Consider the following 72,089-nt stretch of genomic DNA (forward strand, 5'->3'; position numbering starts at 1 on the left):
TGGCTGCTATGGAATCACCTCATTGGCAGCTCAGAGACCTCTAAAAGCCAAGGTTACGGCATTGAACGAAACCAGTCTGAGGAATTCAGAGGAGTGGGAGATGGGACAGAAAGACTGTAATGTCTTTTATTCCCTTCTGAATAGAAAATGGCAAGTGTGCTCCTTGCAAAGCGAGAAGTGCAAACTAAGGCTTCCTGCAATAAATGGCATCTTGGGAACAAGAGGGCTTTGGTTCAGTGGCCAATTTCAAGCAGCCGGTTTAAGCTTCCCTAGAAATCAGGCCTGTGGCATAACTCCCAATACAGTAGTCTCACTTATCCAACATAAACGGGCCGGCAGAACGTTGGATAAGCGAATATGTTGGATAATAAGGAGAGATTAAGGAGAAGCCTATTAAACATCAAATTAAGTTATGATTTTACAAATTAAGCACCAAAACATCATGTTATACAACAAATCTGGCAGAAAAAGTAGTTCAATATGCAGTAATGCTACGTAGTAATTACTGTATTTATGAATTTTGCACCAAAATATCATGATATATTGAAAACATTGACTACAAAAATGCATTGGATAATCCAGAACGTTGGATAAGCGAGTGTTGGATAAGTGAGACTCTACTGTATATAGCTATTTAAATTGGATTCAGAACACTGTGGAATAGCTAATGTTGTATTGTAACACCCAAAATCCATCACTTTGAAATGCAGCAAGCTGATCCAAAGTACATCACTCAATTGCACACCCATTGAAGTCAACAGATTTTGATCATGATTCATACTATTTTCCATTCGAAATATAAAACCTGGACTCCACTTATTCTACAGTGAGTGACTGCTCTAGAAGAACTGGACTCTTCACACGTTCCATATAAGACAGCAAAATCAATGTTCACTTTGAGGTCTCTGTGTGAATGTTTTCGAGCCGTGAATCCATGGCTATGGAAGGTCGACTGCATTTTGTATTTTATATCTGAAATCTTGAAATTTTATTTCACAACTTCCATAAATGGTACCATACAAATCTCAAAATAAAATAAATACAAAAATACACATTACACAACTGCAAGGCAACTCATAACTTAAATATAGTCAGTTAATATGAGCTACATTCAGCTTGTTTTTTAACCGATTCATTTCTTGGTAGCGCAGTGATTTTCTTAGTGAATAAAAAATATGTTTGAAGGGGAAAGCAATTGTTTTACCCATGTTATTTTAAAAATGACCTCCCTTCACTCAAACGGAAAGACTCAATATACAGTTTTATGGCACAGGTAACAGAATGGAGTTAGGGCACTTCCCTGATTCATACTATTGCTCTCTCAGCTTTTAAATAACCAAAGCCACATTTTCTCAAGGAGATAATCTGAAGATGGGGAATGCCGCCACCGTCTGTTCAAAGGCTGGCACTGTTATTAATGTTACCCATTGGGTTTCATGCCACATGCTAAGTGAAGACTGGCAAAAAAATTACTTGTTTTTTTTCCATGAATCGTCCTGCATTTGCCACACTTATTCAAATTAGAATGGAAATCATTTGAGATTTCTGGGGGAAAGACTCTGAGAATCAAAACTGAGGTTTCCCTCTTCAGATTAGATTTTAATTCTTGCCATGGAGATGCTCTAAACTAAATTCTTAAGCATTTTAATATTAGACCATGAAAGGAGAAAAAAATTGACGGTGTAAATTTACATTTTTTTCTGAATTGTTGGAAATGGTTAATTCATTGTATTGTCGAAAGCTTTCAGGGCCAGAATCACTGGGTTGCTGTGAGTTTTCCGGGCTGTAAGGCCATGTTCCAGAAGCATTCTCTCCTGATGTTTCGCCCACATCTATGGCAGGCATCCTCAGAGGTTGTGGGGTCTGTTGGAAACTAGGCAAGTGGTGTTTATATATGTTGTAGAATGTCTAGGATGGGAGAGAGAACTCTTGTGTGTTTGAGGTAAGTGTGAATGTTTCGATTGGCCAGGTTGATTAGCATTGAATGGCTTTGCAAGCTTCAAACTCTGGCTGCTTTGTGCCTGCTGGAATCCTTTGTTGGGAGGTGTTAACTAGCCCTGATTGTTTCATGTCTGGAATTCCCGTTTTCTAAGTGTTGTTCTTTATTTACTGTCTTGATTTCAGAGTTTTTTTTTTAATACAGGTAGCCAGATTTTGTTCATTTTTATGGTTTCCTCCTTTCTGTTGAAGTTATCCACATGCTTGTGGATTTCAATGGCTTCTCTGTGTAGTCTGGCATAGTGGTTGTGTTCTCAAATAATATGCTGTGTCCAGGTTAGTTCATCAGGTGCTCAACTATGGCTGAACATGAAAATGAACAAAATCTGGCTACCAGTATTAAAAAACGCTAAGATCAGGACAGTAAATAGAGCAACACTCAGAAAACAGGGGAATTCCAGACAGGAAACAATCAGGGCCAGCTAACACCTCTCAACAAAGGATGCCTCTGGGCACGAAGCAGCCAGGCTTTGAAGCTGAAGGGCCATTCAGTGCTAATCAAGGTGGCCAATTACAACATTCACACTTGCCTCAAACATTCCACAGATATATAAACTTCACTTGCCTAGTTTTCAACAGACTTCACAACCTCTGAGGATACCTGCCACAGATATGGGTTAACCATCAAAAGAGAATGTGTCTGGAATATGGCCACACAGCCTGGAAAACCCACAGCAACCTGGTCAATCCATTGCTTTTACTTTCGAAACAACTGTTAGCCATTAGTGTAGAATGAAATAGAAAATTGGTTTATCTGCATTGAAAATTGAGAATGTTACATCAGAAACATATCCTATATTTGCAAGCAAATTATTGTGAAAGTAATTATTGACACGAGCATTTTCTGCACTTTTCCAAAAAGTGGGATAATACAGAACTAGTGGGTGTAGGGATTTTTGCTTCTTAAACTGTGGGTCCTCCCAAGTTCAAATAGCTGAATTCAATGTTGGGAGTCGTGAAAAAAATGGCAACATTAAAAGGTTTCTGACCTAGCAACCGTTTTAGACATTTACATGAACCTGCTGTTCAGTGCTTACAGTCGTGTCTGCAGAAGATGCTTCAGCTGTACTTCATAAAAAGGAAAATCACTCTGTTTAGCAAGCCTTGAAAATGTTTACTTGCTATCTGTAAATGTTTGACTTGCAAATCACACTCTCTTAGCCTCAAGTGACAAAGGCAACTCCCCTGTAAAAACCTTGCCAAGAAACCCCTGTAATAGATTCTCCTTAGGGTTGCCGTTAGCTGGAAATGACTTGAAGGCACTCAACAATGACAAGAACACATTTGAATAAACTAAGTACCTTGACATAATTCCCTGAAGGAAGTTACAACGACAAGAACAGTTTTGTAAATCAAACATTTCTTGGAATAACAATATAATGTCATGGGAATATCATAACACTAAGACATAGATCTGTCATAGATTTAGGTATCTTTACAATTTGAGATGTTTCTTGGTTACTATTTCTGGAGTAGTGTCTGAATGACTGACAATTCAATCTAAAGGGCTTCCATTGCTGAGGAAAATACAAACAGATTCACTTAATCTGAAGTGAGCAGAGGAGATGGACTGTGGAACAACATCAATAGACTGAGATTTGATAAGAACCTACATATACTTTCTTGGGATAATAGTGGACACATTATATCCAGTATTAAAATAACATGCCACTTCAATTAATTACAAGTATTACTGTATTACTTCAATCCTGGGATGCATTTCCCCCATATAAAATCTCTAAAAATGGGGTGTGTCTTAGAATCGGTTATATCTTATGTATTTTTGTTATTGGTGCTGGTACTGAAATTAGGGTGAGCCCTGCAATTGATAGCATCTTACAATTGAAGAAATATGGCAAGTACCCGCTAATAAAATTTTCAAGACATAATTTTAAAAACCCTCCTGTCTATTATCTCTTTTGATTTCAAAAATCATAGAACTAGAAAGGAGCTCAAGTGTCATTTAGCTCAATTCCCTGCTGATACAGGACACCCACAGTTCAAATATCCCTAACAGATGGCCATCTAGACTCTGCTTTGAAAATTTTCAACTCCATCAACTTTCAAGGAAAAATATCCAGACAAACCTTACCACCTGGATAATTATAGTGCTGGCAGAATTGAATCTTAAAAGCTATAAAAACGTAGGTGAGTGCCTCAAACCCAGTAAGAGATTCCAAACGTGAGTATGTTACATCACAATATTGTTTATTATGTGACTTTTTACAATACAAACAAAATACAGAAATGCAGTATATGAATACAGCTAAATGCAAAATGGTGACTTTTTTTCAAGAGGCCATGAGTTTCATTTCTAGAAGACAGACCGCACACAGGTAGAAACAGAATGGTAGTTAACTCCACATTTTCCTCTAGAAATGACCTATAAATGCATTTTCCTGCTACTTACCATAAAATGTAAAAAGGGAGTTAAGGAAAGATTTTATTCACTGGTTGCTACCATATGAAAGAAACTACATTCTATTTACCAGGGCCAATATATGGAAAAATATCTAAATTATATGTTATTATAAAAATGAAGCAGTAAACTTCTCTGACTAAAGTAGTTACTAAATGAGAATAGCATATATTTAAAGAATCCAAAACAAAAAAAGGGTTGTTATAAAAAGCATTTAGGTGCCCCATAAGCCTATATGTTTGTCTTTCCATGTGTATTTTTAAACAATGGAAGTGTCAAAAATAGGGTCAACTGTGTTAAACTAAATTACATTATTATATATGCTGCACTGAATGGAATTTTTTTTAATAATAGAAGCATAGTTCATATTATATTATGGCAATGTATCCTTATGGAAAACCTTCCCAAGTCCTTGTATACTGGAATATCCTGTAAACAAATCAAACCACCAGAACATGAACGTACAACAGTAAAATGTTATTTTGCATTTAAGTGACTTCTTCATTTTTAAAGGGTACTTAGAGCGGTTTTATTCCTCCAAGTATACAGTACCCTAAACAATTCAAGGCAACTCAAGTGCCATCGACAATAACAAAAAAAAATTTTTCATCATGCTGTTAAATCCATAGATATGGATACAACTGGTGCAAGATTGGTCAAAGAGATCCAACACACACTGATGTCCAGGCTGGAATATTGGCAACTTAAACATAACTGGTGGTCAGTAAATATATTTAAAATATCTTCCCTTTCTTTTTGTTCTTTTCCAAAGTTCTGCAAAACAACAACAACACAGGATTCAAATGTATTTTTTTAGATATGTGAGATTTTAAAATCTTGATTGGATATAGCAAAGTATTACTACACTCTTCATATAAGCAAACTGCAGATTTGTGGCCAAGTGCAGACGGCCATTTTTGCACATTTCCCACCATTCCTGCCACCCGCCACTCCCTTGAACCATCTTTATCTCCATAAAAAAGGAAGACAAATTCCCTTTTATGGAGGATTCATTAGTGGCATCTTTTCCCCATCTCACCACCACCTTTAACCATCAAAAGATACCCATTATTAAATGAGGCATTTTGGGCAGTCTGGTGCCAGGAGCAGAAAACTGGCTATGGGCCTGGCATACAGGCTCACCTCCAATATAAACTGCCTTGGGTTGTAATCTTAAACTGACTTATATAATGGTCAGGGAACCAGAAAATGCATTCTAATGTAAAACATATGCTGTTAGTTTGAAATATCAGGGAAAGTCCTTATTCCGAAAACCCAAATTCTTAAATCTGTATGTGAGGAATATAGCTACAAACTACATTTAATAATATTCTCCTCTAACCTCAGAATAATTGCACATATTTAACAATTAATTTGTTAAGACAAGGTAAAGCAAATGCCACCCAATATATCCACTGGGAGAGGCAGTTAGTGGTCATCCTTTGAAACTCTATTCAAGTAATAAGAGTTTAATTTATGGGTGGTTTGTGGTTGCAGAGATATAGCCATTTCAAATTGGACCAATCTTTGTGTATATTTATATTATATTATGTTGTTTGTATTTTTTTATGGATAATTTGTTTTACAACTGTACTGAATATTGTTATATCTATTACTCTTATCTATGTGTCTATGTATGCATTAGATGCTTTTGACAGAGCTGGCTGTTTCTTGGTGTCATATACACTGATACACTATACAGTATAAGTAAATTGTAGTGATAATAATGGCGATAATAATATCCCACTGATTCAACTTGTCTATTCTGTTGGGACCAGAATTTGAACTTAAGACAAGACAGACATGAGGTAATAGGAAGGTGAATAATTTTAATGAGATGAAATAGGAAAGGGATGAGCACAGCTGCCCTAAGAAGTGTGTTAGGGATTCAAGTATTGAGTAGGAACTTCTGAGAAGGAAACACCTTGAAAAGAGGGACAACAATTCCAGGTATACATAGCTACTCTGTTGAAACGCAAAAGAGAATATGAACTTTTTTCTTTTGATACAAAAGCCATAATAGTTGAATAGTATCTACTTCAACCTACACGTTTAGACATTTTAAGTGTTGGTGCAGGAGATACTGGTACAGCTACTAAATGGAATCAGAATATACATTTTGCTGCATTATCTTCACAGCTTTAGCAAGTTATAGTTATGACCTAAACTTGCAAGTACTAGCTAACAATTGCCCAACCAGACAAAATCCAGGTACTGCCCATACTATTTTGACATATGCAAACAGGACTGAAGCCATGGAGGCTGCTGTTCCTGTGTGGAGACAGCATATTTCTCCAAGTGCCATCAAAATGAAACATCAGTAACCATTTAAAAAGCTTATTACCTCGAAGAATTCTGTTGCTCCAAAATACGCTGCTGAGCTTCCCAGTTTGCCTTTTCATCCTCAAATTGGCGGCGTTTTTCCTCCAATTCTTTGTGCTGTGCCTCTAAGTTCTTCTTCATTTGCTCATGACGTCGCTGGAGCTAATGAATAAGAAGGCACAACAGGGAAAACTAGGTATGTATCCACTCAAGAATCACCCATATTTCCAATAACTTAATTTTTTTTCATAATTTCAGTTCTAAAATCCCTCGAGCACTGTGAAACATCATGTACCAGAAGGGCAATACTGTGTTTTCCCTTTTATCTCACAAAGTCTGGACATCTCCATCCTTCTGCCGGGTCAAAAATAAGATCTAATTTGATCTATTTTAAGCAATCTGCAAGATGGATTGAATTCAGACTTAATTGTATTTACTATATATACCAGACATTGGCAAACTTTGGCCCTCCACAATTCCTTACAGCTGGTAAACTGGCTAGGATTGAAGTTCAAAACACTTGGAGGGCTGAAGTTCGCCCATGACTGGTATATACTCAAATCGAGGACAGATTTGGGGCCAAAATTACCGATTTTTATGTGACCTATAGATACATCAAGGATCATTCTGCAGAAGGAGGAAAGCTCCAGTGCTGACTTGGTAGGAAGCTGCCTCTGGCCACTACTATTTCCATTCATTCAAAAAGGCCAAAAGCAGTGCCACAGTGGAGAGTACAAGGGCTCAGTTCTAGGTTCTCCCAGGCTGGATTAAGTTCTTGCCTTTTGTCACTCTACTCAGGTAAGGGGTGGTTCATTTTTTGGTAAGTGTTAAGATATAGTATTCATACCGACCCATAGATAATTGGGTTGGTTTTTTAACTAAAACATCTTAACTTATAAATGAGTATATAGTGTAAGCCCCACTGACAAGCTGTAACTAACTTCTCACACTCATTCCATCAGAGCAAACTGCATCTAATTTAATCCAAATCCAGCCAATCACAAATGGTTTCTTTGGCACTGGGAAAATAGAGGTCATGACATCAAAATGATAGCAAATCCATGTGTAGATAAAGCCAGGATTCACAATAATGGAACCAGTGATAGGCAGAGTAATTGTAAATTGATACAATCCAGAGGTCCTCTGGGGAGCGTCTACTTTAGCCTGCCAGAACCCAGCCGGAAACCTTCAACCAGATGATCTTTTCACTGTCTGCCCTAAAACTGTTGAATGACCTGCCGGAAGAGCTCCGACAGCTAAATCAGCTCTTGGATTCAAGATGCAACTGAATACCTATCTCTTCTAGCAGGCCTACCCAGTCAATTTTAATTATGGATTTTAAAATCACATTCTATTTTCATGTTTTAACTTTTGTGTCATGTATTTTAATATATACAGTAGAGCAGGGGTCCCCAAACTAAGGCCCGGGGGCCGGATGCGGCCCTCCAAGCTCATTTACCTGGCCCCCGCCCTCAGTTTTATAATATAATATTTTATATCATTTTAAATAATATAATATATTGTATATACATATAATATTGATAATAATATTATAATGTTATACAATATAATACTAATAATAATACCATATAATAATATTAATTATATGTTATATATTACATATAATATTACAGTATAGTGGTATAGTTCAATATAGTAATATATAATGCTAATATTGTGCTATGCTAATAATATATTGTATGTACATACAGCTTCTGAGTCCCCTTCGGGGTGAGAAGGGCGGGATATAAATGTAGTAAATAAATGTAGTAAATGAACAAATAAATAATTTTAGACTTAGGCTCGCCCAAAGTCAGAAATGACTTGAAGGCACACAACAACAACAATCCTAATTAACTTGACTATCTCATTGGCCAGAAGCAGCCCCACACTTCCCATTGAAATCCTGATAGGTTTATGTTGGTTACAATTGTTTTCATTTTTAAATATTGTATTGTTCTTTCATTGTTGTTGCTGTTTTGCACTACAAATAAGATATGTGCAGTGTGCATAGGAATTTGTTCATTTTTTTTTCCAAATGATAATTCGGCCCCTCCACAGTCTGAAGGATTGTGGACCGGCCCTTTGAGGACCCCTGCAGTAGAGTCTCACTTATCCAACATAAACGGGCCAGCAGAATGTTGGATAAATGAAAATGTTGAATAATAAGGAGGGATTAAGGAAAAGCCTATTAAACATTAAATCACATTATGATTTTACAAATTAAGCACCAAAACATCATGTTTTACAACAAATCGACAGAAAAAAGCAGTTCAATATACGGTAACGTAATGTAGTAATTACTGTATTTATGAATTTAGCACCATAATATCGCAATGTATTGACAACATTGAGTACAAAAACATTGACTACTAAAAGGCCAACTGTATTGGATAATACAGTACATTGGATAAGTGGAGGTTGGCTAAGCGAGACTCTACTGTATTATTATTATTATTATTATTATTATTATTATTATTCATAAAGCAGAGTAATAGAAAACAAATACACTCCTCTAAACCATAGGCAGAGGAACGTTAAGATAATACACATAAAGCAGAGTCATAGACAACAAACACACTCATCTGAACCATATTTTCTTTGGCAATCTGAAGCTAGATAACCATGATTTAACTATTTAATATTTAACTATAGCTTAATGAAGCACAAAGGACATTATTTCCACCACTTCAGGTATTTCAGTATCAGTAAGACATTATGGTTTAAAAGTACCTGGTGTGGGTAATGATAAAATTGGCACAAAACACAGGAGCATGTTGGAGTTCTCAAGACACATTGTGTTTCCTTTTTCCAGTGGTAGTTACAGCATTGTTACCTGCTTCTAATGCACCACAATTCTGTGGTTGAGCCAAACTATACATAATCAGGATTGCTATACACCAACACCAATTTCATCTTTTAGAAAGCCAAGCAAGGGCGAAAAACAGATCAAATGAGGCAGTAGTTCTTCAGGATATTCTGTAAGTTCAAGCATATCTAGGAATGAAACCCCCAGGAATGGTATATAGCAGCATTCCTCAAACTGAGCCACAGCTGTAGCCAACCTAAAAAAAATCATTGCTTATCGCTACTCATCACAGCATTTTAGTTAAATGTGTGCCAGAAGAAGAACCCCACATGTGCAAGATAAAAGCATATATTGGATCAGACACTCAGTAGAGAACAAAGCTGCTATATGCAAAGCTGGACAGAAGAAAAGAGAAGGGCACACTGAACAGCTAAATAAAAGTAGAAAGATAAAGTATGGGAAGGGGGAAGTGAAAAGTTAGTTGTTATTTTTACTGTTGATTCTATCATTTTTATATTGCATATTCCATCTTGAGGAGACTCGAAAGGGTGTTATAACCCCCCAAAGTGGATCCAGCATCTTCAACTTTAAAGGTACAGATACTAAACGGGAAGAGGCCAAGAGACAGAAACGCCTCAGGGGATAACAGAGGAGGATGGTCAGCCCTTAATGAGAATAGAGCTGCAGTGTCTATCCCAAAGAGTCAGGCTTGCAGTCTATCTATAGACTATCATTCATGGCCAGGTATGAGGGTCTTCCAAGGGTAGAGTCTTGGTGGTGGGTCCATAAGTGACTGTGGAAACTTATTCGGGATCCACATGGTCTTTCACAAGGACATAGACTTCCAGATGGAAGGCAATCATGACAAGAGTTTGTTTGACATGCCTTCGCCTTAGTCCTGTATTTCTGCCTCCTCAAAATCCATAGCACTGTTGCTAACAGCTGATCTCCAGTTGCAATGCTCGAGTGCCAGGGCTTCCCAGTTCTCAGTGTTTATACTACATTTTAAGGTTAGCTTTAGGCCCATCTTTAAATGTCTTTTGAGGTCTAGTAACGTTTCATTTTCTGTTCTTGAGCTGAGAGTAAAGCAACTGCTTTGGGAGATAGTGATCAGACATTTGGACAACGTGGCCAACCCAGCAAGGTTCAGTTTCAATGCTGGTGGTATTTGCTTCTTTTAGAACTCTGATGTTTGGCCGCCTGTCTTCTCAAGAAATTTGCAAGAATTTTTCCGGAATTTGAGACTGATGTTTGTAGATTGTCCATGTTTTGTAGGCATACAATAGGCTTGCAATCTATATCTAAATCCATAATAAAAGTGAAAACCCGTATGTGTGTATGTGGCACAGGTGTCCACTCACACAGATAGCCTCCAGCCTCCACAAACAGGCTACTGTTCCCAGTGCTGAGAACCCAGCAAGTCACTCTTTTCCACTGACATTGCGGTTACAGCGAGCTCCATGAACATGTAGCCCAACCCCTGCCAATGTCCTTCCCAAACACTACGGCCCACCACCCAAGGAATGCTTTCATTTGGGGACAATTTCATCCTAAATTTTGCTTTTTCTTCCACCATAGGCAGGCATCCCAGGGTTCTCCATTGCTGTGGAATTTGCATGACCCCGCCTACTGCCCTTCCCTTTCAAATCTGTCTTCATAACAAACAGAGCAGAATTGAGCTGCAACTAAACTTACTGGAGGACTTTAGGGATTGACTGCACATGGTGGAAGTTGTAGTTCACCCTACATCAAGTCAAAGCACTGTGACTCCTACTGGGGAATTTAGAGGAGTTGTAGTTCACCTACACCCAGAACACTATGAATCCGAACAATGATGGGTCTGGACCAAACTTGCCAAACTTCATACCTGATATGCCCAGATTTGAATACTGGTGGGTTTGGAGGGGAATTGGCCTGGACATTTGGGAGTAGTAGGTACTGGGATTTATAGTTCACCTGCAATGAATGAGCACTTCAAACCTTACCAATGATGGACCAGGACCAAACTTGGCACACAAAGCCCCCATAACTAATACAACTTATTGGACAAGTTTGGGGGAAAGGGAGTTATAGTTCACCTGCATCCAGAGAAACAGTGATCCCCACTAACAATGGACCAGGACCAAACTTTGCACAGAGAAGCCTCATGACCAACTGAACATACTGCAGGTGTTTGTGGGAAGGGGCCTTTATTTTGGGAGTTGTAGTTTCACCTGCATCCAAAGACCACTGAACCCAGCTAATGACGGATCTGGACCAAATTTGGCATACAGACTGAACATTGCCTGCTGTGGATACTGACAGATGTTTTGGAGTAATTGCCCCGGGACTCTGGGAGTTGTAGTAGTTCACCCCCATCCAGAGAGTACTGCAGCCAGCCGATAACCAACCAATGACATATCTAGACCACACTTGGTCCACAGGCCCAAAATGGCCAACTTATAATACTGGCAGGGTTTGAGGAAGATTGAGCCACGATTCTAGGAATTGTAGTTCACCCACTCCAAACAGAATACATAACATTGAAAGACAAATAATACCATTCTCAAATGACCCGGGCACCGCCGGGTCCTCAAGCTAGTATATAATAAAAGTGAATGTTTATATGTATGTTTGTGGCAGCATTTTGATTGGCCTGGCGGAATATGTGCTCGCATTTTGATTGGCCTGGCGGAATATGGGTCAGCTTTCTGATTGGCTGGGCGGAATGTGCCAGCTTTCTGATTGGCCGCCACTTTCATAGGCCACTGGGATTGCTGAGGGAAAAACTACTACCAACTGGCTTCGTTTGGCCTACTTCTCTCCTCAGAACGACACTAGCTTTGGGACAGTTAACAGCTTTCGGCCTACACTTTGGTAATCCAAAACACCACTGCCACCACCAGAAAGGCCGGACCTGGACCAAACTTGACACACATAACCTCATGAACCCACTGACAACGGATGGCCCCCTTTGGCCCCTCTGCTGACATGTTTAAGGCCTTCCAGGCTGGCCCCTCGCTGCTAGGCCGAAAAGACGCCATCTTGCCTCAGCTTTCAACTTCTTTGTAAGGCCCTACTTTCCTCAAAAGACAGCAGAGAACATTGTTATTATCTTTTTAACGATATGCTTATGAACACTTCTAGCCCCCAAAGCCCCAATCCAAGCCTACTTTGATCATTTTGCTAACACGTTTCAGGCCTTGCAGCCTGGTTCCATTGTGCTAGGCCGCAAAAGAGGCAGCCATCTTCCCTGTTCCACATGGTTCCAAACAGAGCAGCTTTTGCCTGTGTCTTTTGGATACAGCACTCTCCTTCAACAAGGTAAGGCGGCAGTACGTAAATACTATTCACAGCAGACTAAAGAGAAAATAATGACTATCTTTTTATTCTTTCCTTTTAAGGATCGTTTACTCCCCCCCCAGTTTTTACTGAGGCAAAAAACTACCACAGAGCAGGCTTCGGCCTACTCACTCTAACAGGCTTGACACATACAGTCTCCATGGCCTACTATACATCCGGGTCCTGTTTGGAGTGGGATGGACCATGGATGATGGACTTGCATATGGGAGTTGTAGTTCACCTGCCCCCACTGAACCCTGCTATTTCTTATTTATACTACTATTGCTTGACATTACTTTTATGTTTTATTTATATGGTGGATGTTAGCATGTGGCTTAATGACCTTGCAAGCCACTTTGGGTCCATTGCAGAAAGGCGGGGGAGAAATATCAGAATTAAATAAATACATAAATAAATAAATAAATGTCTCAATGGTATGTATGGTTGGAATGACCTTCTGTCGGGAGGGTTTGAATGGTCTCTTCCTTTGTGGCAGATGGGGCTGGACTGGATGACCTTCAGAGACCCCTTTCAAATCTAGGACTCTATCTATCTCCCAATCGTATTTGTGACTGGATGGCCATCTGTCAGGAGGGCTTGGATGGTGTCTTCCTCTATGGCAGAAGGGGGTTCAACTAGATGGGCACCCCTTCTAACTCTAGGATTGTATGGAAGCCTTTAAACCAGGCACGGGCCAACTTGGGCCCTCCAGGTGTTTTGGACTCCAACTCCCACAATTCCAGAGAGCCTACCCCATGATGCGCTTTATGTCCTGGAGCCGTTTGCAGGATGATGGACCATGGGTGATGGGATATGTAGTACTTTCAATCGCTACGATTCCCACAGGCCACTGCGATGCCCACCAGTGACGGAACTGGACCAAACTTGGCACATAGATGGGACATGCAGTACCTTCACTCGCTTCTTGAGACCACAGCAACTGCTACATATGACAGAACTGAACCAAATCTGGTATATATATCCCAAATGACACACTTTATATGTTGCAGCAGTTTGGGGGAGGATGGACCAAGGACGATGGGATTTGCAGTACCTTCATCCAATTCACCTCCCACAGGCCGCTGTGATTCCCATGAATGACAAAACTGTACCAAACTTGATACAAAGGTGCAATGTGGCCCCCTTTACGTCCTGATCTGGTTTGATGCAGGATGGACCTTGGATGATGGGATTTGCAGTACCCTTATCCTATTCACCTCCCACGGACCACTGTGATACCCATGAAAGACGAAACTGTACCTTACTTGGCATACAGGTGCAATGTCACACAATTTATGTCCTGGTGTGGTTTGCAGGAGAATGCACCAAGGATGATGGGATTTCCAGTACCTTCATCCAATTCAACTCCCACAGACCACTGTGATGCCCATGAATGATGAAACTGTACCAAACTTGACCTATAGGTGCAATGTGGCCCACTTTACATCCTCCTATTATTTGAGGGAGCAACAGACCATGGGTGATGGGATTGACAGTACCTTCACTCACTTCCCCAGACCACTGCAACCCTCACCAATGTCTGATCAAGACCAAACTTGACACATCGAGTCCCCATGACCTGCTTTACATCCTGAAGCTGTTTGGAGGGGGATCGACCATGGACTTGCATATGGGAGTTGTAGTTCACCCGTACCAACTAAAGCCAACTGACACTGGATCGAGACTAAACTTGGAACAAAGGCAAACAATTCAGTTCTCAAATAACCCGGGCACCGCCGGGTCCCCAAGCTAGTACCTCAATAAAACCAGAAGTTGGGAGGATTTCCTAAGCCAGGTGCTAAAACCATGGAACTTAGCTCTAACTCTGAGAAAGATGGAGAAGTTTGGAAGTCTGATCACAGAGACACTATCATGGATTAAAAGCTTCTAAGTAATCGTATCAGGCCCAGGGAGCCAACAAAGACATGGCTTACCCCTCCCATTATCCTGGCCTACTGCCTGCCATCTTCATCACTAGATCATTTCCCTGCATCCTAAGACATGCAAAAAGGCAAGGAGGCTTGAAGGGATTTGTAGACTACCTGGATTCCTGAAGCTCAATAAAAACTGTAAACAGCCATTTGAGTGCCTGATTTCATTATGTCAGCAGACATCAGTATGGTGTATCTTCCCCAAGCAGGGTTAGGAAACCCAGAAGTATCCAAATAAATGAAATAACACCAGATAAACTATAGGACAAGCAAATGAGAAGCATGCAGAATTTGCTCCAAGACTAATCTACAGTCTATATGGATATGGATATGCTTGTATGGGGGGAGCTGGAACTAAATAAAGGTGACCAGGAGACAGAGAAATGAAATGATCTCTTTCTTCTTAGGGAAAGGGGTTACATGGGATTTGGAAGGAAATTAGAAGAAATTAAAGATCTTTATTGTAGAATAGGTTTGAAAAGAAGAGGGAAGTTAATGTCAAAGCAAGAATAACTTGAAAGAAATTGGCTACTCGAGCTGGAATGCAACTTAATTGTGAGAAGAGACTAGGAGAAAATGGTGTAATAGAAATAATATTTTGAGAGACATGTAAAGGTGAGAAAAAAGTTATGAAATACAAAATCTTCTCTGCTTAGTGCCTATGGAGTTGTACATTCTGATTGTAATGAGAGATGGGACTCCAGAGTCAACATACATACTTATCAAATTTACTGCTACAACCATTTTATAAAAAACCAATCAAATAAAAGGTTGAAAATGACTGAAAGCATTAGATTGAGAAAAATATCACCTTACAAGAAATTCTAGATGATCTTTTATAGCAAGCTTCAAAATCTCAGTAAAAATGTTCTTTAAAACAGAATAATTTCAAACACTCTTTGTAACATGACAATGGAAAAAAAAGAGTTAATTTAAAATCCGGGGAGCGGAGTGAGCGCCCGCTATTAGCCCCAGCTTCTGACAACCTAGCAGTTCGAAAACATGCAAATGTAAGTAGATCAATAGGTACCGTTCCAACGGGAAGGTAATGGTGCTCCATGCAGTCATGCCGGCCACATGACCTAGGAGATGTCTATGGACAACGCCGGCTCTTTGGCTTAGGAATGGAGATGAGCACCAACCCCCAGAGTTGGACATGACTGGACTTAATGTCAGGAGAAAACCTTCACCTTACCTTTAAAATTGTCAAAAGATTAGTGAATTGTTGAGCTCGCCTTTGTATGATTTTGGACTTCAGAAGAACAATTCTTTTATACAAAAGTACTTAATGGACACTGCTCATCTTCACAATGTAAAACTGAAGCACAAGTGCAAAGTTTTTTCAAGGGCCAATCTTGACTTAGCCAAGGTCATAAACAGACCTAGCATACTATCAATCTACTTACTCTTGTTATTGCCAAAATCCACAGTATCTATATTATGCATCATTATATTTACTGGGTTCATAGGAATATAGATGAATTGTTTCTTCACATATACTTAGAAATTAACTAATATGATTTCATTTGTTACACACACACACACACACACACACCTCAGGTTCTCAAGTAAGTCACTTTTCCAGAGAACTAAATGAATTGTACAGTAAAATATAAATATTTACAATATTTGCTTTAGTTGTATCATATGGCCCTCCAGATGCTGCAAGGATCAAACCTAGCATAGCCAATAGTGACAAATACTGGTTGCCGAAGTCCAACATCTGGAAGATGACATGGTCCCACCCATCTGATCTAGATATAAATGTTTTGCTGTGTACCTCAGCTTCAGAATCCTTCAGTTTCTGAACCTTTTCTTTGACTTTCATTTCAAAGACTTGCTCCATTTCCATCTCCATTTTTTTCATCTTTGCCACATGCTCTCTTCTTTCTTCTTCCATCTGTGCCAGAGGGCTCCTGCCATAAATCAAAGATGGTTGATTATTCTGTTTCCTTTTATAAATATATGATTGATATCAAATCATTAGACACACACCAAAAGGAAGCAAGCAACATTCTGACAGTGATGTAACCCACAATTAACAGGTGTCTAACAAACTAATAGTAGTGTTCAAATGGTTTCCCATCACATTTTTTCTCTACTACAGCCACAAAGATGATGAAACCACGGGTGGGGTGGGCAGGCTCTATTCTACCCACAATGGCACAATTTCCAGGAAAAGTAACACTGTGAAGGAGGGAAAACACCAGACTGAGGCAGTGAAGCTTTAATACCACAGGTCTATCTAATGCAGATGTGATGGTCATTCTCAACAAGAATATACCATCACCGAAACCATCAACACAGTTACACTGAACTGTATTGTCTTTCAGTGTGAGTGGCTATTGGTCGAATAGTGTACATTTCTCCTACTACTATAATCTTATTACTGTATTAAGCCACATATTTTTATTTATAACTATATTGCATCATTTGTGGCACTGACACTTAATGAATGAATTGGTGTGATAGCATGGAATGGTTCTTGACTGATGGCACCAAGCCATTTGCTGATCTATGTCTGTGTGAGGTCTGAGTGCTTCAATTTGACAAGGAGGCCATTTAATTGGAAAACAGACAGAAAGGAGGATGCAAAGAAAGCTTCCTGGGCGAAATTAAGAATAAAGTGTTTAAAAGAAGGTTAAATGCGCTGTTCAAAATTGGAAATAAAGAATAGAAAAGATATTGGAGGGGGATGACAAAAGAGAGAAATTAATATTTCACATATGTGAGCCAACTAGCCAATTATTTGATGTGGATTTGTAGTAAGATGATTTATTATATTAAATACTTCCAAAGTTTTCAATACTGTTATTGCAATCCTATAACCATTCCAATAGATCCAATTGTATGGCTAAAAGGACAGAACTGTGGTATTTAACTGATTTATTATATTCAGTCACAAATGCTTCACTATTTTTCTAGCTAATGCATTCATATCATACATAGGTTGAAACACCAAAATATACTATAGAGTACAACCTGAACATGCTATGATCCAATCACTGCTACATTATTATTCAACAAGGGAAAACTAGGGATGTGTCCAATAATGCAAGTGCATTGACTACGAATATTAATCACCAGTCGCCTGGACATTCATGCAACACAAAATGTGAAAAATATATAAACAAGTAGCAACCAACCAAATCAAAGTCAACTTTCACTTTACCACCTATAATCGTAGTAAACAGATACTGACATTTCTTGAATATTTTTTCTTTTAATCTGTAATAGTTTAGAATCACAAGCAGTGTGATCCCAATAAGCTGTTTTCAAAATGACCCAGGCACCTGGAGAAGAATTTATATTCTATCACTAATATCACCTATAAGCACTGGCCAAAAGATGCCTGTGAAGTCTGTTCAACCACATGGAAACAACACACCTAGTTGTATGACATCTGTATTGTAAATACTAATCCTTCAGCAATTGAAGATATGTGCAGGAACAAATTTCTTAATGATGAAGAACAATGGCTAACAGAAAAGCTATTCCACTGAGATAGCTCTTAAGAAATGTTCTTCATCTGTCAGGATGGATCAATGTACAAAGAACACTTTCAAAGGAGATATAAAGAAGCAACACATGAGCTTTTAAAGTAATTTGGAGAAGATGGAGAAAGGAAATTGAATTTAAGGGTTACAAAAGAACAGTAATGAAAGCCAATTGAAAAGGACAGAAAAGGAAGGTAGGAAGAATACCAAAACAAATGATCATCTTACAGAAAAAGACAGTGAGAGTTTGTAAGTCCAATGCTCTGCTGTAACAATAAAGTACAATCCAAGATGGCTTGTAAGATTGTGTGTGTGTTTAGGTAATGATAACAGGTAACAATACTGGAGCTGTCTATTAAAATTGGCCCTCCTGCAAAAATTGTGTGCACATAGGAAAAGGCAATCTGTACTATGTTCTTTTTTAAGTGGAAAAGATGCCCCTTTTAGAGATCATAGTCAGTACACTTTTTACTGTAACTAAAACCCCTCAATTCAACATTTCAATAATTTTAAGTAGGCTTTCATGTTCAGAAGTTTAACCAATAAAGGGTTGCTATTTTGGGGAAAAAATGTATACCATGTCTAAAGTGTTTGAAGTGTAATTTCTGTCACTTCAAAAACAAGGGTAATTTGTTTTTATATATTTTTTCACAACAGGTCCTTCTTTTCACAGAGAAGTAAAATCTTGACAGAACATAAAACTTTAAAAAGTCCCTGGAATAACTATTAATCCAACATAAAAGGCCTATTTTATAGAGAAGTATCTTTCTATGGCTGTAAAATGTTGCAGCAGACCATTGCAAATGAAGCCCACATTCATGCTTAAACCACCATATCTGAATCAACTAATTTATGCCTAGACAAGAACAGGTTGTTTACCTATCATCAGTGTTCTCACAAATGTGTATCAATTTATATCTAAACATAGAAGAACATTGGAAGCTTCTAGAGCTGCATTTTGGAAGTAACCCTCCCCCCTCACTTGCACAGATATAAGTTGTGTGTTCCCACCAAAACCAAATTCCATGTATGCCAGTGGACGCTTGGAGTAAAGTAAGGCATAAAGAGAGAAGAAGTGCAAGTTGTGAGTGCAGAAATGACCATATGAAGAACCAAACTTACAGGTAGGTAACCTGTTCTTTTTCTTCATGATCTCTGTGACTCAGAGTATTATCATGGGAAAATACCAAGGAGAAAAGTGGGTCATGCAGGATTGATTGTACTCAAAGTCTCCATCAGGTTGAATTGAGCATCCAGTCTACAATGAGGCAGAAATAGAAATGCAACCACGTAGCTGCTTGGCATATTTCCTGGAGAGGACTCTACTTGAGATATATATGCCAACAAGGTGGCCATTGCTCAAGTCGAACGAGATTTAATTCTTTGAGGAAAGGGGTTCCAAGCAAAGGAGTAGGTGTCATGGCCCAGAACGCAGACTCTGGGTCAATCTGTGGAATGGCAGTTTTAGAATATGCTGAACCAGGACTCACCTGAGACTGATCAAACGCAAGCGGCACCCAAACAATTGAACAATCAAATGAGAAGGCATGGTCCTCAAACCCTTAGACCCAATGGGCGGTGGAAAAGATAAGAAAGGTATTTCATAAGGCATCTTATCCAGCAAAAGGAGAGATTCCCTGCTGGAAACAACTGTCTGATCTCCAGCTCTCATGTGGTTCAGGTTCTACGGACAACGCCGGCTCTTCAGCTTAGAAATTGAGATGAGCACCAACCCCCAGAGTCAGACATGACTGGACTTAACGTCAGGGGGAAACCTTAATTCAAAGGTATAGAGTTTTAGCTGTTCTGGGTATCTGCTCTGAAAAAGTGCCCAGATCATCCAACAGAAAGATAGGGTTTTGTGTCCCTAAAAGGGGGTCAAGAGAGGAAGTGGAAGAGTCCTCTACACCTGAATGACTGAACTCCTTCTACAATGACAACTTTGCAGAAATGTCACGGCCAATCCCTGTAAGAAACGGAATAATTGTAGTGAGGTGCTGAGAAGAGGCAGCATATCAGTATTAAATTGAGTTGGAACAAACAGAATCAGCTGGCTTGGAGGTTGCATAGCAGAATGAATGGATGGGCAAGGAGATGGTACTTGTACTTGTGAAGTGCCCAGAAATCACAGCTGGAGGTATAAGACTTATCTTCTGACTGAAGAGTGAAGGCTATCCCTATGGGAACCCCCTTTAGAGAGAGAACCGATATTGTAACTACTATATGGTCATATCTATAAAGGGGGTTCATATGGGGAAATACAATTTTTCAGACAGTTTGAACCTGAGCCACATAGGGCTTTATAACATATGACAAGCACTTTGAATTATGTCTAGAAATGAACAAGAAGCCAGTGAAGCTGTTTTTAACAGGGGGGTTATATGCTCCTCATAACTGCCCGTATTAGCATTCTGGCCACCTAATTTTTAACCTATTGAAGTCTCTGAGGAGTGTCCAAAAGCAGCCTCAGCTAGAGTAGTAATAATAGGGTGCTTGGCTATTGCTGAAACCTGGGTATGGCTTCAGATTTCAGTTCAGGAGAGTACCCAAGCTGTGAGCCTGAGATTTCAGAGGCAATGGAAACCTTTTCAACAAGGGTGGTGTCTATATCCCCTTATCTGCTTTCCGACTCACCAGAAACACCTCTGTCTTGTTTGGATTAAGTTTAAATTCATTTACCTTCATCCAGTCAATTACTGACAACAGACACTGGTGCTATACCAAGACAACTTCCTTAAAATCGGATGGAAAGGAGAAATAGTGTTTGGTGTTATCAGCATACTGATGACACCAAATCCGAAAATCCTAGATGATCTCTTCTAATAAATTCAGGTAGATATTAAATAGAACAGGAGACAAAACAGAATTCTGTGGGACTGTGGCCAAGGCATCAAAGAGGAGTACCCCAGCACCACCTTCTGAGTTTGCCCTCCAAGAAAGATGAGAGGCAATGCATAATCGTAACCTCATCATCCCAGATAGGTGGTCCAGAATGGTACCAGGGTTAGTGGCATCTAAAGCTATTGAGAGGTCCACCAGACCCAAAAGGGATATATTCCTCCTGTCCGGTTTCCTGTTTACATCATTCACCAGAATGAGTAAAGATTTCCCATAACTAGGCCTGAAACTAGATTGAAATGGATCGAGATCCAGAAACCACTGGAGTGAAATTGCAGGGTTATCAAGAGGGAATAGATGACAATTGTTCCCAGTTGACTTTGACACGTTCTACAACCTCAGTGCCAGTTGTCCTCAGGATCAAGTCTAGTGCCTTCTGATAATGGCTGAAGACAAGTCTCCATGAGAGAAGGGATCTGTTCTGAAATGCCCTATATGAGTAGCAGCCATCAATTAAGACCTCATCCGAATAACAAATATCAATCGACCTAGCAATTATCTCCAGAATAGGACTAGGTAAGTGAGACATAGACAATGGAGAGATTAGGACCTGAGGTAAGGACAGAAGTGGCTTCTGGGTGGGGGCAGGAGGTTCCAATGTAACTGAGGGTATCTGGGATGGGCTGAGTCAATAGCTTTCTGCTTCTCCTTCTTAAGCTCCAGTGTAGCCACCGAACATTTTCTTTCTGCAGTTGCTTCTCTAGAGACTTTTAAGGAGAGGAACATCTTCAGGTTTCTGAATCCTGGAAACAGGCATCTCAGGCAGTTGAGGCCAAGGGTGCTGACACTTTATTTCAAGGAAGTCTGAGCAGCAGCTAAAGTGTTTTGGCTTGACAGGTGACCTGTTTGGTGCTCCACAGCCAAACACATGAAGAGGCACATAGCCAATGAAGTTTTATGAAGTGGCTTAATGCAAGCTGAATGTGGGGTCCTTTCCGAGGCAGAGGAGACAATATGTGTAACTATCTAACAGTGGTACTTTCACAGGACAGGCAAAAAAATATTGAAATAATGTTTTGGAGTCATATGCCCCTGGTGATGTGGAGAATGCCAAAATGCTTGAGAACTTCTTAATGATCTTATTGTGATGGTGGGCAGAAGGGAAGTAAATTTTAGTGGGAAACAACAGCTTATATCTTTGTGAATGAGGGGGCAGGGTTACCATTAAAATGCAGTAATAGGATCTCTGTGAAGGTACAGAATGACCCAACTGTGTGACCCACAGAGACCATGAAGAAGGGGATTTAAAGGCAGATGGTTAATTAGATATATTCTGATAAAAGGCAATAGTAGATGAAAGGCAGCAAGAAGCAACCACTTTGTCCTGATGGTGTTGAGGATGGAAGCACGCTTATACATATACCAGGTTGGCTGCTATTGCTGGAAGACAATACTACCTAACTATAATGAAACATGACCTCTGCAAGCCATTTATATGATATCTACATCCTTCCCTTAACTGCCAACTCTTTGGTTGGAGAATGTTTTCAAATACTCTGGTAACTACAATAGAATCTCGCTTATCCAACGTAAACGGGCCGGCAGAACGTTGGATAAGCGAATATGTTGGATAATAAAGAGGGATTAAGGAAAAGCCTATTAGACATCAAGTTAGATTATGATTTTACAAATTAAGCACCAAAACATCATGTTAGACAACAAATTTGACAAAGTAGTTCAATACGCAGTAATGCTATGTAGTAATTACTGTATTTACGAATTTAGCCCAAAAATATCACAATGTATTGAAAACACTGACTACAAAAATGCGTTGGATAATCCAGAACGTTGGATAAGTGAGTGTTGGATAAGTGAGACTCTACTGTACCTACAACTTTAGAAGCAAGAATGGAAGCTGATGAAATGCTTCAGGAACAATTTACCTGTTAAATACTGAAAACCTATGAACAGATTTCTTCTTTCTAAAAATGCTCCCAGTTTCAGTCACTAAAAATATTTAACTTTTTGTTAGGGAAGCTTTAGAATAAAACCATTAAAGCAAAATAAATGCAAAAGCTGAAAATAAAAGTTTTTTTTAAAAAAAATTACACTTAACATTAAAAATCTTATTTCTTTTAAGCCTTTTTTCTACAGTCTTGAAAAATTTAAATGACCACTTACATGCCTTCAACAGTGTCAAATCTAAAAAACAAAAAATACAGATGCTTAGCATGCTTAAATAAAGCAATAAAAATAAAAGTCAGTAATTAAAAAAGCAAATTCGTTATGGATTTGAAGCTACTTTGGTTTATTTGCTCCTTGTAAGCAGGATTTCCACTGTAAAGTGAAATTCTGTTAGTTAAAGTTAGCTAAGTTTTGGTTTTCAATATTGTTAGTGACGTGTTGTACACAATTAGTGGAGAACTGATGTGCAAAGCTTTTGAGAACAATTTACTTATACCGGTATACCATAAGTCATACATGCTCTCTAAGAAAGAATTTAAATATTTTAGTGACATTTGTTTGACTTCTCAAAATAAACACAACCCACAGCTGTCTCTAGGCCTATGCTACTATTCAGATTTAAATAACTGATGCTAGAGAAATTCCATTTAACTGGCCAGCAGAGGTCTCAGGATGGGTTTTGGAAAAAATACCCACTACAATTAAGATTATAACATGGCAGCTATTAGCCTCTTCGTAAATGATTTACTAAAGTATCCAACTTTTTAAAAATGATTTTTCCAACCAGGACACACATAAACACTGAATACTGGCCAGCAACACCATCATATTCTATGACAAAAGCTGTTAGACAAGAATCTGAAACTATATGTAAGACAATGCAGCTGATACAATAAATAGATTTCCATAATTCCACTATTTTGTCCTAGCCAATATTCTAGCTGTGATATTCAGCACTACTGAAGTCATCTAGATGTAACATACAAAGCTTAAAAAGCCGACTAGGCAAAAATTAAACATTGTCAACCCCCAGAAATCAAAGCCAAGTTATCATGTTTTGAAATTTTCTAGCATCATGTTCTAAAATCTACCCATACAAATGATTGACAACACTGTTAGTCATGCTTCTATGATGTCCCACTAGAAATGTATTTTTCCCTAAAACTTGAAGTTATGGGGGAATGATGGCTGTTTGATTTTAAATGGAAATGTTCAGTATTAGCATGCTTACAGATTGAAAATCTGTTAGATTAAGAACATAAAGTTATTCTGCAAAAGTTGATTTGGTACAAAATTATGACATTTGGCATAAATTATTATGTTTGACATAAAATAGTTTAAGAAGATAATAATTACAATCTAAATGTTTCACATGTTTAAAAATGTTACAAATGTAGCCACAGGTTCCTGAACTTTAAGAACCATCTGAACTGTAGGGATCTGATCTGCCAGTTTATAAGAAGTACACATAATACAAAACAAAAGAGATTATTGATATTGTTAAACCAAAGAAGCCAGTGTGGTTCAATGGTTTGAACCAGAATATTGGGAGACCAGATTTCAAATCTGTGTTCTGGGATGGAAGCCCACTGGGTGATCTTGGAAAAATAATATTTTCAACTTCAGAGGAAGACGAAGGTAAACCCCCTTTGAACAAATTCTACTAAGAAAATCCCATGATAGGTTTGCCGTAAGTCAGAAATGACTAGCAGGCACACAACAACCACATCGCCAACAACAAATAAATAATTGTTTTATAGAGTCATCCATAGCATCATGCAAAAATAAAGCATTCACTCCCAAAGACACAATTGAGAAAATAAAACAAGACAAGGAATTGCAGTGACTCAAATGTCTCACATGAACATTTTCCTTTAAAAAACTTCTTCCAGATCAGGGCGCCTCTCTCTGGCCGCATCCCCAAAGGAGCCAAGACGTGGGCAACAGAAGGAGGGAGGGAGGGAGACTAACGTCCCCTTCCCGTTCTTAAAAAAAATTACATAATCCATTTCCCTCATTTTTCCAGGAAAATGGGCTTTAAAAATACAATATGGAGATTTTTTCCTCTTAATTCTATGGTCCCCCACTTCTTCACATACCACTATGACCCATTTTCAGCAAGTTAATTCAGGAAGACATCATGACTATAATCAGCAATCCATATTTGCTAGTTTAACCCAATTATTCGCTGCCTTTCCATGGTTGCTTTGTATACTTACTTTTTCAATGGTAATACTATCCATGTTATAACTTCACTTAGAAAAGGTAAAGGTTTTCCCTTGACTAAGTCTAGTCGTGTCTGACTCTGGGGGGGGGGGGGGTGCTCATCTCCATTTCTAAGCCGAAGAGTCGGCGTTATCCATAGACACCTCCTAAGTCATGTGGCCAGTATGACTGCATGGAGTGCCGTTACCTTCCCGTATAAGTATTACCTATTGATCTACTCACATTTGCATGTTTTCAAACTGCTAGGTTGGGGCTAACAAGTTCATTCCTTGTTTTCAATGCGATAAGTGGAGGGGTATTAACATTGACCAGATTCTGAGAATTACAAGATTTTTGTGATCATATATCCTGTCCTCCTCCTAAAGCTTGAGCTGCTGTGTGAATGTGCCCACAGAGGTTTCGGCTTCTTTGGAAGGAAGAATCGCTGCTTTAGCAATTGCTTACACTCCTCTCTTTCCAAAGAGCAACACTGACGTATGAATATGCATGCAGCGGCCTTAGACGGGCGGGCAGTGGCTGTGGTTCCCAACTACCAATTTTTCATGCTCCTTTTTTCAGGGGGCCCCGTTCCCAACTTAGTTGCTGGTTTCCCAGGCCTGATGAGCCTACTGTGCCTTGCTTGCCTCTGGATTTACATTTTTCCACTTTTCTGGGAGTCATACACTCATAACCTCTGTGAATGTGAGGGTTAACTCAAGTTGTATTTTAAGCTGCTGAAAGGTCCAACAAAAAAAAAGATTAATATAGTAGCAGGCCTGCAGTATACAATGCAGTGTGAAAGGATGGGATTATCCTTAGGTGATGCTATTGTAGCTGTGTGTGCTTACATTCAACAGGCAAGAAAAACAGCTGTCAGAATCATAAGTATAAAGAGCAAACAGAAAGAAAAGGGGAAAGCACATGACTATGCACCTCTTCCCAGTCTTACTCTCAGGCAAAGTATGCTACTAAGTGACCAAGACAATTTCTATTCTAAAACATAAAGCTAAACTGATATCCTCCCCAGTAATCAGTTTTATCCATGATTTCTTGCGTATGTAAGAATATGTGGATTGATCCTTGCTCAAATTATTTTTGACAGCTCCTCCATCTTTGAAGAGATTAGCAGGCCTCATTATCCCAAGGCACAAATTTGTCCATAACAAAACAATATACCATGATCATGCTATATAAAAATTATAGGCAGTCCCCAAATCTCAAACATACGACTTACAAATGACTCATAGTTAAGAACATGGGTGAGACAACAAGAAGTGAAAGAAATCTATCCCCAGGAAGAGAAATTCATTCCTAAAGGAATTATCATGGGGAAATGGTGTCTCCACTGAAGCTTTATCACCAATCCTTGACTGTTTGCAGAACTAATGTAATGCTACTACACTGATCACAAAACTATTGTACTGAACATCATTTTCTTTTGGATTGTATAAATTATAATCTATTTGATTTTTTATGGATTTTGCAAAAGCAATTTCCATTTTGGAGAATTCGTTCAAACTGGGTACACACAACAATTAACATACATCTTATTACAATAGAGTCTCGCTTATCCAACGTAAATGGGCCGGCAGAATGTTGGATAAGCGAATATGTTGGATAATAAGGAGAGATTAAGGAAAAGCCTATTAAACATCAAATTAGGCTATGATTTTACAAATTAAGCACCAAAACATCATGTTACACAACAAATTTTACAGAAAAAGTAGTTCAATACACAGTAATGCTATGTAGTAATTACTGTATTTACGAATTTAGCACCAAAATATCATGATATATTGAAAACATTGACTACAAAAATGTGTTGGATAATCCAGAATGTTGGATAAGTGAGACTCTACTGTACTACTTTCTTTTCTCATTTGTGAATTAAAAGTGCTGGATGCAGTATGAGCTTTCTTCCTGTTTCACATCACACCACCCCTCCTCAGTAACACAATCCATGAAACTGTATTTGTAACTTGCATTGCAGTCTAGGCTGCTCATTAAAAGATAATTATCTGTTTGTCAAACTGAGAGGAATGTTCCCTTAAGCCCATGACTGTACATGGATACTAAACAGCTGAAAATGCAACAAATTAAAGATATGTGGTAAAACGGATTTGAATGTTCATATGTTTTAACAGGCGGACATTTGGTATTTTCTGGTGCTCTCCCTCACAAAGAGGTTATTTCAGTTGAAACCAATGGGATATTTATATACACACAAAAATGCACTAAGGCAACCCAGCTTGCGAATAAGACAACTGGTAGACCATAGTAGTGCAAATGATTATTCTGCCACAGATACAACTTGCACTAAATTTGTATCTCATAAATTGAATTGAATAATGCCACATTTCATATTCACAATCACTACAACAAATATAACCTTGATATCAACTAAACATATTTATTTAAAGTCTGAATGGAAATTCAATCATGATATCTGAATCCTCCACAGGAAGAGACAAAGAGAACAAATACCAGAATATTGAATCACCTCTGATAAATGTTTCCTCAGTAGGTTTCAAAAGGACATGTACACACAAATAGTAAAAGCAATTACATTTTTAGCATTCAATGGATCCTTACATCTGGTATGAATTTACAGGTTGAGAATCCCTTATCTGAAATGCTTGGAACCAGAAGTGTTCTGGATTTTCTCAATTTTTGCACTATTTACATATACCCAATGAAATAACATGGAAACTAGACCAAGTCTCAATATGAAATTCATTTATATTTCAAACACACTTTATATATATAGCCTATGAGTAATTTAATTTTATGTTGTCATTTAATACTTTTGTGCTTAAAATAAACCTTTGAACACCAGACAATCAGAAAATAAAGGTGTCACTATCTCAGCCACTCATGTGGTCAGTTCTGAATTACCAGATAAGGGATATTCAACCTATATCTAGAGAGAGGGAGCAGATGCACACAAGATTTCCCTATGAAGAATTTTAAATAATGTGTTGGATCAAAGTGAAAGCCTATCTCATTCAACATCTGTTTCTCATTAAACAGTCACTCATTGAAAGTCCACAAACAGGACAAAACAGTCAAATTGCCTGCTCCTGCTTTTCCCAGATGAATATTTTCTCAAGCCATACTGCTGATTAAGTTACCACTTACTTTGTTAACTGCCCTTTGTTTTTGTTGTTGTCCACTCCATTGTATGTAACAGCTGCCAATTTCCTGCTTCTGTAGTTCTCATAATGGACATTATTAGTGACATCCTTCAGATCTTGCATATGAGTTCTATTTGAGAAGGGAAATTTGTCAGTAACTGTCCATCCTTGAATAAGATCAAATAAATTCAAAATTAATTTAATAAGCAAATGCTTTAAACTGAATTATTCTGCTTATAAAAACTTCAAAAGTATATAGAAATATTGGGAAATAAAGTGTTTGCTGCAAAAAGAAAATCCAACCCACTATATATACTTATATATAAATTGAAAAATTGACAAAAATCAACTGGTTTACTTATTCATGGGTTAATGCTGGAAATTCTCTATCATCCCTGTCATTTTGAGCATTTGAAGTGGAGTAGAATGGCTGCAGCATTTTAAAGAAGTGCTTACAGTACAAGCCTTATCGAGCTTGGTAATCTCTCTACATTCTACAAGCCTCACAAGCCTTAGAGAAAGACTATAGTTAAGGTTCTATTAAAAATGACTGTTGCCATTCCATTCCAGTCCAAGTGCCCAAAATGACAGGGCACACAGAACTTATATAAGTCCCTATTAAAATGAACAATGCTATTCTGATTCACCTCAAACACCCAAAATGATAGCTGCACAACATTCTTCAGCCCCCCCCCCCCTCATGTTGCTGCTCTTCTCTCCCCACTTTTTTCAGGTTGCATTCTCTTTCTTTTTTTACTCATTTACATTTCTTTCCCTATCTGTATGTGTACAGATGTGGACATGTTAAGTTTGGCAATGCAATTTACACCTCAACTGTAAATCCTTACACAAAACAGATCTAGTCTGTCTCCTTTAGTTATTCCTAAAGATATTTCTTCTATACATTTTTCAAAAGTGAGTAAAAATATGATCATTACATGCTCCTAAGTTTTATCCTTGGCTTATCCACAGGAAGCAGTTAAAATCCATATATTGAACTCCACAACCTATCTTCAAATTATGAGGCCAATTTATATGCAAGTACATACAGTATTTCATAAGTCAAAGACATGGAGAAAATGTTACTATTTTTCACATTTAACTTCCATCTCTTCTGGACAGAACAAGGTCCTAAAATGTATGCATTGTAAAATTGAAAAAACAAAAAGGCTGTTCTTCCATTTTATTAAATCGAAAAATATTGGTTTCTAATGTTCAAGAAGTGAATGAGTTTGATTTGCTTTTTTCAATAGCCATCTTCAAATAGATTCTGTGCTAGTCACATAATGCAGTCCAGCAGTGTTAAAGATATCCATCATATTAAATGATGAAGAGTGATCTTAACAAAAACTACATCAGCCGCTTGACCTCTGCCATAGCAAAAAATGAAAGCAAATTCTTTGAATACATTAATTTAATAACACATGAAAGCTAATGATAAGTAAAAAGAAGATTTCCAATACAGAGAACCAATACAATAGGTCTTCTTCCTATTATATACATATAGTTTCTTCTCTTCCATCAGCGCACCACAAAGCAATATATATTTACACACACATCTCAAATCTGTTTCCAAAATCAGTATTGCGTTGCTTACCTTATTAACATGTTCCTTAGAATTGTGAAGTCGCAATGTTCACCATTTTCAACTGTAGGACAAAAATTCTGCATTTTTACAGAGAACAGACATCTATTACCAGCAAGTGTGTGTATCCATCCCAATGCTTACTGGTGGATAAGGAACATAAGGAAATCAGCCCTCTCTTGACTGTCACTGATAATAATGCTGAAGAATTCAAATAGATGTGGGAGCTGATCTAGTGATAAGTTTTACAATTAATTATTAGAATGTCCTTTATGTATCTTCTGTTAAAATGAGAGATGGTTATGTTACTTTTCTGGACTATAACTCCCAGAATCCCCCATCACATTCAATGCATACAAGTTGGGAATGTAATTGGATTTCCTGTAATCCAAAAGAGATTTATTATTTATGATAATTGACAGGAGCGGGGCCATATTATTTCAAATTCTTTCCCCAAACATCGTTAAATCAAATCATAAGCTGAATTTCTGGTTGGACTTCCCTTACTTCTTCACCTGATACAACAGCAAAGACTTCAGTGAGGAAAAGGCTCTTCACACTGGACATGGGATTAAGGAGTCACCTCTTGTCTATTTTTGAGTAAGAACATGTATAATTTCTCAAATCTAGACTTGCTGTTACTTTGAAAAGCCAGCAGTTTATAGAGCTAAGATACCTCTATGTAGTGATAAACTTAAACAGATTATCAGGAGGTTAAATAGGGACCTGTCTCTTCATCCTTGAAACTATTAAGAGTAATACAGTTCTAGAGTAAGAGAGTTCAGTGACATATACATCAATTAAATTGTTAGCTTGAACTAGAGTAAATCTATTGAATCAATAGAAGCCACATAATTATCATACAGACTCATGTAGAAGTTGACTTTATGTATAAGTCAAGGACAGGTTTTGGGGCCAAATTATGGATTTTGATATGATCCATGGGTAAGTTTAATGTTATTCCATAGAGAGGGGAAAGTGCCAATGCCACCTCTAGGGAGCCAGCCCTCTCTGGTCAATGCCACCATTTCCCCACATAGGCATTAAAAAAGGGCAGAAGAAGCATCACATGGGAGAGAGTAAGGGGTCCTTCATTTCTTTTTGGTACTCCTAAGACAGACCAAAGCTGTGGCTTTCATAACACATTTGCCTTACCACAAAAGAACTTTCTTCAAGGAAATGTATGGTTCCTTTTTTGATAAGAGTTAAGGTACAGTACTCACAATGACCCACGGATAAGTTGTCTCAGTTTGGGTTGCTTTTTTTTTTTTATACGAAACCTTTTTGACTTATACATGAGTGTACAGGGAATTATCTTACCAATTTCCCACTGATACAAGAGTTTTACTATTGAGACTAACTGTTGGATTAGGCTACTGGCCATGCTACCTGGGGCTGATGGGAGGCTGTCCACTACCACTGAGAGTGTCACAGCTTCTCAACCCTTGACTTATAAGAAGGTTACTTGCTGAATTATTCAAATAAATACTACTTGCACTGACCTTCTGCAACTCCCCAAGGATATTGCCTTCCTCTAACTCTCTTGCCATTGACTTCAATGATAGTATTGCTACCTACCACAGCAAGAGGTAAGCGGTCCTACAAGACAAAATAATACACATTTCTTCTTAAGGAATGTATTGACTGAACTTGCCAACATATTTCTGGATTCCTAAAACAATCAAGTTGGATATAAACAAGAGAAAGGATTCCTGAAAATTATATGAGATACTATGAGATACGACAGAATGCTTGTTTTGCATGACCAAAGTCCCAGGTTCAATCCATCTCCATGGATTCAATTAAGATCTTCAGTTTAATGCATTTCAAATAGCAGAACTAGGAATTACCTTTAATGTAATTATTATCTCTCATTTCAAATTAGAACAAATTTCACAACACATTTGCCTATATGACACAAAAGAATTGCAATAATTTATCACCATACACATATTTCAAACTGACAAAAGAAAGCAAGAGAAGGATATGCAAGTGTTAAATAGAAAGAGTAAGTGTTTAACCATTTTCTAGTAAAAGCAGCTTGATATACGATGATCACTTGTTATTCATTGGAGTTTGGATGCTATAAAATGGTAAAATCAAATATTGTGGGGAGGGGGTTAATTACAACTTGCTTGAATCTGTAGATAATAGGGGACTGACTGTGGTACCACTCATCTACATGTAAGGTTCTATCAATTAGCCACAAGGTGGTGCAATAGACTCTTCAGGCCTTTTATGTACTCACTGTATTCAAATACAGGATACTATAGTAGTGGAATTGCAATGGAGTTGGAACTTCATTTAAATTATGTGGAAGTATGTAAAGACTTAATTCATATGGAAGTATCTGAGCCACACAAATACTAGACTTTGGATTTTTTAATCTCAATTTTTTGAACTGAGAAAGTGCCACTCTACCACATGAAAATCCAGAACAATTCAATTCCCATTTTTAAAAACATTAATCTTGTTTAGTTTGTCCAAGCCATGCAATGAGTTATATTCTTGCTCAATGGAAACAATCCAGACACAGAAACTATGACTGGATGTGGGGGTTGTTTTTCAACTATGTAGAATTAAGGGTAACTTCAGTTTCTCTGCATTTGGATAAAATAAAAACTTCCAAATTTCTTCTTCATGCTCTTCATGGAAGGAGGGGAAAGTACAAGAGGCCAGCTTTTGGTGCCATTGGAGCTCATAGTGCAAAACAAGTTGTCCACAAAAACAGTTAGAACTCCATAAAGATGTAAAGCTACCTGACTTAAAATGTTTATTCTCTGAAGCACATTATTCATGCTTTGAAGTATATCAAATATAATTTTGAAATATTCATATATGAAAAATGAGAATTTATCTTCAGTCATCACAACCAAATACACACATGCACAACATTGTGCTTGAAATGTTTCTTTTAATATTAAAGAAAATATTGTTAAAGGACTGGAAAGATATTTCATCCTCAGATTCCACAATTATAATACAGCAGATTCTGGTACACATAAGCACTTCACGAGCGAGGGCTATGTATCCAAAGGTTTATCCTGTGACTTCAACATAATGGAAAGCTTTGCATGAAGATCACCTTCTGCAGCTATCACAGAAGTGAAAATGAACTTCATTTGAACATACCGGTAGTTCTCTACACACCCACCACACACATCCTCAATGACCACAGAGAACTGGACGAGAGTTAAGTTGGACACTAATTTGTGAATATTTTGTCTTAATGTATTTTATGTACCTTTATCTTTTTAACAAGTTTATTTTCTTCTTCATCATCTGTTTCTGGGAATTCATATATTTTAATTTTATGCTCCTGGATTTCTTTCATTATCTGAAAATGAAAAAAAAAAGGTTAATGGAAGACAGAAACAATGTTTCAACATGCTTTTCAACTATGTTGTGTGCTTTCTTCTTCCACACATAAATTCCACTAATCTCCACTGATGACCGAACCCTAAGAGCCACCAGGTTATGCTGCTATATGAGTGTAATTTCTTAATTTCGGAGGTCTTTTTTGCAACCAAGCTGTGTATATATATAATAGTAACCTTTCCAGACAAATTTCAAATTCCTTATGATCTCTAACACCTAGTATACTTAAGAAACATCTTCTTTTGTTGCATGGGGCAGTAAAGGTAGACTACCTATGGCATGTGGACTAAAAGCAGCCACACCCTGGACTCTCCACAGATATATATTTTTTCCTTTCCTTGCCTAGTTTATCCATGCCTCACCGCCTCTGAGGATGCCTGCCATAGATGTGGGCGAAATGTCAGGAGAGAATACTTCTGGAACATGGCCACACAGCCCGAAAGACATACAACAACCCTGTGATCCCGGCCATGAAAGCCTTCGACAACACATCCTTATGCACTTTGAACAATTATCCGGTTGGGCATTGTGGGAACGTAATGACGGATTTTTACTTTGGTCAAATAAAGATCTTTTTTTTTTTTGGCTCTAAGCATGGTTCACTTCCTATGAGCTCAGAAGTGAATCAGAACCACTCAAGAATAATGAAGTGATTTCTACATTCCTGGGTATCTGCCAAGGTAACCATAAGCATGCAGTTTTAAAATGGAAAAGGTTTTTAAGATTTCCAAATTTTCAGTCATGAGGTGACCAAACATGTGGAATGTTGCTGACAGTTGAATCTATAGGTATAAGATATACTAAAAAAAGATATAGGAATACGAATTACTAAAATAACTCATCATGTTGGAATTTGAGTTTCATAGAGTGCCAAAGACAAAGACACCTGTCTTTGCTACTACAGTAGAGTCTCACTTATCCAACATAAATGGGCTGGCAGAATGTTGGATAAGTGAATATGTTGGATAATAAGGAGGGATTAAGGAAAACCTATTACACATCAAATTAGGTTATGATTTTACAAATTAAGCACCAAAACATAATGTTTAACAACCAATTTGACAGAAAAATAGTTCAATACGCAGTAATGCTATGTAGTAATTACTGTATTTACGAATTTAGCACCAAAATATCACGATGTATTGAAAACATTGACTACAAAAATGCATTGGATAATCCAGAACGTTGGATAAGAGTGTTGGATAAGTGAGACTCTACCGTATTTTTAGATGTGTGCTCAATCCTAGCTGTCTTTAAAGTGTTGAATGATGTGTATTTCAATGTTCTAGATCACACTCAAGGTCTGTGGGCCAAATTCGCCCACCATGTCATTTCATGTGGTCCAGATGCTGGACTCCCAACTCCTAAACTCCTCATCATTACACATTATGACTATAGCTGATGGGAGTTGTGACACAGTAGCATCTGAAAAAATGCTTAGTCAGGGGTTTGAATTTAGATACAAGGCTTGTGGATATGATGTCGGGCTTTAAAATATTGTTTAATCTTTCCCCAACATCAGTACCACAAGTGCTGCTGGGTTGCAATTCTCATTAATCCCAATCTGCATGGCAGATAATTAAAAGTGATGGGAGTTGTTGTTCAATAACATTTGGTGACTTAAATTGGGTAAAAACTAAAGAGCACTGAACACTATGTAAACAATATATAGTTGGCCCTCTGTATGCATGGATTCTTTGTCCACGGATTCAATGACCCTTTGAAGGCAACCATAAGGCTAATGTGGCCCTTGATGAAAATGAGTTTGACACCCCTCTTCTAGATCCTCTCTGATTTTGGAAGCCAAGCAGGGTCAGCCCTGGTTCCTATGTGAGTGGGAAACTACTAATAAATACTAAGCACCTTATTTCAGAGAAAGGAACTGAGAAAGCCACTTCTCAGTTTTCCTTGCCTAAAAAACTACTATGAACGTCAAGGGCTTTCCCTAAGTTGAAACATGACACATGGGAAAACTATGCAGGTATGTTTCACAAAAAAGAAACGAGAAATTGTGAGCATGTGTCTGCATTTACACTCTCCAGAATCTTGTCAGTATTCAGAATTTCTGTATCAAAGGATGAAAATTTGATGGCTAAGCATAATTGGCCCCAGGAATGCTCCTCAGACTCAAGATTTCCCCTTGATGATTCTCTTCTCCTAATTTCTGGCAGAAAAATGGTTCTACCAGTTTAGTGATGCTTCGAAATGCTGTCTCCCAACAGTAATCCCTCCAAGAACAGCTCAATGCCTATCCCCAAAAATATACTTGAAATGATATTTCTCCTACATACCCAAAATCAGTAAAAAAAAAATGAGGTGGTGAAACCCTCAAGGCTATGGAGCACGTTTGTCTTTGCTACATATCAAAACACTTTAAAATATAGTCCCTTTTGCCATTATTGAAACTATCTTTTCTTTCCTTTAGGAGTAGAGATACACTGGAATAATTTGTTGCCACTTCCTCTAACAATCTAATATCTATTGGGTGTTAATTCAAATGATAAAATACTAATTATTTATTTCAAAGTAGGTTTGAAACTTACAAGATCTAAAATGTGCAGATTTTAAATTCTTCCTTCTTGATTCCAAGGCAGAAATACAAACTCCATGTGAAAAACTGACCAATATTTTTCAGTACGCTATATTCTTGTCTGTGATATGCATTAATTTGGTTTGGGGTGGAGGGTGCAACTTCATATTTTGTCAATGGAATTTTAAACCTGCTTTAGAAGTCGTCACATTCTCGTATGTAGACTCACTATCAATGTACTATGTCGTTTTTAATCACAGGGACACTACTAGCTTTGAAAAGTCAACATTAAAGCAGTGATTGGGTATTACTGGCTGACAGCAACAAAAAGCTCGAAATACATCTAACTTTGTCATCTCTGCAAAAAGAAACTGGCAAAATGTCAAATGCATTTTAGGTACCTAGCAATTACGATCATTCGTTTTCCAATTTATGTGGGAAGAATTAACTTTTTCATTGTTGAGATAAGATCAGTGAACACATTTCCCTTGTCAGGAGATATATCACGCTATTCATGTTTTTTTGCCTCCAGGGGAGAAGTGTATTCACTGGTTGAAGTGCTATAAATTACTCTGAAGATTAAATTCTGAAGTTACACTGTGAAATGGAGAAATGGTTCAGGAGTTGTACAGAAGTAATTAATGCTAGTTAATATGAGAGTTTCCACTCACCTGTTTTTTAAACTGTTGGCATTCTTCAGGTGTAAGAGTGTCTGCTTTGGCAATGAGTGGAATAATATTCACCTTTTCATGCAAGCGCTTCATGAACTCAATATCCAAAGGCTTCAGCCTAACAAGATAAAATACATATAAATATAAATCAAAATCAGCATAATTTAAAATATTGTCTACAATTCTAGCCACTGAACCGCAAAGACAACAAAACAAAACAAAACATGTTAGTAGTAGTCTAGAAAGAGGCAATCAGAAATAAAGGATTACGTTTAGAAAAAATGTCCAAGTTTTATTTACACAAAAACATTCAAAACTAATGGTGCAAATTATGTTACCCTAAATTCAAGAATTAGCTTACAGTATTTTAAAATTAGAAAATTCAGAGGATACATACAGTAATACGAAATTAATATAAGCAGACTCAGCAGAACAAATACTGTAATCAGAAAAGTATGGTTATACAAGTCCTAGTTACTGAACATCTAATTCCTAAAGTCCAATCTGGATTTTGTGCAAACAATTAAAATAATTTTGCCAAAAAAATTAACCATGTTTGCACAGAAAAATGTAAATTTATGGGCTGAACATTTATACTTGAAGATGTTTTAAGATAAAACAAAAATACATTGAGTACTAACCCATGTCCTGAGGGAGCAATGAAGTATAGGCAACACTGCACCCTGTTATCTGGCATCTGACGTCTGTTCACACGTGATTCTGCATTGAGATAATCTTCAAATTTACTGTCAATGTAGTCAATAACTGGTTGCCAGCTAGGAAACACACAGTGACATTTTTGTATCAGTCATTGAACTTGTAATTCAGCACAACACTAGATGAAGTGCTCATTTTGCTATGAAGTTTTAATATAGTCGATTAACTATATCACATGAACACAATTAACATACTGTACTTTAATATTTCAAATCTAAGTGCTATTTTTTCAGATTATATGCAGAACTATATTTGCACTCAACATACTTATTGCCAATAAATAGGATGCATTGCTACAAGGTTTTCCAGTCACTATTAAGTGAAAGAGCAATTGCCCACCAGAAAGTGGACAAGTGGCTAAGCACATCTGCTCCTTACAGTTTCTGCCCACTTAGAATCAAAGAAACATAAGAGTCGTAGGGTTGAAATAGACCACAAGGGCCAACCAATCCAATCCCCTGCCATGCAGAAAAACAGAACCAAAGCACCCCACTTAAAAAAACCTCCAGAGAAAAAGACTCTACCACCCTCCGAGGCAGCATATTCCACTGCCAAACTAGTTTACTATCAGGAAGCTCTTAATAATGTTTAGGTGGAATCTCTTTTTCTTGCAATTTGAAACCATTGCCATGTCCTAGTCTCTAGAGCAGCAGAAAACATGCCTTCCTGCTCCTCACTGTGATATTCTTTCAAATATTTACAAATGGCTATTATGTTCTTTCTGAACTTTTCTTTTCTCCAAGCTAAGGATACACAACTTCCTAAGCCGCTCCTCATAGGACATAGCTTCCTGCACTTTCACCTCTCTGGACACATTCTAGCTAACCAAAATCCTTCTTGAGCGGTGATGCCCAGACTAGACACAGTACTCCAGATGAGGTTTGACCAAAGCAGAACAGAGTGGACCTATCACTTCCCTGATCTGTACTCTGATGCAGCTTAGAATCACATTGGCTTTTTAGCTGCCACATCACACTGTTGACTCATGTTCACTTTATGGTCTACCAAGACTCCTAGATCCATTTTCAATATACTGTTTCCATACCAGGTGTCACCCATCCTATATCTGTGAATTTCATTTTTATTGTTAAAATTCATTTTATTAGTTTCAGCCCAACTCCCTAATCTGTTCACATCATTTTGGATTCTGATCCTGTTCTCTGGGGTGTTAGCTATCCCTCCCAATTTTGTGTCATCTGCAAATTTGCTAAGCATGCCTTCTATTCCATGTTGAATAGCACTGGACCCAGTACAGAAACCTGGGGCATCCCGATGATTTTTCCTCTCCAGGATAAAGAGGAGCCATTGGTAAGCATCCTTTGAGTTTGGTCAACCAATTCTGCCACTAGAAAACATAATGCATTTCCCATTTCCTTATGACAGTAATTAATATCTAGATGTAGGTCAGTCTAATATCTGTACAAAAATGAAGTCTCTTGCTCATTTGCCATTTAACCAGGGCCCTCCAGATGTTCCAGATGTCAATTTCCAGAAGATCCAGCTACTATAGCTAATGGCATGGAATTATGAGAACTGAATTGTAGTCTTTAAATAAAATTTATAAAAGCCAAATGTTCCTTGCTCCTGATTTAAAGTTTGGAGAAAAGGAGAGCTGCACATTACTCTTATGTGTAGAAATACATGAGGATCTGCTGTAGTAAAAGGAAAGGAAAGATAATGTATACAGCAAGAAGACAAAGCAGAAGAAGAGATAATAAAGTGAAGCTAATGGTACAAATGGAAAAAGTATCAGAAAATAAGCTTATAACAAACAATCCCCAACATTACTGACAAAGCATATAAAAAGATAAAGTACTAATACTGGACAGTAACTAGTGAAAGACACGAAGGTAGAATGAGTGGTGAAATAGTATTAAATAAAACAGATAACAGCTTATTAGGAGATTTTCTCATACAACATCACTGAATTACAGTCAACCCCTTTGCATTTTATATATCAATCACACAATATTTACGTCAGAGCAATCAGGAAGGAACTAAAATATGTGTTAGTGAAATATGTTACATTATGTTTTTAATAATATACTACTTTTCCATTTAATACAAGGGTAGAAAGTATACATTAAGTGAAGGAATTAAGTTCCTCCTCCAAGAAATGCAAAGTTTGAGTATGTAGCTACCATTTCAATATTAAAACCTGCTTACCAATTGCTATTATCCACTGCATCACCAAATCCTGGTGTGTCTACTATTGTTAGTAGCAGCTGGACACCACCTTCTTTAATTAAAACTTTAGACTGTTCAACCTAAAAAAATGAAAGTGGAGATAAGAAATTCATATACTTGAAACACAGAAATGGTATTTCTCCAAGTAAAAAGGATGAAAAGTGAGCAACATATTCTGAATACAGATTGATAATATCTTATCCAGAATTCCAAAATCGAAAATGCTCAAATGCTAATTTTCTAAGCACAATTTTAATATTCTGACACGCCCTATTTCCATCTAAAACCTAAGGTAAACCAGCAGATGTATTTTGCATTTCTTCACAAGCATCAAGAAGCTTACAGTGGTAGTTTCATTAGCTCACTTTAATGTCCTGATAATCAGCAGAACTTTCAGATCCTGTGATCATCTTAGAAAAAGGCAGACTGACAGCTGACACAAAGGTGAATCTACATATATTGAAAGCAGATTGGTATTGTTTTTAATGACAGGGTAAAAAACTGCACAAGCAAACAGAATGTTCTAATGATGAACAGATCGAGCTGAAGACAGTCAAACTTACACTGTATCAAGCTGGTGATGCAAAGAACATCATGAATGTACAGTAGATCAGTAAGACAATACAACATCAGAATGAAATAATAGATTTGACTTTATTATATTTCTACCCCTGATATTTGCTTTTGATGAATACTGTCTTTTCATTTTCATAACACATGAAGCTGCTTATGAATTGAGTCAGACCATTAGCACAGCTATTCCAGTACTTTCATCATGGAAAAGGCAGCAGATTTCTGGGTTTCAAACAAAATTCTTTCCGAGAAATGCTCGAGAGTGAGCTCGATACCTTCTACATATAAGGCATATATCTATTTGAGCTGATTCCAAAATTTTGTTATCCTTTGTTCAACACACATCTATCTTTCGAAGATGAAATCTGAAATGCTCATTTGTACAGTTATTTATAATGTAAGATTTCTAACAGTTAATGCCGAAGTCTTAGATTCTTGCCATATTTTGTGACTACTTTATTTAACACAATACACACATGATAAAGTTCCAACCAGTTCATCACTATGAACATTCCTCTTAGTATGTTTTCTTTATTAATTTGTGCATCCATATATGGTCATATTCTCACAAAGAACCGCCATTTGGAAGAGATCCAGAAAACAACTGTAAACCAGTGTCAATCTCTATTAAGAGGCTAAATGAATCCTATCTAGTTTTAAAAGTATTCCCAGAAGGAACACAAATTCACTCCATTCTGGAATTTAAAACTTTCTTTAATAAATCTATTCCAAATGGTTATTTTCCCATGAGCTGATTTAACAGGCTGTTACAATCTAGTTTACAGCATTGTCAGATTGTAGCAAATTTAAAGCTGTTTTGTTTGCTTATCATTTCTCAAAGGAATAATGCACTCAGTTACTTAGCCTGTGCCCCAGCCTTTAGTATTAGTGAAGCTAACAGATACCTCACCGCCCCCATGGTTTACCTAACAAACCTGGAGGTGCCCAAACACCGAAGGGTTTTCACCCTGGCAAGATGCCATATCCTCCCATCAGCTGTATTGGAGGGGAGATATCGAAAGACCCCCTTCAAGGAGAGATTATGCTCATGTGAGTCCGGACACACAGAAACAACTAAACCTGTGCTCCTTCAATGTATGTTCTACAGAAACATTGGAACTAATCTCATCACTTCATGGCTTCTTAAATACACAGGGCACACCAGATAATTTTATACCATCCTGCTGCTCTTGGACTCTAGCACTACAATAACTTACAGTGTTGCTAAGTTATGCGTTGCAGCACTTAAAATTAAATGGATTATGATCAACCCCACAGGGCAGCACCCTGATGGGAGCGTAGCTGGAACAACCTGTTGCAGCTGACATGTTGCTGGACTTGCAATGTGCCCCTCTTTCTCCCACTAGTGCTCCTCTAATGTTTTGATTCCGATCAGACTTCCCTCCCCCTCCAGGTCCCATAACTGCATTGTTAAATATGTCTCTAAACAGTACTTAAAAAAAACTGTTTTCTAATCTCTTTTATGATTGCCTCCCTAGGGAACTGTGTTTCCCATCCCAGGGCGTTTGTGCCCCTCTCTGTGATGGTCATGGACTGTAATAAAGTCTTGATTGATTGATAATCCTGTCAGTGCAGGGGTTCCCAAACTTTTTCAGCCACTGACTGAGCCCTTTTTGAAGCAAAAGTTTCTCGTGGAACCCCAAGAAATGTTTAGTGTTGAGTTCTATCTGTATATGTAGTATGAGGCATATTACACATGATATGCATATGGAAGAATGAATAATAAGGTATATATAAGGTATATATATTAATAAAGGAAACAATAGTAAAAAAGAACTGGAAACAATTATTTAAATCTACAAAATGATATAACAACTAGTTAAGATATTTGAAAATGGCTGGAAATGGTTTGGAGACACACAATAACAAGAATTGCCGGACAAAGGAAACTAGCCCATGTATTTTAGGGGATAGTTGTAAGCAGTCAGGAAGCACTGCCCTGAGTCTACTGCAGGAAACCAGCTACAAATTTTGATTGCTGATGTTGTAAAAATTGAAATAGCTTTGATTTTTAAATTCCTCCTGCAATTGTATGTAATGTATACAGATTTAAGTATAATTTTCATTGTTATTGCACGCCTAAATCTATGTCACAGCCCAGATAAAAACAGCAGAGAAGAGTGAGACTGAACAGGATAGTGAAAATATAGACTTTCTGTCAAGTGTTTAAAGCAAGCAATTTTCTTCAACTTCTAGTTATAGTAATCTTATCCAAGAATATAAAAGAATATCAAGTAATAACATTATCCATTTAACTTTATTTTAAATCAAGTGATATTCAATAGTGTCTGCCACAATAGAAACACAACCTCAATATTGTTCTTATTCTGTAAGCGCAATGCACAATCGCGACTCCAGATAATTCAGCAGCACTTAACTTTTCTTCAAATTACTTCTATCATTTAAGTTTATGTACAGACACCTCACTCTTCTCAAAAGGTCCTTTCCTTTCACTAAGGTGTGCATGCTTTCTCATACCATAAAAGAGAAAGCTTGCAAAGGTTCCAGTCCAGGAGAACCCACCCACCAGGCTTGAAGTTTCCCACACACCCAACAATCTCCTATGCTCTGTACACTCCTTTTCCTCCTTGTCTGCTGTCTTGCTAGAAGTGTCACAGCCATAGCATTGGGAATGATGCTAGAGAGCAACAGATGTCAGTTAATGAAGCAAAGAATGGCTCAAGCCACTTTCAATTCAAGCATCATATTGTGTAGATATATTTGCAGTAAACAAGGCTTCTAGTGTTCTGGAAGTTATGTACAAATTGGGAAAGAACAGAATTGTGATGTAACAGTGTGTTCCATAGCTACTTCAAGCAAGAGGTCAGACAGTAGCCTCCTTTAAAAAAATCCTTACTAAGCACAGGATGGAACAGGAAAACAGTGTGAAAAAGGAAGAACAAGTAAGGATGCCTCAGCAAACTCTTCCAAGATGTCACAAATTGTAGACCTCTTCAATTTTGGAATCCATAGGATTGAAGATAGGTGAAATAAGAATTTATGTGGCACAATGTTTTGGGCTGTGAGATTTCTCGTGCTTCGTGGTTATTTCAGAAAATGATAATGTTCTGATCAAACTTTGTAAGGTGAGGAGAACTGTGCTCAAAGCCATGGGCTATTATAGTGACATATGGGATGATAAAAGAAACAGGTGAAGCAGATATCTCTGGATATATTTTGGAAAAATCTTTCAAGTGGTCTATAGAAAATTTCAAATATTTTCATTTACTTATGAAAACCTACTTGGCCTGGTTATTTCACTTTAAATGTGCATATTATTAGTTCTGAAAAAGGTTTGGCAAAACTTTCTGAACTACTCTTTTTTGTGGTTTATGATTTTATCCACATTCCTTCCACATTATTGCTGCTTTTGGTACCAAATTTTCTGTTAAAGAAGTAATGCAAAAAGACATCTACTCCGTTAACTGAAGTAGACCTTCATTATAGCTATTCTCTAAAGTCTCCCTTCACATCCCACCGCCATTAAAATTGAAGTAGATGGTGACTGAAAGGGAGACCACAACAGCTCCAGGTCAAGAATTTGTTTGCTACAAATATTTGAAAGGCAGAATTTCCACATCCTTTTACTTCTAGATGATACGATTTTTATTTTCTCCGACTTATTAACATGTATTTTCTTCATGTTGTGCTGTTTCTTTGTGTATCATGCTACTTATCTCCTTTAAAATGACTATTTTTATTTTTTAATCTGATTTATCTTATTATATGCCACATCTATTAAGTTATAGAAATGCACCTGTACAATTAAACCTGTCCTTCTGACGTATGATAAACAAGAAAGTTTCTGTGTGTTGTCGAAGGCTTTCATGGCCGGGATCACAGGGTTGTTGTATGTCTTTCGGGCTGTGTGGCCATGTTCCAGAAGTATTCTCTCCTGACGTTTCGCCCACATCTATGGCAGGCATCCTCAGAGGTTGTGAGATATGGATAAACTAAGTAAGGAAAGGAAAGAATATATATCTGTGGAGAGTCCAGGGTGTGGCAAGAGTCCTTTGTCACTGGGAGCCAGCATTAATGTTTCAGTTAATCACCCTAATTAGCATTGGAAATGTTTTGTCTCATGCCTGGGGGCATCCTTTGTTCCGTCAAGTCCTCAGAGTTTTGGTTCCCATCTACTGTTTTGATTTTGGAGTTTTGTAATACTGGTAGCCAGATTTTGTTCATTTTCATGGTTTCTTCTTTTCTGTTGAAATTGTCCACATGCTTGTGGATTTCAATGGCTTCTCTGTGTAGTCTGACATGATAGCTGTTGGAATGGTCCAGCATTTTTGTGTTCTCAAATAATATCTTGTGTCCAGGCTGGTTCATCAAATGCTCTGCTATGGCTGATTTCTCTGGTTGAATTAGTCTGCAGTGCCTTTCATGTTCTTTGACTCTTGTTTGGGCGCTGCGTTTGGTGGTCCCTATGTAGACTTGTCCACAGCTGCATGGTATCCGGTATCAAGACAAAGATCCACCCAGAGGAAAGGTGTTCTTACCATACATCAAGGGAACCACTGACCGCATAGGCAAACTGATGAAGAAGCACAACCTACAAACTATCTACAGACCCACAAAAAAAATCCAACAAATGCTACGGTCAGCGAAGGACAAGAGGGATCCTCTCTCTTCTGCAGGAGTCTACCGGATACCATGCAGCTGTGGACAAGTCTACATAGGGACCACCAAACGCAGCGCCCAAACAAGAGTTAGTTTATCCATATCTCCATATCTTACTTAGTTTATCCATATCTCACAACCTCTGAGGATGCCTGCCATAGATGTGGGCGAAACGTCAGGAGAGAATACTTCTGGAACATGGCCACACAGCCCGAAAGACATACAACAACCAAGAAAGTTTCTTTTTGGAATCTCTACAGAGGATCCTTCTGTAACACTACCTAGAAATTATGTATGCATTTTCAGTTGGAGTATTACTGAAATTTCATGTAGAGAAGATTTATCTTTTTTGAAGAGGCTTCATTCCACATTCTTGCTACTAAGTCAGATATCTGTTCAACTAAAAAAAAAGAAAAAAAAAAGCCTGAAGCCTATACAGATTGCAAGCAACAGATGTGGCAACCCCACAGACAAAACAAATGATGTAATAATATCCGATCTAAAATATGATTTTAAAAAAAATCACAGCTTTCTCTGAGGACAAGAGAATGTAATGTGAAAGAATGTTTTCCAAACATACCTGCACAGTCTTCTTTATTCTATGTGAAGGTCCTGGATATTCTGGAGAATACAGCTCTGTCAGGAACAGCGAATTGATTAATGTTGATTTCCCCAATCCAGATTCACCTATTGGCGAGGGAATGTCACCAGTTAGAGGGATTATCCATGGTTACTAAATGGTTTAAAATACTTTCCAAATCAATTATTTTAAAAATGATAGGAAATATTTCAAATGAGACACAAATAAGTTACTGTGTACAACGCAAAGTAAGACTTTTCTCATTTTCCTATTCCCAGTCAACCCTGGTCATTGTCACCTGAGCCCCAAGTCTCCTTGGAAAACTATTCGAACAACTACGGTTTTTAAAAAGGCTTGCTTCAGTATGGTTCACATGGGTGACATTCATCTGAGAATATGAGGACAAACCATAGTATCCTGTTTCATCTGAACAGGGAAATTATATTAATTAGATCCACAAGAAGCCAGGATTTTATATACAATCAAAGCACAGTATAATAATTTAGTTCCTAAACTGGGCAAACACAGCATCTATGTTCAGAAGAGATGAGAAAATCTTATTGGAGATCTCCTGGTTTAATGGTGGCTGAGTGTAATTTGCATCTTTTAAGACATCAATGCAACATGTAGAATCTATTTAGTGGAAGGCCCTTGAAGCCTGAATTTCATTCCTACCAAGACCATTTATCTGCCAATAAAGGTCAAACTTAAAAGAGTTTCAGAACACATGGATATGATTTCTGATAAAACCCAGACAAATGCTTTTTCCCAGACGTTTACTATAGGAAACCCCCATCAACATTAGAAAATTATCGTTTCAAAACAGAAAGGCAAAATAACTTGTTCTGTAGCATCTTAATATGGCAACCCCCCCCCCCAAATTGTAATTGAGACTATGTGAAGTAACTTATTTCTAAACAAGCAGGTCTCTAGTATTCTATATACTGTATATAAAAATGTTATGGACTTTTGGCCTAGAAGTAGGCAACGAAACTACACGACCAAGAACCACAAAACTTCGCAACACAACCCAACGACCTTGCCGCTAGGTTCCTACAACAAAACCCAACATCTGGGATGGAACCAGGACCCCAAAAATCCCAAAAATAGGAAAAAGCCATCTGCGCTTGCGCCGCTGCGGCCATCACGCGCCCCACCCCCCTCAAAGGTTGCTCGCACGCTCGCCTATTCCTGCTGCCACAACCATCTTCACAATGTGCGCGAGGAAATAGAGAGGGCGAATAAAGCGGTGGGTTACTCTCCGGGGCTCACCGTTTCTTCGGCGCTTTCCTTCACCGTTTCACCAAACCCACCGCATCTTTGGAAGGCGGAAAGAAAGAAACACTGCCCAGGAAGACAGCAAAGGCGGCGAAAGCAACAACTGTGGCTCAGCAAGGTGAACCCTATGCGGGGAAGGGAGGGAGGGAAGAGGCTGTGAGAGCAAGGTAGCCTCAAGACCCTGTTGGGGGGGGGAGGAAAGGGGGCGGCCGGGCGCCTTTCAGGTGACAAAAGCCCGCACCCACACGAGGGACTCAAAATGGTGATGATGGACACACCATCCTCGAAATTGCGGCCCTCACGACCCTATCCACTGCCAGACTGCTATACATGTCTATGCCAGGCATCCTCAGAGATTATGACATCAGTTTAAAAAGAGACAAGTGGGATATTTATCTATCTCAGCAATGATATCCAGGATGGGACAACTCTTATCTGTCTGAGGCAACTGTGAATGTTCCACTTGGCCACCTTCATTACCATTGAATGGCCTTGCACCTTTAAGGCCTGCCTACTTCCTGCTTGAGAGGGGGAATCCTTTGTTCGGAGATATTCGCTGGCCCTCATTATATCATGTCTGGCATTCCCTGATCCCTCACTGCTATTCTTTATTTAACTGTCCTGATTTCACTGATTTTTTTAATACTGGGAGCCACATTTTGTTCATTCCAGGTAGGCAGGAAGCATCCAGCTTTTGAAGCTAAAAGGCTATTCAGTGCCGATTGCAACATTCACACTTGCCTAAAGCAAACAACAGTTCTTTCTTCCATCCTGGTCATTCCACAGAAATATAAACCCCACTTGCTTACGTTACAACACATTTCACAACCTCTGAGGATGCCTGCCATACACGCAGGCAAAATGTCAGGAGAGAATACATTTGAAACATGACCAGGAGAACTCAGAACAACCCATTACAAAGAGAAACAAAAATAATAAAATAAATACAAATACATAAAATAAAATAATAAAATATAATATAGTAGAGTCTCACTTATCCAACGTTCTGGATTATCCAATGCATTTTTGTAGTCAATGTTTTCAAAACATCATGATATTTTGGTGCTAAATTCGTAAATACAGTAATTACTACTTAGCATTACTGCGTATTGAACTACTTTTTCTGTCAAATTTGTTGTATAACATGATGTTTTGGTGCTTAATTTGTAAAATCATAACCTAATTTGATGTTTAATAGGCTTCTCCTTAATCTCTCCTTATTATCCAACATATTCGCTTATCCAACGTTCTGCCAGCCTGTTTATGTTGGATAAGTGAGACTCTACTGTACATACAAATAGTAAAATAAAAGAATACAAAAACCAAAGAATAACAAAGAATAACAAAAACAATACAATAAATACAAATAATACAATAAAAATAATGAAAAACAAGAACAAAAAATAAAACAAAATTAATACAATAAAATACTGTAATAAAATAACTAAAAATAATATAATAAAATCATAAAATATAATAAATAAAAATAATAAAATAAAATAAAATAAAACATTTAAAAAAGGAAAATAAAAAATCCACAACAATTTTTAACCAATACCACCAAACTATGCCACAGCAACGTGTGGCTGGGCACAGCTAGTATTCTATATGGGAAAGCACCATAATACAAATTCTTTCCCACTCAATTATTTGTAAAATCAGTGACTGGCTTGACATGTTTCAAGTTATTTTTATATATGTTTAAGTTTAAGTGTACTAACTCATAATTATCTGGCATAAGGATCTGTTCTATTCAAATGCAAAGATGATATACATGAATAAAGAAAAGTTACTTTGTTCTAATATGGTTGTTACATAAAAAACCCATGCCGATTATCTCAGAATTGTGACAATGAAGTTACTGGCTCTCATAAAAAGTCAATTTGTAGTGGAAAATGGTTGAGGGCTATGTACAAACTGATAGAGTGAAAGACTGAATTATTTTCAGATAATAATCAATAGACCTAGAATAACCTTTTTAAATTTGAAAAACAACCCTATAATACAAAGAGCAGCTTACAGTCGCCTTACTTTTGTTTGTGTATATGGAAATTGTGTTTAAGTCTACAAATTTTGGCTCAGATTAACAGCCAATGATTATTTTCTACTCCCTAGCTGTGACACCTATTTCTACCATGATCCTGCAATAATTATTATGTTGCTGCAAAAGCTTTTTCATTCAGGCAAAACCCATATCTCTGTGCTAGATTTGTTTACTAGACGTGCCTCAACCCAAGCAATTTGGTGCTGCTCGTCCTAAGCAATTTGTCAAGCTTCTCCTGTATCTCTCTACTGAGGATAAATGGTAACAACAGACCTAGCCTTATCGGTCAAGGGAAAGGACACTTTTTGGAGTTGGAGAAGACAAAGACCATGGCATCTACAGATGAGTGCCTGTATTTTACCATCATGGTTTTATACACATGCTCACCTAAGGTCTATACAAAACAGTCCTGCCTGCTGGCATCTGTGCATATAGTGTAAATATCTGCAATAACAAAGATATTGCTCTAATAATATTGTATACAAAGAATGGTATGAAACTCCAGCCATGCAACATCACAGACAAGATGCCTTGCTATTTTGTGAAAGCTTATGCCATATGCACAAATGTCAGGGGCATGCCTACTTGTTATATGCAGTGTAGGCATAGTTACTCAGTATGGTTCACTTCCCCCAATGTGAATTGGACAAGTCTCAAAGTAAAATTACTAAACAAGGCTTGAATAATTTGTACCTATTACCCTATAATAGTTAAAAAAGAAATTTCTGGAAAGTAAAAAATTAGGAATTAATGAGGTTCTCTGATGATCAAATTCCTGATTCAGACAGACTTAAAATTGTGAAGAATGCGAAATATAATGATTAAGGCAGAAAAATAACATAAAAACAATAATTAAAGCAGCAAACAATTGCCCCAAAATCTTTTAGGATATCTCTCAATTAGATGTAATAATAATATAAAACAGAGACAGAAAGGAAAATGGTCATGTCTAAAGCCAACTTATTTGCGAAATATAATAATTTTGCTTCTGTCCAGTGTATGCTAAATACAGTTTACAAATTATACTTAAAATAACTACCATCTATCTATAATTAGCTAAATTAATTCTAACCAACTTTTTAGACATGCCATTTGGGTTCAATCCATTGTGATTGCCAACAAAGGCTCTTATTCTAGTATTTAGCTCAGTGATTCACAAACTGTGTGCCCAGGCACTGTGAGGCACATCAAGGAACCCAAAGGAGAACCATAGAAAATTTAATCTGCATTCCTTTTTTCAATTGGTTTAAAACCTTGGCATTTCAAGTTAAAGTGCAAGAAGGAGCAAACCTATCTTTGCCCAAGAAACTAGAGAGTGGTTGCCACACAGAATAGATTACACTAGGCTTGATAAACTGATCAACATAGCACAATAAATCCATGTGTGAGTTTATGCTAGGCTGAGCCATATATCACCACCATCCCTAAACAGCTCCTCATAGAGTCAGTTCTTTCTTCATGGAAGGCAGACAGGAACACAGGAGTGTCTGGCTATGTTCCCACAGCAAAATGTGGAATGATTACAATTAAGACCTCTAAAGGACCCTGCCTATCTTTTCATAACTGGCTATAGGAAGAATTATCAGTGATCCTGTCAGCTGTCCATTAAGTAGGGGATGGTTCTTTTAGAGGCTGTTCAGAAAGCTGAAAGGTTGGTATTACATACAGATTAAAAGAACACCAACCCTCGCAGTACACCCCAAAAAGACATAAGCATGTGTAAGAAAAACTTATGTATGTATGTATGCAAGAGGATGCCAGGGTGCACATAAAGGCAGCTTTGATTTTTTCATTATTAAAGCATTTATTATTTCTTTAAAATAATTAATAAGAAATAAATGTCAAAACCTGCTGAAAAACTTTTCCAAACTCTCTTCATCTAAACGTTTTTCCCAGATGTCTTAATACAGGGGTCCCCAAACTAAGGCCCGGGGGCCGGATGCGGCCCTCCAAGGTCATTTACCTAGCCCCTGCCCTTAGTTTTATAATATAATGTTTTATATCAGTTTTAATCATATAATATATTGATAATAATATTATCATGTTATAAAATATAATACTACTAATAATACCATATAATAATATTAATTATATGTTATATATTACATATAACATTACAGCATAGTGGTATAGTTCAATATGACGATATATAATGCTAATATTGTGCTATGCTAATAATATAATGTATTGTATGTACATACAGCTGCTTTGAGTCCCCTTCGGGGTGAGAAGGGCGGGATATAAATGTATTAAATAAATGAATAAATAAATAATTTTTGACTTGGGCTCGCCCAAAGTCTGATATGACTTGAAGGCACACAACAACAACAACAACAACAACAACAACAACAACAACAATCCTAATTAACTTGACTATCTCATTGGCCAGAAGCAGGCCCACACTTCCCATTGAAATCCTGATAGGCTTATGTTGGTTAAAATTGTTTTCATTTTTAAATATTGTATTGTTCTTTCATTGTTGTTGTTGTTGTTTTGCATTACAAATAAGGCATTTGCAGTGTGCATAGGAATTTGTTGGGTTTTTTTCCCTTTCAAATGATAATTCAGCCCCTCAACGGTCTGAAGGATTGTGGACCGGCCCTCTGCTTTAAATGTTTGAGGACCCCTGTCTTAATACTTCCATTTTCCTACATTTCTCCTACCAAGAAATTGCCTGGACAACTGCCTTGAAAATACTAGAGTTACCCATATTTTCCAGAACAGTTTAAACTATTTCCCTTATTAGTGCAAATTAGATAGTATGTTAATTTTGTGAAATAATACTCCTTGTTGTGAGGTTACTGAAAGGATGCGGGCAGGATAGGGATGTACTGGGAAAAACTGCAAGTTATTTTTGTTATAGTTGTACAATTGTACATAATTGCTACAATTGAGGAAACTTCAGGGGCTCCTTTCACCCTCATTTTTACACCTATTGGGGTGAAACTTGCTACAATGGTAGAACCACTTTTAGCCCACCAAGTTTCAGAACATTTCACATCCACGGATTTTTATATAAACATTTTTTAAAAAATAACAACAGCTATCTCCTTGAATTTTCTACACAATGACACAAGATAATAGGGGATCATTCCCCCCAACTTTCAAAAATATTCATACATCTACTGATTTTAGAGAATTGTTTTTAAGAATTCTGGAAAATGTAGTTTAGGGCATGGCCTTTATCTGCTATAGGGCTTCTCACTTTCCCAAACTACATTTCCCTGAATATTGTGCTTTCTTTTCCAGAGAATCTGCTTTCTCCTGTTTTTCCTCTCCTAATGGTGAGAGGACAGGCAGCCTTTCTGGCTTTGATTTGCTTCCTTGCGCAGAAAATAAAACTGACTTTTGGGGGCTTCTGAGATTTACAAAATGCAAATGAAAAAGTACTGAGTAAGTTTAGATTCTTACGTTTTTGGCATGGGCCATGCCCACCTGTCAAGTATTGCCTCGTAAATATGAATTTAACAAATGTAATACGACTTACGAAAACTAATGAAAAATGCACATCTCTACTTAGTACTATTCATTTCAATGGGTTTGCCTTAGATTGGTTATCACTGGATTTCAAATAAATTTAGGAGGAAGCAAGACACAATCCACATTCTAGCACAGGGGTCCTCAAACTTTTAAAGCAAAGGGCCGGCCTACAATCCTTCAGACTGTTGAGGGGCCGAATTATCATTTGAAAAAAAATACGAACAAATTCCTATGCACACTGCACATGTCTTATTTGTAGTGCAAAACAACAACAACAATGAAAGAACAATAAAATATTTTAAAATGAAAACAATTTTAACCAACATAAACCTATCAGGCCAATGAGATAGTCAAGTTAATTAGGGTTGTTGTTGTTGTTGTTGTTGTTGTTGTGTGCCTTCAAGTCAAGTGGGCGAGCCTAAGTCTAAAATTATTTATTTATTCATTTACTACACTTATTTATTACATTTATATCCTGCTCTTCTCACCCCGAAGGAAACTCAGAGCAGCTGTATATACATACAATATATTATATTATTAGCATAGCACAATATTAGCATTATATCTTACTATATTGAACTATACTGTAATATTATATTTAATATATAACATGTAATTAATATTATTATATGATATTATTATTAGTATTACATTGCATAACATGATAATATTATCAATATCATCTATATATATAAAAGAGTGATGGCATCACGGCGATGGACAAAACAACAAATCTACAGCCCCCCCAAACTCGAAAATTGGCAACGCAATCCATCATCCCCGCCTCCAGTAAGATACAACAAATTTACACATAAAACACTATCACAACACCAAAAAATGCCAAAACTAAGTACGCATGCGCAAAAACACCATGCTTCAAACCTTTATGGCGCTCGCGCGGCTCCAGTAAGATTTATAGGACAAACACAATCACAGGGCCACAAACGGCCAAAAACTGCAACAGGCGATGTGCGCCTGCGCGCACCCCCCATCCCTTCCCGCGCGCGCACACACACACCTCGCCTCAGAGCTGAAGGAAGGAAGGCAGGAAGGCTGATTCCTTGCTGGGCGCGGGATGGAGGAGGCCGCGCTGGGAGGCGTGCGGGCCTCACGTCGCTCTCTGCCCTCTCCCCCTCAATGTCCTCCCCCCTCAGGGCCCATGGAGGGCCCCGGTTGCCGTTCAGGCCCCCTCCTCCCGCCCCTCTCCCCTCCCCCCAATGCGAGGAAGGCCCCGCGGAGCCCCCCCCGCCTCACCCTCTCTCCTCCTCCTCCCTTCTCGGTTCTTCTCGGAGGTCTTCAAGCTCTTCAAGGTGAGGGGGGAAGAGGAGGGCACGGCCCTCGAGCAGGCCTGGACCTCCCCTCGAGTTGTTTGGGGCGCCAACCCCCGCCCTTCCCGGCCTCAGGGCCCTTCCTTTTCCCCCTCACCCGGTTAAACGGCTGATGGGGAAAAGGAAAGAGCCTCAGGCCAGGAAGGGTGGAAGTTGGCGCCCAAAACAAGTCAAGGGAAGGCCCAAGTTGGCCCAGGCTGAGCTTCCCCCTTTTCTGTTGTTGTTATTGTTGTTGTTGTTCTCACCCACAAATGACAACCCCTCCAATGCCTCAGAAGCCCCCCTTTTTCCCCTCTCAAACCCTATCGCCCTCACCTTTCCCTTCCCTGTAATAATTATTAATATAATAACTGATCATCAGTTAAGAATGTAATAATCACCAATAATAATACTAATTTATTATTAGTATAATACTGATAATCATTCGAGAACATAATAATTCATAATAATAGTCAGTTCTTATTATTATAACACTGACAATCATTCAACAATGTATTAACAAATCGTAATAATAGAAAATTATTTTTATTATTATAGTAATAATCATTCACAAATTAATAATTATTATTATAACATTGATAATCATTCAACAATATAATAACAACTAATAATAAGTAGTTATTATTTTTATCACAATGATAATCATTCAAGACTATAATAATTATTATTGTTATAACAGAAGGCGCCTCATATAATCCACTTCTAAACAAATAATATCACATTATAAATATACACTAGAATCTCACTTATCCAACATAAACAAGCCGGCAGAACGTTGCATAAATAAATATGTTGGATAATAAGAAGGGATTCAGGAAAACCAATTACACATCGAATTAGGTCATCATTATACAAATTAAACACCAAAACATCATGTTATACAACAAATTTGACACAAAAAGTAGTTCCATGCGCAGTAATGCTATGTAGTAATTACTGTATTTGCAAATTTACCACCAAAATATCACAATACATTAAAAACACTCACTCCAAAAACATTGACTATTAAAAGGCAGACTCCATTGCATAATCCAGACCATTGCATAAACGAATGTTGGGTGAGATTCTACTGTAATATGAAATAATTACTGTGGTACAATAATACACAACAATATCATCTCAGGACAGTAAATAAAGATCAACACTCTAAAAACACAGCTATTCCATCCAGGAAACAATCAGGGCCATCTAACACCTCCCACCAAAGGATTCCCCCCTTCACACAGGAAACCACCCACACTTTGAACCTACAAGGCCATTCCGTACTCATCACTCTCTCATCTCAGCACAGTAAATAAACAACAACAGTTTGAAAACACACAAATTCCATCCAGGAAACAATCAGGACCACCTAGCACCTCCCAACAAAGCATTCCCCCCCTCTAACACACGGAACCACCCAAGCTTTGAAACTACAAGGCCATTCCGTACTCTGGGGCCAATTTGCAATATATTAATATATATAATAATACAATACATATATAATACAATACATTGTATATACATATAATACTGCTAATAATATTATAATACACTACAATATAATACTAATAACAAAACAAAACAATATATATATATATATATATATATATATATATATATATTACTACTAATATTGTGAAATAGTCGTATATGTTATAGCGTAATATCCTATCATATGTCTTTAATGTAATAAATGAATAAATAATACTGTATAATTTTTGTTGACGGTCACAACAAAAATAAAACCCAATGTAGATTGACCAACATCACTAAAAAAAAGCCACAGCAACGCGTGGCCGGGCACAGCTAGTATGTATATATATTATATTATTAAAACTGATTTATTTATTTCGTGTCAAAAGCATTGGTACAGCAAATACATTTCAAATAATGGAAATAAAATAGAAAAGAAAAGAAATCACAAGCAACTAAATAGTTTTGGACCAAAACTGATATAAAAATATTATATTATAAATGAGGGCGGGGGCCAGGTAAATGACCTTGGAGGGCCGCATCCGGCCCCCGGGCCTTAGTTTGGGGACCCCTGTTCTAGCATGTTAGAGGCAGCATAACCTCTAGGCAATTCATAAATGGGCATATCTAATCAATACTCTTCAATTCCCACAAAGTGGAGGATTAAGTAGCAATTCCCCCCTCTAAACTACTGGAAGTAGTTTGATATCATCTGAAAAGTTTCAAAGAGCAGGATTCCATGATTCTTCCTTATCTGTTTTATAGATTATAATTGTAATTCCAACCAGTTATCTTCACAATAAAATGTTATGCTCTTCAAAAATCTTTTGAGATTTCTAAAAATAGATGGTAGAACCCTAAGTGTTAATATCAAAAGATACTTTCAATAAAGGTGCTTCAAAACTAAATATGTGACTCTAATCACAGGTCTCACATAATATTTGCAATCTCTGCACTTTCCACACATTAAATTTCAAAAGTATTAAAAAGGTTACTAATTTCAGTGCCATGATTTAAAACTATTGTGGCCCATTGATTGCACAAATAGATGAATAAGCAACAGTGACAACAAATGCAGATTAAAACATAATACAGAACAATGCAGCGTAGAATGTTTCAAGCTAGGTTTCATAATCTTTCCCACAGTAGCTTCAACCCATGCTCTGCAAAACTTATAACTTAGACAGAAACCCAACAATAACAAAGAACCTGGCCACCAAAAACAAAAAAAGCTTTGACACTCCTGAGTTACTACTTCTATGCTTAACTTGCAGTCAACATAACTGCTCCGCAGACACATTTGCCTCATTTATAGCAAATAAAATGTTTCATGCATAAATACAGCACATAAATAATGCACTTGCCAGACAGGAGCTCTCTGACATACACTTCAGATTTTTTTGTACCACCAGTATTTCGCTATACACTCATGTATAAGTCTATTAATTTTAGTCAAAAAATCAACCCAAAAAACCTCAGCTGTGTTATTAATGAGTCAAAGTAAGTACTGAACTTTAAACCTTATAAAAAATGAACCATCATCTTCTCTGAGCAGAGCGGTGAAAGGAGAGTGCTTAATCTATACTGGGAAAAACTAAAAGAAGCACCAACTTCCCCTTATTGTCTCTGCCACAACACTGCTTTTGGCTTTTTTGAATGCCTGAGCCGGGAAATGGAGGCAGTGAGTAGGGGCTGCTCCCCCCACCTCCAAGTTGGCATTGGTGCTCTCCCCTATTCGTGGAATGACCCTCGATTTATCCACAGGTCATATAAAAATCCAGAATTTTGTCCTCAAAACCTGCCCTTGACATGTATACATGAGTATATATGAGTACATGAGTATATGAGTATATATGGTAGATAATATTCCAAGCATGTATGAAAACACCAGTTTTAGTATTGCAAACTGTAAAAAAATCCACTAGCAGATAGGATTTCAACTAAGTGGAAGTAGATTTTAGAAAAAAAAATAAAGGAATGCAGCTACACAACTACAGAGCCAGTCTGACAATATGCAGCTTTGCCTTGTAAAATCCTGAAACACTCTGTTCCTCTTTGGCTCTGTTAATGAGGGAAATGTTAGACTACCATTGCATGCCTCTTTCAATGCTTTAGTAAAAGAAACAAAAATGCAGGAAGTTTACACCCTAACCAGTGCAGCCTAAACAAATGAGCCAAATAAAAAACACTTCAGCTTTTGAATGAATTTAAATTAACAGTCCCCCCATCTTCAGAAAATAAAGCAGCCATCTAGGCAACACATAATGAAAGCAGTAAAAGTGCCAAAGATTAATTCTTGGCAATTCTGGATTCAATATTTCATGCATCTTTTATGAGTGCCAGTTTCATAAGGATACTTATTGAAAGAAAGAAAGAAAGAAAGAAAGAAAGAAAGAAAGAAAGAAAGAAAGAAAGAAAGAAAGAAAGAAAGAAAGAAAATTTGTTGTTAACACCAAACATGTTACTATGGTTTACAGAAAGATATTTGCATGCAGGTTTAACAATGTTAACTGACTTTTCACGGATGAAAAATCATGCTCTCCATTTTTAAGACCCAAAATAGAGCACCAAGCAAAGTCACCAAGATTTTTGGAATAATGCTCATTCATGTTGCTTTAGGACTTTAACACCCTCCATGGCACAGACTGCTGCCTGAGGGTAGTGAACCTATGCCAGCCAAGTACAGATCTAAATATTTTTTACTAGTTTCCCAATATATGAACAGCAAAAAGGGAAGGATAACAAGAAAAGCCAATTACTTTATTTATTTTGAAGTTGTACACCTTGTTTTATTTAAGCAAGCTTAAAGACTGATGTCTAAGTTTTGTCATCTAAAGCTATTCAGGCTTGAGAAATAAAAGTGAGTAACTGCCCTTGGTTGGCTGCATTTTCAGTAAAGAGTAGCAAGGCAATTGAATAATTCATCTTAAGGGTACTAAACTAGGAACTGAATTTTATATTTGAGAGTCTAATAAACTTAACTTTATGTTGTTGGTTCTATGCTAAAATATCTGGTTTAATGAAAAATAGGAATTAATTTCTGTTATTAACAGAAATGGGCAATATTGTATATACTCATGTATAAGTTGACCTTGTGTATAAATTGAAGGCAGATTTTAGGATCCACATTATGGATTTTGAGATGACCTTTCGATAAATCAAAGATAATTCCATATAGAGTGGAAAGCATCAATGCCTCAGCGAACAGGGTGACCCAGGTCATTATCACTGCTATTCTCCTGACAGATATTCAAAAGTGCCAGAAGTGGTGCTATGGCAGAGAGTAAAGGAGGATGGGGTGGTTAATCCTTCTTTTATGTTGTCTTTTCTTTCATTATTAATGGTTCTTTTCTTGGTAAGAGTACGTAAACTGATCTGTGGTTAAGTTTACTAAAACGTCTAGACATATACATGGTTATATAGATTAATTTTAAAAAACTTAAAAACATGAGGTTGAGAGAATAATGGATGTTGGTATCTTTACCACTAAGCTCCAGGAACTAAAACTGAAACATAAGCTGGTCAGATTGTTTGTTTCTAAAGGCAATGTCTGGAACAGAGACTACTTGAGGCACTTGAAACAGCTTTCTTCTCACCTTCTCACAGAACCACCAGCTCACACCATAATCCCATAATCTTAACTCATATCTGATTGTAGGGAAGAAAATGAATATTCTAAGACAGGAAAGTTGTTGTACAGGGGAAAGCAGCTCAGGGTTTTAACCTTCCTATTTTAGAAGGCTGAGCCATAAAGTAAACTAACAAATTCAGCGGATTTACATGTGTTTATAATTAAAGCTTTACAGTTCTATTCATCACTCTATACTATACTGTTCAATGGATTCATTTATAATTAAGAGCATTGATGAAATATGATTTTTAGACACCACAACAGTAACATGCATTATTCCATATCTGTTCACTGTATAACAAAATTGTGAGAATAATGATCAAAATAAACCAACAACTAATTTGTGGACAGATTAACTTTGACATCTAAATTTGCCAGTTTTGTTACACAGTCGTACAGTTGCACTGCTCATAATTCATGTCAGAAGCACACTTCAGAAGTCTGGAATGCCCTGAATGACTTGCATCACCAAGCAGGACAGATATGAGATCTTTCATCACCTAGCATACACACCATTCTCATATATGTAGGCTATGCTCATCTGTCAACTGTTGTGTCACAAAGAATCACACAAACAAGTTTCCAAGAGAAAATCAGCTTGTAATAATTCTAGTAAGAGAAATTAAAAGTGTAAGAACAAAAAAGGTAATCATATCAAAAACAACTTACCTACTACCATAAGTGTGAATTCAAACCCTCTCTTCACAGACTTCCTATAAACCTGATTGGGGAGATTTGCAAACCCCACATATCCCTCAAGATTCTTCTGTTGCTAAAATAAAAAAAATATATGAAAGAAATATATTTAATGTCTAGTGGAAGTATGAATTCTTAAGTTTGCTTTCCCCTTACTTCACTTTTTAAGTTGATCCCTACTTCTTGCAAAGACAATTAAAATCCATCTCATGATTTGTGAATATTTCAGGACATAATGTCAGGGTATTCAAGAGGCATACAACTTCTGTTTATGCAGAATATTTGCCATCTGAGCAAAACAGCATAGAACTAAAAGACGTCTTTCTAAAAAGCTTACTGTCTGAAAGAATATTGTCATCATTGTCATCATAGATTCTCTAAACGATCTATAACTTTGTATTGTAACTTGCCCTAGCAAATGTTTCATAAAAGGTGATTGGCTACAACTGTTTATTTTGAAGGGGAAAACCATTTTAGGAAAACATAACAAACTCTAAACTATGTGGCTTAAAAACAGTGGGTGGAACAGTATAGTTACGAATTCCTACTATACAATTAAGTGTAATTCTAGCTTATCTTTTTAATTTCTCTATTTGTTCTTAAATTTGCTTACTAACATTACTTTCAAGCATTCTAATCTTTATACATCTTTTAAACTGGATGTTTAATATTTACAGCATGTGAGGCAGTAGCAGCAATCAACTGTACCAACAATACAACTTAAATATGTTAATCTACATTCTGATTATGGCATAAATAACTATTTTGTTTCAATATAACAAAATTTCCTTCTGATCCTTTTTCCTTCTTAGAGGTAGAAAGAGGAACACATTCTTGTTCTTTCGAAGTCTTACATGTCTTCTCAGAGAAAAATATCGAAAAGCAGCACATGACCATGAAATGAAGAGCTGGGCAACTAAAGAGCTTTCTATGTTGGGTTGGATGCCATTTCCATCATCCTTCACCAGTGGTCACAATGGCTGACATTTATGGGAATTATACTCATGTAACATCTGGAGGACCATGGGCTTGCTAATTGGAATAATTTATAGCCTTACTGGCAGACTTTAAATGGTCATTTGCAGCAAGTATGAATCGCTTTTAGGTGACAAGACTAGGAAGGTTTTAGTGTTAATTCTGGATGAAAAATGCTTCCTGATACCACTATAATGCATTCTGCAGCCATTGGTCCCCATATACGCATGGAATTAATTTAAGGATCTGCCCATCCCCAATACCCTCAAATGGCAAATGTTCAAGTCCATCATATAAAGGGACTTTACATAAATCTTGACCATCACCCAATCCCTTTTATTCCACCATCTTTTGCATTCACACTGAAGTCAATTGCTGTAAATGTCCCAGTCTCCCCATCCCATCCTGACAACCAATTCCCTCTCTACCTTCCTTTTGCTAGCCCCCCCCCCCCCCCCGGCCGCCTGAGTTGCTCTCAGCAGCACCGTGCCACAGGACAGCTCCCACCATAGTCTTGTGCGGCACTAGTTGGCGAATAGTAGAGATTCTACACTGTTTTTTAAATAGTTTTTAAAAAAGAGTATTTAATTTTTTAAAATATATTTTTGAGCTGCAGTTTATTAAGTTTGTAGATCTGAAGATAGAGAACTCATAACCATACAGCATGATAACCTTGGGGAAAAGGTATCTCACTCTCTTAGAACAACTACATCTCTGAAGAAAAAATGCAACTACAGTTTTCCAGAGAATTGAACAATACTTACGGCTACTTTGTGAACAACACGTTTCCATCATTTTAATAGTTCAGGTGTAGACAAGACACAGCCAAAAATCATAGTGGGATAATCCAGGAGTTGGAGAGGCCAGGTAAATGGAACAGTTCACCAACATGAGAAAAAGAAAAGAAAAAAGAGTTACTTACATTTGCTTACACAAAACAATTAGCAGAAATCTGGCTTTATCGTAGAGTATCTGGTATTAACACTATTGCTACAAAACTTATGTACATTTCTAGTTCTGTTTCTGGTGATACTGCACTTAAGTATGAAAGACATCAGATAGTGGGTACAATATATACAATGCAAGTGACCATTCAATCATGTCATTTTTGTAAAAGGAAATAATAAAAATAGTGTTTACATCACAATGACTGAATGGTCACTTGCACTGCTGTGGGTTTTTAATATTTTCACATTAATAATATAAAAAGTATTTTTAACAAGTGAAAATTTTGATAGCAACCATCAATGACAAAAGTTCATAAACAGCCTATATTAGTCCACTCGACATAAGGAAATAACTAAGATGGAACAACAATGAAAATTAAGAGGATAAGGAATCACTGCTCAAACTCCTTCTGCAATACAAAATAATTTGCAGTGTTGCTCAGCCATCAAAACTTACTGGGTGACCATGGGAAACACACACACTCTCAGCCTCAGAAGACGACAAAGAAAAAGCCCCTCTAAACAAATCTCGCCAAGAAACTCTGTGACAGAGTTGCCATAAGTATGAAATGAGTTGAAGACACACAACAACAATTTCAATGGAAATGCTTTCACTGCAAAATCCTTATACAATAGACTCTCAGATAACCAGAACTCAAGCAACCAGAACTCTCAAGCCACTAAGGGGAAAAAATAATAAATAATACTTCATTCACATAACTGTTTTTATAATAAACTAAAATAAACTAAAACTAAACTGTAACAACATTAAGCTACGTTTGGCTATATTTGTCTTAATTTGCTTTTAATTACTCTATTTCAAAATTAATATCAATCAATACAAAGTTTATGGTATGATATAGTATAGGGTATAGTATTGCTTAGGCCTATTTTTAATAGTAAGTCTCAAGAAACCAGAAAGCACATTGGTCCTGTTTCATTACCTGAGCAGAGACCACCAGGGGGCACTAGAGAGAGAAGGATAGTCCAGGTTATTGGGGAAGGGGTTGAAGGAAGGAAACAATTTCCCCTGTTTTTGTTGGTTATTCCCCCTACCCACTTCCCATGTCATAAAACAGGGTTTCATTCTACGACAGAGATATGGATGGGGAATAACAGGGAAACAGGGGGAAATGGTTTTCCTCCTTCAACCCCCCCCACCCCCCCAAAAATGGACTATCCTTCTCTCTCTAGCAACTCTTGGTGACCTCTGCCCGAATAATGGAACAGTACTTTTACATTTATCCAGCATCTACCAATCCCCATGGGTTCTAGTTTACTGAGAGTTTATAGGCAGTCCTCAGATTACAAACATTTGACTCATAGTTAAGAATGGAGATGAGACAACAGGCAATAAGTGAGAGAAGGGTGAAAAATTAAAGCTTTGAACAAAGCTCAGGTTTACTGGATAAATTAAGAACTACAGCTCTCAGTTTCCACAGCGCAGAGCCAAGGCAGTTAAAAGTGGTGTCAAAATGCATTATTTTTACTTCAGATGAACCCATGGACAAAATAGTAAGGGCATGCATGATAAATGGTCTTATATGATGCCTTTCACATATTTAAGAAAATCTTTGTAAGTTGGAAAATGCAACCAATAAATGAACTTTGCTATCGATCATATTAGAAATTGGATAATATAACCAAATAAATTAAACTGTCTGGTTTTTGTAAAGAATGCAATTGAGATATTTCTTGGAGTTGACAATTCTAATTTTCACAAGATTTTGCAGCACGAAAATTTCAAATTACGTTTGTATTCAAATTAAACTTGCTAACTGATGGAAGAGATCTACTGCCTAAATATTGCAACATGTGGAAATATGCAGCCATATTTGGTAAGTATATGGTAATTAATAATTTGACATTCAGTTGAATCCAATACATTTTCCTAGGAAGACAAATTAATAAGATCACTGAGCTGATTAATGAGATACAGAAAACTTAAAGTAATGTTTCACATAGTTTTGTCTCACATAAATTTTTGTAATCCAAATTACCTTGCTTTCCCAAATATAGATATAACAGCTGCTGTTGTTGTGTGTCTTCAAGTCATTTCGACTCAAGGTTCTAACATGGGGTCTTCTTAGTGCCCAGTGCATTTCCGTGGCTGAGTGGAAACACTCATCTCCCAGAGTCATAGTTCAATACTGTGACCACTACCCCATGCTGCCTCTCATAACATCAATCTTATTTGTACCTACTGAATTTAATGGTGCTTTCTTTCAAATCTATATGGATTGCATCACAAATTTACTGGCTCAGGTTTAAACTGTCCCTGTACTATTATTGTATTAAGATCTGCAGGTGGAATAATGTGTTAAACTGAAAATGCTTTTCTCACATTAAAAATGTAGGCCAAAAACTTTCCCTCTAAAAAAATGCTTAAAAGAGGAATTCCCACTTCATTCTATATCTGGAAAAAACAGAAGACTAAATATATAGTATTTTTAACACTTTAAACCAATAATAATAATATTTGCAAAGCTAATTAGAAAACAAAGATTCCTATCTATCAGGACAATCACCAATTACAGCAACAGAGAACATGATGATCATGGTTACGTATTTCAGCATCTCACTGCATGGTTCATAATGAATATCTCTCAGCAACTGAACCATTGAACCTCAGTTACAATATTTAGCTTAACTCATAGATAGTATCAACTGCAAAACATAAAAATAATCCCTGCAAGGCTACAAAATAGTTTACATGATACACATTAACTAATACGTATCTGTGCTGTTGAATTATTCTGTGTACTTTGTAACCCAAGAAAGACAGGCAGCAATAATATTAACCCATCCATAGCATTAAGGGTAGTGAACTGGATATCCACTGAAATCATGAGGAAAACCAAGTGACCTGTGCTTCAGAGTACACACACAGGCTGTATAGCAAAATGGATTTTTCTGTATCAAGCACAGGTCACTTGATTTTGTTCACCCTTATGTTTTTTTGTTCCAAATTTTACCGGGAAAAGATCAACTTAGTAAACCATACTGTTTGCTATTTCCCTCATCCGTTATTTCTGAATACTGAAATTTCCAGACAAAGTCCTGCATAGCGCTCTATCAATTCTGAAGAATAGATTCCCCAAGAAACTAGATGATTTTAAATGCTAGGAAGAAGTGGATGAAAACCATGCTGAGTCCAATCAAAATGGAGGACCAGCTTCAAGCAATTAAGACGAGTTACTACCCTGTTTCCCTGAAAATAAGACATCCCCAAAAAATAAGACCTAGTAGAAGTTTTGCTGAATTGCTAAATATAAGGCCTCCCCCGAAAGTAAGACCTAGCAAAGTTTTTGTTTGGAAGCATGCCCGGCGTCTGCCAAACAAAACACCATAGCATGCAGGATTGGTAAATGTACATAATAATAATTATTATTATTATTTTATTTTTATACCCCGCCTCCATCTCCCTAGAGGGATTCGGGGCAGCTTACATACCAGTTGTATATGGAAATAATGGTAGTAACAAGAAATTCTTGACAGGATTCACAGTTTGTCTGGTTATGTTGGTTTGTGATGACAACTACTGTACAGTATAGAATCAATGTTCATTTTTTTTTGTTCAACAATGAATATGAATTCCTCTTCATGGAAAAATAAGACATCCCCTGAAAATAAGACCTAGCGCATCTTTGGGAGTAAAAAATAATATAAGACACTGTCTTATTTTCGGGGAAACACGGTATAATAGATGGCGCTCTAAATTCATCAAGTCAAACTTCCTACTTGATGATGATGATGTAATACTATATTTCTTTAATTCTAAGACACGCTTTTTTCCTATATACACATCTCTACAAATGTGGTGCATCTTAGAATCGCAAGAGTATCTTACGTATTTTTTGTTGGTTGTGATACTGAAATTAGGGTGAATCTTACATCAATGGCACTTTACAATCAAAGAACTACTGTAATTATATTGATAATGTAAGATGCAACTACAATATTTCAACCAGCCAACCAGCCTCTACTGAAGGGGAAAATAGCTTAATACAGGTAATATTGCTAGATATGGTATGCTAATCAATAACTGTATTAATCTCCTAAGTAATTATATTAATTTATGGGTGCTAGGGCCATCAGAAGAGGTTCTTCTTTCAGTTCCATGATGGCTGGGGAGGATGCAAGAAAGGGCTGTCTTGGTGACTCTGGAATTTCATTTCTAGAGAGATAAGAATTCCTCCTGTCTTTCCATTAGCAGGCAACCTCTTTTTATTTTGTCAGGCATTTGAAATAGAAAATGTTACAGGGTGGGCTAAGGGTGCTGTATATTGTTTTAAACTGAACAGATTAATGGTTTTTATCATTTTAATTGCATTTTATCCTTTCAAAATTAACATTTTAATTATTTCAGTACTGTTACTAATTAATTATATTTTAATATTAACCTCTGTATATTTTTAGCTTTACAGTGGGCCCTTTGTATCCACTGGGGTTTGTTTCCAGGGCCCCATGGCTACCAATATTTGTGGATATTCAATTCCCATTATACAATGACATAATATGACATCTAATATACAAAATGGCAAACAACTCTAATGAGAGCCTGAGGACATGTGAAATAGTGGGAGACTACACCAGGATACACCTACATGTCAGTATAGAGCTTGATGCGAGATAAAATCACTGTTTGGTTGAATCCATGGATGTAGAACCCATGGATACATAGAGTCAGCTATATATTTTAGAATTGTAAGCCATCTTGAGTTCCAATTTTGGGAGAAAGGCAACATAAAAATACATAGAAGATAGAGGAAAAGGAGATCAGAGGGTTGACACCTTGCTATCCTCACTTTTAAAATTCTCAGCTAAAGAGGTTCTGGGCCTCAAAGTTCCCACAAAAGCAGAAGAAATGCAAATAAAATCCTACTATTTTTCTAACTAGGAGAACCTCTCTAGGAATTTCTAGATCTTCTAGTATAATTCAATGGTCAACTTCTGCCAGTTGACCATAGAATCATATTGGCAGACCTAGAGACTCTTAAAAGATGTTTTCTCTATGAAACTTTAGGTTCTCCAGCATGACTCTATTGATTAGCATCTGGTGGAAAACAGACCACAGAGTTGCACTGAAGGACCTAGAGATTCTACAGAAAATATTTAATGAAATATACAAATAATTAAATCCACAAAAGTCTGACCTGCAAATGTGGAGGGCCAAGTGTAAGTATTTTTAGATGAAAGCATTTTCCTATGTGAATGCCAACTTAATCCCAATTGGACCATCAATGAGACCTTGATAGAATGCCTGGTAGAAGAGGCCTATGATCTCCACTCTGTCCAATAAAATATGCAACATTAAAAATAAAAGTTTAAAATCTCTTCATGTCATCTCTAGCACTGGAAATGGTAAAGCCAGGGCAAACTACTCCCTTACAAAACATGACATTGCAAGACCCAAGAGTGGGAGGAAGCATAAGCAAATACCACTCACCATCTTAGTAATCTTGGTATTCAGAAGTAACATCCCAAAGTCCGGTGTGTTTACTTGCTTGCATGAGTGAAAGGAGCAGTAGGAGTGAATTGCTTTGTATACTAACACATTTCATTTACAGTAAGCCAGAAATCTTGCATATTCTTATGCAAGAACACAGCACAGAAAAGGAGATCTACTTAGTCAACATACTGAAAACAGAACACATGCTTTGCACTGGCAAACAGTAAGCTGGTCAAAGCAATCTAACTTTTCTTTAAAACCACCAGTGCCCCAAACCTTGCCTTAGCAAACTGCTAACAAATAAATGTGGATTGAACAGCAAGTTTGGAGAGTAAGTCAACATAATGAATTACCTTGGGGTAATCTGATTAACACAGCAGTAAAACAAGTGGCAGCATCAGAAATAATGAAGCATTTCTTCTACCCACTTCATACACTGTGCCTATTACTGCTGCAACTGTCAGTCCCAAATACCCTGTATTACTAAATATGCTGTGATCCCAAGACCGTAGCTTAATCCTTCATCCCACTTTGAATGTATGATCTTTGTAAGCATCCTTAGTGAGTTCCATCAATTCAAATTCAAGTTATTTAAAAACCAAATGATTGACATGATCTCCAAGCTAGCATCTACCACAGATGTTTGGACACTAGATTATTAAAAATCTGTCCAGTGTTCCCTCACTTATCGCGGGGGTTACGTTCCAGGACCACCGCCGAAAAGTGAAAATCCACAAGGTAGGGATGCTATATTTATGTTGTTTAAAATCTCACTGGCAAGTAGTGTCTCTGTCCCCCTCGCCTCTCAAGCACGTGCATGCCTTGTGAGGCGAAAACAAAGCTGTTGCAGCCTCCTTTTCTTGCTCTTCTGCTTCTCCTTCCTTCCTTCCTTCCTTCCTTAGACTTCTCCTTAGGGAAGAAGTAGAAAGAGGGATTTATAATATTATTTTATTATTTATACTATTATTTTAATGTTTATTAAAAACCGCAAAACAGTGAGGGCGCGAAAAGCAAACCACGAAGTAGTGAGGGAACACTGTACTTCTTATTTTGCAATTGAAGTTAGCATATAATAGCAGTCAATATAATAGCAGTGTCCTATTTATATGTTGCTCTTAAATTGTAAAAATAGTGTTAGATATGACAGGATCATAGAATCACAGAACTGGAAGAGACTGTATGGGTCATCTAGTCCAACCCCTAGTCATGCAGGAAAAGCATATCCAAAGTACCCCTGACAGATAACCATTCAGCCTCTGTTTAAAAGCCTCCAAAGGAGCCTCCACTACACTCCAAGGCACAGAGTTCCACTGCTGAACAACTCTTACAGTCGGGAAGGAAAGGGTATTTATACATTTGTAAAATGTTTGTTTACAAAGAGAATCATGAAATTTAGTCAGAAATGCCAGTAGGTTAAACAAAAGAAACTGGTCACAAAAAGTAGCACACTATTTGTGCTAAGGCCAAGATTCAACAGTTATTCTGGTAGAGTGCAGTGTTCTGTCAACATTACTGTGCAGGGCCTTCCAATTCCCTGGTGGGCAACACAACTTGACATCATGGTGTGTTCCTATGGTCAATTACTGGCCAAATAGTGGGCAATGTGTCAAGGCATTTTCCAGCAACACTTGGGCAGATCATCTTCACAGACCACCTGGGTTACATTATGTGGATTGCAGTGGAAGTTTAGAACAGCACTGGCTCTTTTCTTACCAGCAGATCAATTACAGTCAGATGGGTCTGGGGATCTCTCAATCTCCCAGCTTTTAATCAGTTATGGGATGTACACAACATTACCAAAGTGCAATTGTTCCAGGGATGAGGGCTTTGTGCAAGGAAGTAATGAATAACTTGTTATGGAAAGATTATCATAGGACATATGCTGATGTAACCTAGGGTTATACTAGTGTAGATCACCAATAAGATCGTAGCCTAAAATCTTTGAGCAGTGCAAACCACATTCCCCAAACGGTATATGAATTGCATAAACCATAACAGCATAGTTATTGAGAATACTTGAATAAATAAGGGGCTAGAATGGAGAAAGACAATCCATACTGAACTTAAAAAAACAACAACCCACTGCCTTCTATTTTTTCCAAGCTTCCAAAAGTACAATTTTAAGAACACTTATTACAGAGGTAGTCCCATTTAACTCAACAGGTCTTACATCTGAATATACATTCCAGGGATCATCTTGCATGCTTGGTAAATGAGAATAGTCTTACATTACACAAAAAGTATCCATACAAAAATGTGCACCAAATTCATGCTGTTGTCAAGAAAATATACCTCAGCAATTCTTGTTAAAACAAAAGAGCTATATAACAACGAATACTGTTGCTACTTTGATTGAAAAATCCCCAGAAACAAATACTGCCGGTGGGGTGGGGGCAAGATTAAAGACATATGTCCTCATCAGTTATCTTTCCTGAGGGGTAGAAGTTCTGGCTGGGAAGTATGTAGAATTAAAACTCAATTTCAAGACCTATTTCAAGACCAGAATTTAACACATGCCCTGAAATGGGAATAAGCTTCAAATATCTTCTACTTCAAAGTGTACTCTGCACTTGCTCCTAAAACAGATAACACAAACTAAACACATAGGATACTAACAACCTTTTCTCAAAAACACATCTATCTCCAGACAATTAGAATTCATGTCTCTTTGAAAACTTCCCATACTTGGAGACATGACTACAACTCATTTCAGTAATGATTTCTGCAAGGGCCCAATTTTATTAGTGTTTAAAGGAATTTGACTGGAAAGGTTTACAGTTCAACAACAATAGTGTCAAACTTGTGGCCATCCAGGTATTTTGGGCTCCAGTTCTCAGAATTCCTGGCCATTGGATAAGCTTGTTAGGGCTTCTGGGAGTTGGAAGCGCAAACATCTAGAGGGCCATATATTTGACATCTCTGTATTAAAACATAAGAAAGCATATAAGTATTTAGCTTTAGCAAGTATATTCCTAGTATATAATATATTTGGGAAAAATCTGTAATAAATGCAATCTAATAACAAAGATAAGTTTTTGTTTCAATTATAACATGCTTCCTATACATGCAGATAGGAATAGCAGATATCATGATTCCAGGAAGGTAAGAGGTAAGGTGGGGTCTCAGGTATGGAGGAAAAAAATTAAATTCCAACTCATCCAAAAGATATAAGCTCCATGTCAGGATCAGTTATTAGGAAAGGTGATCTACAAGGCTGAATTAGCATGCAATTCAAAATCATGAACTATTTTATGCAAAATAGTCAAAATCAGACACCATGAGCAGGAATGCAAACACTTCTATACTAAACAAATATTTGGCACTGTGGGTAAACTGACAAAGAGGATGTGGTCTTAAAAATACACTTTGGAGATCTAGTACACACATCAATTCAGCTTAAATACATTTTCCGTCTTGTATGTATGCTTCTTGGCAAACATCTTTAAAAACTCAGGATTTGGTTTGGTCTGCTCACTGTCATCAAGAACCAGAACCAGGTGACTTTCAGAAAACAGAACAAGAGCTATATTAACATGTTAGAATATGTAAACTAAATTTTCTTATGTAAAAATAACATTTAAAAAATAAATATCAACAGAGAGATGATGTGAGTTTCTTAATTGCTATGGGAAACTAGCAGTACTGCTAGGAAAATATTCATGAGTTCTCAGCTTTAAAAATGGTTTCCCTTAAATTAAAAAGTGTGTTTCTCTTTTGCTATTATCAGCACAGTGCTCTGAAAAGCAAGCAGCTTTGGCCATTTTAAAAACAGCACAGACCTTTTTATCCACCTGAGGTTTTCCGGTCCTTAAGCAAAAACAGATGAGCCAGTCAACCCATAACATACCTCTTTGCTTTCCCCCAACATTATAACATGTGAGGTTGGATTCCCAAGACAGACATGCACAACATGTAAAAAGCCTGATTATCCTCCAGCACAATTGAATGGATCTTATGCTTTTCTGATTTTATTGATGATGAAGTCAACTGACTCTTTAGCCAGAAATATCTATCAGTCTTGCAAATTCTGAAGTTAGAACAGAACGTTTGTGACTAGGAAGAGACTGCTTCCTAAAATCAAGAGACATTAAGAACCTCAACTACTCTAGTATTTTGAAAAGTATCAATAACCTACACTGATCACACTTAACTCAAATTAAGGACAACAGAAAATTGATGGATTCTACCAAGCTGCGTTATAATCAAAACTTCTCCCAGCTGCCTAAGGATAAGAAGTCATCCCCTCCCTGGTAGAGATACAGAAGCTAGCCGGAAATTGTCTCTTACTTCAACATTGGCAGTAGGGAAATATTTTCCACTGCTCCTAAGTAAGCAGGCCAGGAAGTGAAATGTTACAGGGGTGGGTGGAGGACAGAGATGCCACCTTGTCCAACAGAGGCAAACATGGCACAGCCAGTGAGCTAATACTTGTCATAAGCATTTCTGGCAGCAATTACAGTTGCAAATGTTCTTGACTCAGTCTCATCAGTTTTGCACATCTGGATCCTGCAATTTTGTTCAATCTTCTTAGCAAAATGCAACTTTTGTCAGGTTAGATGGGATAACTCGGCAAACTGCCACTTTCAAGGCTTGCCAGATTCTTCTTTGGAATTTGACTGGGCCATTCTTAAACATTCACGGTCTTGTTCTTAAAACACTCAGCTGTGTGTTTAGGGTCACTGTCCTGCTGGAAAGTAAAGCACTGTTTCAATTCCATATCCCTTATATTTCTTCTAGAATTTCTACAGCACAAATGCTGTATTTACTTGAATCTAACATTCACCTTTTTTGGCTAAATTACCTTGCCAAAATTAGGGAGAGCATTAGATTTACATAATACAGTAATCTGAGCCAAAGCAATAGGGGAAGCTGCTTCAAGAACACCTGGAGTTTCTATTTGAGGGATGCCATTTGTACAGTAAATACGTTTTTTGGTTTCAGGGTTTTGAAAATTGGGTGTGCATTAGATTCGACTGCGCATTAGACTCCAGTAAATATGGTATTATACACCTTCACATTCTTGTGTACATGAAGTGGTAACAATGACAGTACAATCCATTTCAATTCCAGGTTGCAAAACAAAAAAAGGTGGAAAGTCAAAAGAGGCAATACATCTGAAGGGCACTATAAACTATACATTATGGAAAACAAGTATAACCAGACTTGGCATTTAGAGGATCAACAAAATCTTTGAGGGCTGCTCTTATTTAAATGCTGTATTACCTGGCAAACACAGTTGCAACATTTAAACAATCTTACAATCTGGATTTTAGCTGATTTGTTACCAATCACAGTTTCCATATGCCTATGTGAAGTACCAAGGAATGCATGTACTGTATATGGTTTTCCGCTAGCTAGAAAATGAAAGAACTCAAACTGAAGAGTGGAAATTAAATGAATATGTGAATCGAATTTCAAACGCAGCTCAATGAAAGCAAATGTAATGCTACCCTGTTTCCCCTAAAATAAGACATCCCCAAAAAATAAGACCTAGTAGAGGTT

At 37.3% G+C, this 72,089-nt stretch overlaps 1 protein-coding gene across 2 annotated transcripts; it reads right to left on the reverse strand.

The window, feature by feature from the left end:
• Positions 1–4,185: 4,185 nt before the first annotated feature.
• On the reverse strand, positions 4,186–59,309 carry septin7 (septin 7). 2 transcript variants are annotated; one of them, XM_003222317.4, is made up of 13 exons: positions 59,187–59,309; positions 45,302–45,408; positions 39,487–39,587; positions 37,245–37,379; positions 36,604–36,721; positions 33,269–33,361; positions 31,527–31,623; positions 30,037–30,088; positions 28,444–28,569; positions 23,317–23,337; positions 16,581–16,716; positions 6,762–6,901; positions 4,186–5,191 (listed from the first exon to the last, which is right to left on the reverse strand). In XM_003222317.4, exons 1-13 carry the CDS (start codon positions 59,194–59,196, stop codon positions 5,152–5,154), a joined length of 1,176 nt encoding a protein of 391 aa, XP_003222365.2. In that variant the 5' UTR covers positions 59,197–59,309; the 3' UTR covers positions 4,186–5,151. The 2 variants fall into 2 exon arrangements, with proteins under 2 accessions (XP_003222365.2, XP_016849913.2); XM_016994424.2 differs by lacking the exon at positions 23,317–23,337.
• Between the last annotated feature and the right edge of the window lie 12,780 nt (positions 59,310–72,089).

Source organism: Anolis carolinensis, chromosome 6, assembly GCF_035594765.1.
Source record: "Anolis carolinensis isolate JA03-04 chromosome 6, rAnoCar3.1.pri, whole genome shotgun sequence".
NCBI classification, from domain to species: Eukaryota; Metazoa; Chordata; class Lepidosauria; order Squamata; family Dactyloidae; genus Anolis; species Anolis carolinensis.

Coding starts and splice junctions, on each gene's coding strand:
- septin7 (XM_003222317.4), bottom strand. Junction 33,362..36,603: donor GCCAACAGTTTAAAAAACAG/GTGAGTGGAAAC, acceptor TTTCATTTTCAG/ATAATGAAAGAAATCCAGGA. Junction 5,192..6,761: donor GAGCAACAGAATTCTTCGAG/GTAATAAGCTTT, acceptor GTTGTTTTGCAG/AACTTTGGAAAAGAACAAAA.